The sequence below is a fragment of the Trichomonas vaginalis genome, chromosome VI, assembly GCF_026262505.1.
Source record: "Trichomonas vaginalis G3 chromosome VI, whole genome shotgun sequence".
Classification (NCBI taxonomy): Eukaryota; Parabasalia; order Trichomonadida; family Trichomonadidae; genus Trichomonas; species Trichomonas vaginalis.
This window is the reverse complement of record NC_067208.1, coordinates 10,184,860-10,247,263: the sequence shown is the minus strand read 5'-3', so window position 1 is coordinate 10,247,263 and position 62,404 is coordinate 10,184,860. Positions and strand designations below refer to the sequence as shown.

The window sequence follows — 62,404 nt, the reverse complement described above, 5'->3', positions numbered from 1 at the left end:
AAGAGAGATTCGTAAATTGTTTAAGTTTTTTTTACTTGTTGGGCAAGCTGCAAAGAATGAAGTCGCACTATCTCAGTCTTTGTTTTGAACGAGCTGGACGGCTCTCTTGCGAGTACGTCTGTTTTGCGGTCTCCGAGCTGGTGGTCTGACCTGTCGTAATTGCGCATGTTCTTGAGAAGCTCCAAAATGTAAAATGATTGTAGTGATGAAAGTCTCTAGACTGCTTGAGGTAGTCTTCCACGGTCACCCGAACCGAATCTGTGGTACGAGTAGAATCGGTCGATTTGAGGGAAGAGACTGAAGCGCTGTCGTCTTCCATTGAGCTGTAGCATACTCTTTGCGTAAGCGGTTCAGACCTTCTTCGAAAGTCTTGGTCTCTCTCTTCGATTGAGAATTGGAATTGGAATTGCTGGGTGTGGAGCTTGCTGGGAACAATCCAAGGGTTGGGGAAGTAAGGCATAGGCTGAGGAGGTAGTTCGGGAAGCCTTGTGGTGGGTAGTACCTTGAGGTGAAATTGGGTAGTAAATCGGAGACTTGCTGGAACTGAGGTGCAGGGCTGGTGCTTTAGGTCCTCTGGTTTGGGAATGGCACTCGGTTGGTGGACGTCGGACATTTCGTTTGTGTTCTTGTGGATGGAAAATATTTTTCTGTCGGAAGAAAAAACTTTTTCTGTCGGAGAAAAAACTTTTTCTGTCGGAAGAAAAAACTTTTTCTGTCGGAAAGGAAAAACTTTTTCTGAAGTTTCGACCAATAAAGTTCTCAAATTTTCGAAAAATTGAAAATGGTTTACGGACGGACAAACTGGAAAGAGTTCTTCCTGTCGTCCGGGAAAATTTTTTCCCTTTGTCACGGAAAATTTTTTCAAAGTTGTCGGGAAAAATATTTTCCCTGTCGATGGAAGGACTCGGAATACCAGAAGGATTTGACGAAGGCAATTTACCTTATTAGATGATAAATGAAGTTGTTTAAGAGTACTTGCGCAGGGTATGAAGCCCAGGTCAAAGTTCACCGCTATTTCTGGAAGGGCTGGCCTGAATCTCGAGACCGATTCTGGAATTCCAATTCAAAATACCAGAAAAACTCTCCTTTGCGACGAAACATAAAGGACGCCAAAAGAGAAACTCTTGTTAGTTCCTAAACAAACGTCTTGGATAAAAATACCAAACAAGGAGAACCCCCTACCCCATATGTAAATTGCAAATAGTTCTCTCCTTCACTTCTCGGGTCAGCCGTCTACATAACCTGTGGGAGGCGACAATCCAACCAGTTCAGTCAACCTAAACGTTTTGAGTAAAAACATTTTTTTTCATTTTTTGAATGAAGGCAAGTTAAAATTCGTCCCACACCAATCTCAAATGGACGTCGAAATGAAGAGTTTTCAAAAAGCCATGGTTGAAAGGCGTTTGAGAACGACATAGACGGCGAACTTGAAGGAGCTCATAACCACAATTGCAACCAAAATTGCAGAAAGTCAATATGGAACAAATAGCTCACTTAAAGCTACCCAAAAGCTACTTCTTGACCTCATGGATAGTTACCGTTTAGATGTCAGAGTGGAATAAGACAATTAAAATTAAACTTCAAACTAAGAAAGCTATACTTCCAAAAGTTAAGCAGAAATGAGAAAGACTTTCCAGAGCTACTTACATGTAAGGGACTTACCCTTCAAGCAGTCCCGACCAAAGATGAATTTGTTGACATTGTCCCAATTTTGTCCGAAGTCAGCTCAGATGTTTCGAACTGCTGCCAACATTATCCAGAATCTGAAAGCGTTTGCTGAACTTCTTCCGCAATCTCAAAAAACGTTTTTTGGTTTCATGTTCGAAACTTTTATCGGAAAGAACAACAAACGTTCAGAAGAAGAACAAGATATTATTTTTTAAACTTGTTGTATGACATAACTGTCATAACAAGCTTTTTTGAAGTAAAACCGTCATTCTCAAACCACTTCATTTTTCGATGTCCGAACAAGCACCGAAGCCGAACACCAATGGCAGATGTCCTTTCAAGGTTGCCAGACAAGCGCGACCAATTCATTTATTCAAATTGCCCAATTGAAAGCTCAATCTGACAAAATTCACCATTAAGACTTGCTCCAAAAGTAGTCTTATGAACAAGAGATGAAGGAACTTAAAGACGATTCCTCAAGTGAACCAAGCTTCCAAATGAGAAAAATGCCTTGAACGATTCTACGGATAACCTTGCGTCAATTTTACGAGAGAGAAAACCGGAGACCCTTGCAGACTCCATCTACCGTTTATTCGAAGAGATAGACGCATCTGGAAGGTACTCGAAAGGACAGAACATGCCACACCGTACTTCGTGAACACAGAATTGCGAAGGTTATTTATCAAAAGAAGAGGAAGAAGAGGAAGAAGAGGAAGAAGAAAGAAGAGAAACACCGAAGAAGAGGAAGTTTGGGCAACCCTTGTTGCCGATGACGGTTACGAAATTTCCCAACCCTACCCAACCAAATCCGCAACAGGGAAGACCGGCAAGGTTCTTACCCCAGTCCTCAAACAACTTGGACACTTGAACCTTAACCTTCGGAATCGCGTTCAATCTCCATGGGCAAGCTTTGTCGCAATTTCAATGGGTTCCAAAATCCAGGCAAGAGACGAAGGTCAGACACATTTGATCGGTGACAAGCTCAACAACCGTAAGGAGAACCTCGAAGTGGTTCTAAAGAGTAAAAAAATTTATTTTAGGGGGAAACCCCAAGTAAATTTAGGTGTTTATTTGGATAAGTATGTTAAATTAAGGGTAATTTGCAAAATTAGTTCCCTAACCTTTGAATTGGGCTCTTTCGTTATCCCAGTTGCGTAAGGAGGTCGTCCCAGAGGAGTTGGTAGAATTGCCAATCCAAGGACGATTTGTCCTCCCAGGCATTGAGGATGTACTGCTCGTAAGTTTCATGACCTCTGCCTTGCACCAGACACCTCTCCCTTGGAACGTAAGGCTTTTCGAAGTGCTCGAATGCGATTGGCTGCGTGACCATCCGAAATGACACTTTTTTTGTCCGTTTGGTCAATGTTGTGTCTCGTGCCATAAGTCGATGAAAATACAGACAACAGGTTATATATGAGTTTGAGACCAAGAATGGTGTACTCGACCTGTCCGATTCAAAGACTCCGAGGGCGACCATGAAATTAACGGAAATTAGTAGGAAGGAATATAAAATGGACTGGTTGCCACCACCTCCACCTCCACCACCTTTACCTGTTCCTCAAGTAAATAAGCTTTCCCGTTCCCAAGAATTCCACATTTTAATTCAAATTCGAATAAAAATTTTTTATTTCATGCAATGTTTTATTTCTGTGCCGTCTTCAGTATGCCCCAGTACTTACGCTTGGAGAGGACATGAACTTCGGTGAAAATTTTGTCCAATTTGAATTGACCCATCTTTTCACCGACCATTCCCATTTCAATGAGTTTGTTGTATCCTTCTTCGTTCGTCATGAGTGCATCAATGTTCTCATAGTAAACCTTCATTGGATTTGACTTCGGAGAAGAATTTGTTGTAGTTGTCAAGGACTGCCTTTGCGAACTGAGGGTAAGACCAATGTTCGACAATAGGTTTTAATGTGGTTACTAAGCCACTTTGACTTGAGTGAATTCGTACTTCAAAACAAAAGGAGAAAACCTTTTTTTTTTTTTCCCAGATCAATTTGTTTTTTTCTTCTTCTTTTTTTTCCCGACCCACTTTTCCCCTTCCAATAAAGTTTAACCTTTCTTTTTTCATCTCGTGAGGTTTTTTTAAGGTTTTTTAATGGAATATCCCCATGTCGAATTCATAAGCAATTTGAGTGTCATTGCAAGTTTGGGGTTTGAAGCTTTCCTAATATCATACAGTTGTTGTATGACTTTTCCAACTGTAATAGTTCCTTCCCGGGAACTCACCATCTTCGTTTGGAATTCCAGTCGGAATATATGGACAAACCTCATGTATGCAGCGTTAAGGTCGACATAGTATAATCTTTTCGTTTGAGTCGAACTTGTCGCAACCAATTGGTCCAGTTTGTGGAAATTCAAAGTGAGTCTCTTATCTTCTGAGAAACTTCTCCTGTTATCTCATAAACATCGTCGAAGCAACCTGTTTCATATAAAACCTTCTGACCTAACTCAGATGCTCTCCAATACAATTTGACGTCAATTGATGTCTCAATGGAAGTTTGTTTATAGCATCTTGAAGTTCTTGCAACCTCATTGGAAGTTCTCTGGTTCAGGTTGGTATCCGAACAATCCAACTCCTTGTGGAATTGTGTACTTCTTTTGTACTAGAATTTGTCTGGAACAACTTTTGGTCTTGCTAACAGTGAAAAGTTTGTTTCGTCTTTGGTACAAAAGTTCTGTCAGCTTGTCATCTGGAATTGGTTCCAACAAACCTTTCTCGAAAAGAATGTTTACAGCTCTGACAATGTTGCACTTGCCTTTTCCGAACAATGGGTTTGTAAGACTTTCGTTCAACATGAAGTGGTTGTGGACAATTGCAATCTTCAACCATGGTAAATTGAACCATCACAACATAGTCGTCATGTGAAGAACCTTTCTCAGTCGGAATGTTGACTCGGATATTGACATTTGCCAACGGTGCAATTTTTGCCAATTGACCTCTGAGAATGTACCTTGTCTTCACACATGACTCAAGATACTTCATCTTCTCATCTGTAACAAGACCAGAGTTCCTGAGACATGTAAGAATACAAGGTTCATTGACAATTGTTTCAATTGAATTGTAAATTCCATACCTTGTCAAGTCAATGTCAGACTTATTTATGAAGGGGAAGTATCCAGCATGTTGTCTGACTGCTTGAGGGTTAGGTTGGTACCATTCGAACTTGACACTTGCAATTCCTTCAATTGCATTCAAAATGTCTGAGTCGAGTCAACCATTTGTTCTCTCTTTGTAGTCTTGAAAGCGTCAAGAAGCATTGCAGCTGTTGTGACATTGCCATGTGCATAGTAAATGTGACCATCCAATCTGTTATGGTCAATCTGAGATTGTATCCTTTCTTATTTCCATCTTGAATTGCAGCAAGTACTCCCATGAAGCCTTCTTTGTTTCTTTCTTCGTCAAAGTTTACTGTAAAGGTTCGACCAGATGTAATTTGACTTCTAACTTCACGATACTTCTCATATGCATATCTTGTTCTTTCCATGGGAGCATGACCATCCTCTGCACTACCTTTTTCCTTCTCAAGGATGCAATTGGTTCGTCATGTTTCCAGTAGAATCTGGCAAAGCCGTCGTGTCCTTCAACTTGAGGTTCACTAACATCGAAAGGCATGTCCATAAGACGTTCTTCTTCTAACCTCTCTAGTCTGTTTGGATAATTGGCACGTGCTGTTTCCAAATCCATTTCGTAGCGAAGACCAGCCAGTTTGTCATAGACTTTTATGGGTCTTCCCTTCCTATATTTAAAATTCTTCGAAACTCTCCAACCATATCTTTGCAACTCTGCTTTTATTCTAGCAGACATCTCATTACTCTATATATGGGGGCATTTTTATAAAAATAAAAAAATGTTTTTTTCTTTACTTAACATAACGCCTGCTGCCATAAGTCTTTGACGCCAACCCTACCAGCTAATGAAGGTTGACTTGGTTTAGTTTGGAAACTAAACTTTGGTTTTGGTTTATCTTCAGTTTTTGGTTTTTCTTCTTCTATCGGTTTTTCGTCACTTTTCGGTTCCTCTGACTTTACTTCACCTGCAGGAACAGTTGTGTCGTCAACATCTTCATAAATATCATATGCCATTTGTTTTTGTTTTCCTTTCAACTTTTGTGTTTGTTGTAAAGTTTAGAATATTTCGACTCTAAGTCAATGAGATGTTCTATAATGAACTGATGGTCAGTGAAGTAAACTTTTCATCTGTTGTCTCGAAAGCTCCTTCAGACTTCAATATTTTATTTGTGAGAGTCTGTTTCTTTTTTGAGATACTAGCCGTTCCATTTCTATGAAAAGTGACTTTATAGTTAGGGTTTTATTTCCAGACCTGGCACTTTCTATTATTGAATTTTTCTCTTCATCTGTAAGTTCTTTGACAGGTTTTGACAATGGTTTCTGAACTTTTTGTTTGTGGTGTCAAATCTACCGTTTCAACTTCTTCGGTCATTTCATCTCAGTAAAAAATTTTAGTTTGGTTTGTTTTCAACTGGTTTTTGTTGTTTTTTAAGTCGGTCTAAAACTTCCTGAGGTATAGGAAGAACTTGACAAACACGTTGTGTAACTGCTGGAAGTCGACAAATCCATCTTGAACCCATTTGTCTCAATGCTGTATTGTTCATTTCATCTCAGTAAAAAAATTTACATTCCCACGTTTGAGGCGGTTGAGGTTGGTTATTGTTTACCCATTGTTGTGCATGGTTATATCCTCTGTTAAAGAATCTTTCACCTTGGTCCATATAGTGTCCTGCTTGGTTATAGTAGTCATTTGCTTTGTTATAATAGTTTCCTGCTTGTCTTCCTACATTGTCCATCCATCCTTGAACTTTTCCTCTTGTTTCAGGATTTGGAATAAGATTTGCTGCATCTCGTGCTACATCCCAACCTTTCTGTACAGTTTGTATAATAGGTTGTGCTTTCTCTTTAAGTATACCTAATGTACTCAAAATCTTCCTTCCAACTCAAATACACCTCTGGCTATTGTTCCAACTGCGGGCAAAAATCTGGATGCAACTCCTGCTAATGCGCCAAATAACCCATTTCTTATGGGGTAAAAATGACGAATCCAAACAAGGCCCCTATGTTTCTAAGGCAACAAAAAAAGCACTCATGATAAAAATCTTTAGTTCAACACCAAATGCTTGGTTTATGGATATCTTGGAAAACATTCCGAGGTATAGAGAAGATGGACCACCATACTGGCTAATATTTGTCGGTCAAAACAAAGATACTGTGAAGCCATACCATTATGGTCCAAAAATATTTTAGATGTGAAAACTGCTTTGACAATATTCGTTGACAAATACCATCCAACAAAACTGACATCTGACTATGAAAGTTCTTTCAAATCAGATGATGTAAAAAACTATCTGCGTTCAAAAAATGTAAACCAATATTTCATTGTCGACCAAAACCATTCTGCTCTGGTGTCATTGACGGTTGTATAAAAATGTTAAGAGACTTAAACCAACCACAAGGTGGTGAAGCAAATGAAATGTCATATGACGACAAGTATAGACACTTCTCCATGGCAAAGATGAGACAAGTTTTAAATATTTACAATAGCCGTAAACAAAAAGGTTTGGGAAACCACTCCCCCGAAGAAATGAAAAACAACCCTGACTTAGAGAAAGACTATATATTTAATAATTTAGTCAAAAGAGACAAACAAGAAAGAATGCCGGGCTTCAAACTTCAGAAAGGTGACAAAGTAAAATAGAAATACCTAAACGCGACCCATATGAAAATACTATTGACTATGACAACAATGGGAACCCGACAGGTACTCACATTCGTGTTCGTAAAAATAGAAGAAAGTATACAAGAGAATATTATGAAGTTTTAGGCAAACATGGCAAAATGTACACACTGCAAGCAGAAGATAAAACGACTATTGTCAGACCTCGTTTCAAACTTGTCAAAGTTCAAGGTGGTATACTTTCAAAAACAGTTCCTAACAAATATAAGACAACTCCTGACGAATATGCTAAAGAAGTTGAAAATGACGACTAAGCAATTCTATACCATGCGTAAACTTCATGTAAGGTGGCATGTATTCTTTACTTTGTCCCGTTGTTTGTGTATATCCTGAAACGAAATGTGTATGGTTTCCTTCTCCTGAGTGTCATCCAGTAACAATTTATAGCAAACTTAACGTCGTCTTTAACATCATATCCTTGACCTTTTGTCATTCCGACCAATCCCAATATCTATGCTTATGCCAACCTGCTTGAGATGTACTTAAATCTATGTAGTGACTGTGTGCAGGTAAATTTTCACCTGAAATCGTTTTACTTCCACCTGTTTCCTTTGAAGAGTTTGCACAATACAAAAACCTGTCGACTATTTGTTCCCATGCCCCAACACCAAACATTACTTGAGGACCTCTTGCTTCATAGATGTATAAATAGAACCTACTGGGTTCATTAAATCAAACATATGAGACATTATATGGATTGTCTCTTTTGAACTTAAAATATAGTGCAACTATTTCAGGTTTCTTCTTGGTTTGTGTCAGAATATTTTTTATAATATAATCTTATGTTTTCAGGGTATGTACAATCTTGACTATAATATTTATTTCTGTCATCTTCATAATAGTATACTATTCTCGTTTTTTCTATTGCATTATATCTTTTATATCTAATAATTCTAAATATAATGTTTGCTTTTTTGGGTCTACACGTGCGTCAACACCATAGTCATAATAATATGGTGCTGGAGCTGGGTCAGGCAATGTCATATCTGCCATTTCATAACTCTTAAATATTTCTTTTGTTCGTCTCCATATAAGTTTAAGTAGCAGTTGTTTGTCTAATGGAACTTTAACTTGTGTACCATCATTCTTTATATAGCCTACATACATTTCATTGTTATATTTTCGGAATGAGTTTATACCGTATACCATTTTTTAAGGAGTGTACAAACTCCCATCTAAATATTTGTTTTCTTCATTGACAGAAAAGTCACCAACAAATAGTTTCAATATTTTTCGTTGTTCCTATCAAACTTTGGTATATTTCATTGACATATGTTTTATCTGCTTTCTTTCAAGGTAACGTTTAAGTCTGTTATTTCAGAAGATGTATGTGTATGTCCAACGTCACTTTTCCTGTTTAAGGTTTCTTGTAAGTTTGTAATATTTGCAATGGTATGTGTATGTCCAACGGCACTTTTACTGTTTAAGGTTTCTTGTAAGTTTGTAATATTTGCAATGGTATGTGTATGTCCACGGCACTTTTACTGTTTAAGGTTTCTTGTAAGTCTGTTATTTCAGATATAGAATGTGTATGAGTTTTTTAGAATATTCGTTTTCAGCTCTTGTCACTTCACTTGACATTTTATTTGTCAACATATGTTTTGTCTGCTAGTTCAGGATGAGTATGTTCTTTTGTTGCATAAGCATTGTTAGCTCTTTCTTCTTCTTTTGCTATTGCATCGTCTACATATTCTTTGTCAGCTTTGTTGTCAATATCTGCTTTCAAAAGAAGTTCAGATATAGGTTTCTCGTTTAAAGTTCCTTTTGTTGGATTTATACAGACAGTATGGTTCTTATTGTCTTGAAACAGAAACTCATCTGTCATTGGGTTTAATGTCAGTTTTAAGTTTCCTTCTTTCAATGACTCAGATATCTTAGAATAGTTTGAAAAGTTTGTTGTGTTCTTATTTAGAGCTTGCATAATGAGTTGTCGTTGTGTTGTATTTCTCTCATGGAAGCAATATCTTTCGACTTTTTATTCTAGATAAAATATGCTTCCAATAGAAAAAGAAAATTCAAGAGTTGCTACAACTAAACCATTAGATGAACTTTTTACTAATGTCGGTCAAAAGTTTGAGACAGAGACCGTAAAGCATGAAGGCTATCGTTTTGACTACCCATTAAGATGGCTAAGAGACCCATCTGTCACAAAAGCTATTGGCTTTCGTAGAATGAAGTTTGTGTCTGTAGAAGATAAAAGTTTTTCCATTTATTGTAAGGTTTCATATAGATTATATATCTGAAGGGAAACGAAAAATGTGGGAAGAAATTGAGCTAATACAAGTTGACCTTTCATCTTCTCTACAGACTGCGTTAAAAAATATAGAAGATAAAATAAATTCATGTTATGCAAAATATGCTGATGAATATGCAAATACCGAGAGCACACTTTATGTGAGAATTGTATATGACAAAACAAAATTCACAAGTGTCATTTCAAATCTACGAAAAAAATCCAAATAAAGACGAACAAATATATACAGAATTCACTGCAATGTCATGGTATTATTTGCAAAGAATGTTAAATCAAAGTCGAACTTCCTTTAGCAAATATTTACAGTCGATATGCAAGAGATGAACCATATTTATTTAAAGATGTTTTCGACCCAGCTGCTATTATTGTTCATGCTTCATTTTCTGGCGCCCAAAACTCTTTCTTATGCTTGGCAAATGACTTTTACGAAAAACCTACAAAGTTATACGAACCACCAAGTGGAAGTATTTCAGACTTTCAAGTATGGTTTACTACAGATGGAAGAAAAAGAATAATTCCATTATACCATGCTTTTACTTAGAACTTAGTTTCATATACAACTACTATCGAACGGTAAAAATATAATTTTTTAATACGGTTGAGGTGTTGGATTTGGTTGCCAACTAGACTGTGGTGCAGGTTCAGGCTGTTGTATAACAGGAGCTTGTTCTTCTGGTTCAGGGTCTTTAGGTATAATACCAACAAACTGACCTACCCTTTTACCAATATTTTTGACACCGTTCCAAATTCCTCTTCCTACGGTTTTTATTCCATTCCATATACCTCTTCCAACATTTCGAAAGAAGTTTCCTATCTTACTGAAGAAACCCATTTACTATATGTAAAAATCTAATGTCCGCCTAGTCTCTTACGTTTCCTGTTGAGTTCCATAGCATTCTTTAACTGGAGCTCATACATTCTTTTCTCCTCTGGTAGAAAACATATTCTGGGTCAACTCCTGTGTTCGCGTCATCTGCATAAAGTTGTTTATATCCCACTTCAGGGTTTGTATAAAACTCTTTCCATCTCATATTTGCATACCATGGTGGCAAACCTAACGCAGCGTCATTTGACATGGCAGTTTGCATTTGTACATCTGTTGGCACTTGACCATAGTTTGCCATTGCAGTTTGTATTCTAACTTCATTTGGAATATTCTCTGGGTTTGGTTGTCCAGGTTGCTGTGCATTCGCTAAGTTCTGTGCGTCCATTTAATATTAGATAAAAATATCTCTTACGAGTACATATACTGAACATTTGCAGGCATTGGTTCATCTTCATATTCTCTGTACTTTTCTGCCACGTCAAAGAAATAAATGACACAATGGAAAAAACCTAAAACAAGTAGTCCGATTTCAAACCACATTTACTTACTAATAAAATTTCTTTGTTATGACACTTTCTCCAGTTTATAGGACCTCTCTCATATTCTATCTTGTCATATATAAACTCATAGTCATGTATGTCCTCTAACCATCTCATAACGGTTTCCAAACCACTTTTATCGGATGTAAAGTAAAAGCATGGATGGTTATGTAAAACGTCTAAAGTTTCTAAAGAGTCTCTCAAAGTCCAGTCTACTTGGTATTGAAAATCCATGTGTTATAGAACGGCGGGTCCACTATAAAGAAAACATTTTCCTTGTCTTTATATTTTTCATACAAATCTGTCCAATGACATCTCACAAACTCTATACCCTCAATATATTTATCTATGTCCTCTTTGAAAACATTTGTATAGTTAAGATATAAAACTTTTGACATAAGTGTTTCAATGTCATGAACTCTTATAGCACCACTATATAATAGTCTAGCAGATATACTATTCCAGTCTATATATTCTGCTTTTTTCAAAACCTCTCTCACAATATTTTTGTTATCTAATGGTATACGTTCCATCTTACCTATAGGTATCTTTTCTTTTAACTCTTTCAATATATTGTTTGTGTCTGGTATATGTTTGAGACGGTCCATATAGTTGTCGAAGTCATTGCATATAATCTTTGAGTCTGGGAATATTATATGGCACAAATGGGATATATAGAAACTTCCACCGAACAAATCTACAAATGTTAGACCATTCGGTAGTTTCTTAAGTTCTCTCAATATAATATCTTTACATCTACTCTTATTTCCAAAGAACGGTAACGGTGGTTTTGTAAAATTCATTTATATATAATAATAAAAATGTTTTTTCCTGAAAAGTGACAGAAAAGTGACAAAACATGAAAACATATATAATTTGTGAAAAGCGACACATTATATAATGTTTTCGACCCAGAAGAAGGCTTCTTCCCAGAAGCAATGGAGGAAGAAGAAGAGTCCTCCGAATTCACACCAGAAGACTAACAATTTTCCGAATAAAAACTTCATTTATACTAAACATCTTCGGGGCTAGAGGGCACGAAGTGCCTGGAAGCCCCACTCCCTTTTTTTTTTTTTTTTTTTTTTTTATCATATTTATCCTTCGCTTTTAAGATCATTGAATTTGATTTTTATATAAAATAGTTATATATTAGAAAATAATATGAGTTTATGTGATATTATTTTTCAGAAGATTTCATTCTATATGCCTATGAAAAGTACTCTCAAAACTAACTTTTTCCTAATTATAATTAAATCTAGAATATTGTATTATGCTTAGTATTATTTCATTTTTCTCATTCAATTTAGAATTTACAAATGTCAAAAAATTGAGAGCTGTCACTTTTGATGAATTTCTGTTTATTACACACTTGATCCCAACATTGTTTACTCAACATTAAAAATATTATTGCAAAGAAAACATTTGATTTAATAAACATTTAATTTATTATAATTAATTTTTTATTACAGTATAGTAAAAAATGCTATAAATAAATTATTATATTTTATTAAAATGTGACTTTTAATAGTAAGTGAATAAAATAAATCAGGAATTGGGAAAGAAATAAGGTTAATTAAAAATAATGAAAATTACAAGTTTAAGGTTAATGAAAAGTGACAATGGGCGAGTTTGTCCCCCACTCCTTCTTTTCAATTCTATGGCCTTACCCTTTCAAAAATTGAATCTATTTTCAAAATTGGCGATTAGCCAAATATAAATATCTAAGAATTCCTATTATGATCTGACAAAAACTCATTTTATTGACTTAAAAATTGAATGCCTAAATTACTCTCAATTATACGCAAAGTCGCATCATTTACCGGCATTTAAGTGGAATCAAAATTTATTGAAATGCTTTTGTTTCTTATTCTTGAAGATATCACTTTCCCTCCGAACAATTGTACGTTCAAGAGCAATGGTGCTCAAGGTGTTTTAAAGTATTTTAAAGAGTCAGAACACCGTTACAATGTTAGTTCCTATTATTTAATAGCTGATAAAAATACTTGGACAACAATATCAGGATCATTCTGTCCTAAATCCACTGGAACATATACCTTAGTTGCAAGTTCAGTAAATAAAGTTGCTTGTTCATTTAATTTTGAGAAACCATATGTAAGTAAAGTGGTTCTATTTGTGATGCACTACATGATTATCAAAATTTGGACTTAATAGCAAATAGATGCTATCCATTTGTTGTCTCAGGAAACACAATATTTTCTCCAAAAGTTCAAGCTAAAATCAATGGTCAAATTATTGATTCATCAAATTCGGTGTTAATAGATTGTTTAACAGATGATTGCTTGCCTGGTTATTACACAGATACGTGCGAGAAGAAGAATGATGCATATTGTAATGAAAATGGATCACCAGAATATGGAAGAACTTCAGATGGAATTGGATGTGATTGTGATCAATTCAAGGACAATATCTTCTGTGAAGATCAATCTAAGTATGTTTTCGAAGAAGGGAAGCGAGGTGTTCAGATGACATCGAAATACAACGAAAATTTGATATCAGCATCACAAGTTTATGAAAACATCGACATGATTGAAATGAGTGAATCATATGCTAAAGTTTATATTGAATCAACATTGTTTGTTCCACAGAACACAGATCTCCAATTTCACTTAGTTTCTTCACCAGAGAGCAAACTATATATCGATGATGTTGAGATTGAAGGAGGAAATCTTACTGAAGACATTTATTCATGTGATGAAGATCCAGCGATGAGTGATTTTGAAAGTCCGAAGAAATATTTCGAACGAGGAAATCACAAAATCAGAATCGAAATGAATCCAGGATGTGCGATGCATGATCAATATGTATCACTGAAATGGAAATTCTATCGATTACATCGAAATCCTAATCCAAACTCCATTGACTATGAATCCATTCCATCAAGATATCTAGGATTACCAACAAATCAATAAGAAATGGAAACTTTGATGATGAATTAATTGATAGTAAAATTTAATGATTTTACCAACATATTTATGAAATCATAAATCATTTGCAGATAGAAAAATCAAAAGATTAATGATTCTACATGTTGATATCATGTAAAACATCCTGCATATCTCTTCAAACTTAATGTATAATAATGATCATAAACAGTCCATTTTATTGAGAAAATAAAATAAATAGATTGTTGCATATAATAAAGTGCTAGAAAGAGTATATATTTTTATGTGTATAACAAAGAATCATTCATTTCATGATTTTTTAAAACAAATTTTGAATATTCTTTTCTGAAAGCTAAAAAAAGAACTAACAAATATAATTAATACCTAAATTCTCATTAATACATTTCCAAAATCAATGTATTTTGGAAAATTAATAAAAATAAATTTAATTTTTGAAAATTTGTTTGAAATAAGCAAATGATTCATATGATTTCAAGCTTTCTTGTATTCATTGTATTTGATAAAGAACGTGGAGATGTAAGAACAATCAATTTTTTTGTTATTTAGCCAAAGACAAGCTTTCTTTGAAGATTTCGAGTTTTCCATTAGTATATAGATAGTTCCATCTTGGTATTGCTTCGATGATTCGATTTTTCCGAATTTTTTAATCATATTCAAGATAATATTTATATCATTGCAAAATCTGATGCCAAAAGACCTTTCAACTGATCTAGGATAGAATAGAGTTAATTTTATCTCTTTCCCATTAATCATACTTAGATTTAATAGCCTAGAAGCCTGAATTGCCTCAAATTCACTTGAAAAATACAAAATAAAGTAGTCTTTCTTCTGTTCAGCAAGCAAAATAGTACCTACCTGTGAGAATACTTCCTTTATATCGTTTTGATCTCCTTCAAAGTTGTAAACATATACTAATGGAACTGATTTCAACATTGGTAAAGTAATAAGCTGTAATTTCTGTAAAACTATCGATTTTATAAACTCTTTATACTCTTGTTCGCTTGTATATAGTTGTGTAGCAATAGATTTTCCTTTAAATTGAATAGTTTCTAATTGTTGAAGTTGAGATTTCGAAACTTTCTCTCGAAGTTGAACTATTACTAGTCCTGTGTATTTTCCTTTGTTATCTTTGATTATTGTTAAATCTTCGATTTCAATATTTAATTTATCTTCAATTAGCATATAGATTTCGTAGGATGACATGCTCTTTGACATGATTTGTAAAGTAAATATAGTGCCATATATTTCTGATTCTATTTCTTTTTCTTCATTTTTAATAATACTTGAAAAAGGATCAACCATATCCTTGTAAGAACGAGCTTTATATCTATATGGATCATATGATGCTCCTAAATCGGTGTCATTGTCTTCTTCTTTAATATGCATCAAACAAAAATCAAATTTGAAAAATAAATATTGAATTTTATCGATTGGATTTATGATGTTCAATTGGAGCTAAAACTCTTACTGATATGAATTTTGCTTAAATCGCTAAAATTTCAAGTCCTGAATCCAAAAATCTTCAGAAAAATCAACTATTTTTAAATTTTTATGTGTGTACATTCATCACCCTTATATTTATAAAAGAGGCGAAGGAGCCAAACATAAAGTTATTTTTACATGGAGCAAATCATCACTGGGGATGGTGCTTTGGTCAGTAATTTAGACGAGAAAATAACAAGTTCAGGAATTGCAGATGCTGGTGTTGATTATCATACAGTTGCAATTATTGGTCCTCAAAGCTCTGGTAAATCTACGATTTTGAACCTTCTTTTCGGAACAAAATTTGCCACAATGAACGAGCAAAGGGGTAGACAACAGACAACACAAGGTATCCATGCCGCTAAATCAGTCAATGACCCAATATTACTCTTTGATGTCGAAGGTTGCGACTCAAGAGAACGTGGTGACTCCGATGCCTTATTTGAACGTAAGTCTGCTTTGTTCGCTCTTGCGCTTTCCGAGGTACTCGTAATCAACATGTGGGAGTCTGATATTGGACGCTACCAAGCATCAAACATTCCTATGCTTAAGACCGTTTTTGAGGTCAACATTCAACTCTTCCTCGCTCAAAATACTACCAAATCCAAGATATTGTTTGTAATTCGTGATAGTACAGCTGTAAATTTCGAAGCTATCAAGTTCCAGCTAAACCGCGATATCACAAACATCTGGGATGAGATCAACCTTCCAGATTCCTTCAAAGGAAAGCAAATGGAAGATTTCTTCGAATTCTTATATTTCCCAATTCATCACATGGTCATTCAGAGAGACCAATTCGATGCCGATGTCAATACTCTCCGCAAATGGTTCAACGAACCCCCATTAAAAGACTACCTTTTCGCTGAAAAATCTACAAAAGTCGTTCCAGGCGAAGGATTATCACAATACATCAGAAATCTCTGGGAAGTCATCAACGAAAACAAAGAACTCAACATCCCCTCTCAGAGAACAATGCTTGCTCGCTTCAAATGTGACGAAAATGCTGCAGAAGCTTTATCAAAATTCAATAAGTTCGTAGAGGAGAATTTACAGCGCGATCCAGACCAACCAATTACGATTATACAAGATTTCAAGCCGCTTTGCGACAAATCCGTTGAAAACGCCTTGAAATATTATCATGATAACTCATGGCGCTATTCCGAAGCAGTTGTCAAGGAAAGAGAGGCCCAACTCAAGCAGGAGATCAGCGATGTACTACTTCCTTACTTCAACTCCCAATGCAAACTCTTCTGTGACAATACATTAAAAAGATTCAACGAATTTATTTCTTCTATTGACCAAGAACTACATGTTGGAGGTACCTGGGAGAGCGACGTCCAAGGTAAGATCGATTCCCTCAACATGGACCTAAAGAAGAACATAAAAGATACAACAGTTGAACCATTTTCGTGGAATTACCCTGATTACGAAGTAATGAAAGTAATGTTCAATGCTACAGAGTCAATGAAAGGAAAACTCGTCAAGCAATTAGAACAAACTATCATTACCGAACAGATGAGATCATTTGATGAACAAGCAAACGACATCCTCGCAAAAGTTGATAATTTGATGTGGGATAACCTTAGAAATTTGATAAGAAAAGTGTCAACAGAGACCACACAAAACACCAATCAAGTTTTGAAGACTAATGTTAGTGGTGTTCATGCCAGGAATGATATCAAGAGAGATTTCCAGACACATACTATTTCTCTTGTGAGAGAAAGTGCGAATTACATTGTTCTGAAGATGAAAAACACTTTTGACAGAACATTTAAGTACGAAAAGAACGGAAGACCAAGAGTTTGGACAAGAAGAGATAACATCAACCAGATCTACGAGAACTCAAGAGATGCAGGACTGAAAGTATTGAGACATTTCACGTATTGCAGACTCGCTGAATCTGATGATGAAGTAAAACCAAATGATCCATTAACACAAGTTTTGATTCCTCATGAAAGAGCTTCAGAAATTGAAGACAAATTTGAAAGAATCATTATTCACGCTTATGAAGAAGCGAGAGCCAATATAAAGGCACAAGCAAACAGAGAACAGATTCCTGGATGGGCATGGCTTGCTACTTTCCTTTGTTCATCAAATTACATCATGAAATTACTTGCCAATCCGATTTTCTTCGCTTTGGCAGTAATTATAGGAGGAATATACTCTATTCTAAGAATGCTTGGTCTGCAGGATGTGGCAAAGAAGACTCTTCTCGACAAATTTAATTCATTACTCAAAAATTTGACGAAAGATGAAAATGAACAAGAAAAAGAAGGAGAAGAAAATGAAGAACCTGAAGAAGATCAGCCGTTGCCAAATAATAATAGAAAGAGAATGAAATTGATGGAGAAATCTGTTTCTCAAGAATTTTCGCAGAAATCAATTTATAAATCTTCTGAATACAAAGGAAGTGGAGATTCACTGATGATTCCGCAAACTTCTCCTCTAGGAAACAATGATTCACCTGAAAAACCAAGAGATTCTTTGACAAGAACACAATCACTAGAATTTATGTAATTTATTATGAAAAAAAATAAAGGTTTATAAAAATTTTTGAATGTTTTTTTAAATAAACATAGCTCATGAGGAAATTTGAATGAAAGCACTGGCTTAATTAATTAATAATTGTTGAAATGGAAGAACAACAGCTCATTGCGCAGGAAATAATAAAAATAAAGAAACTTTTGAGCACCTTTATTTTAAGTTGGAAAAACCTCGCTTTATCGCACAGTAAGTTAAGAATGTACAAAAATAGCAAAGGATTCCTTAATGATATGGGGAAATATCATAAGAAATGATAAAAAATGATATCCATCACTTTATAAGCAGCTAGAGAAAAAATTAACTCCTAATTATAGTGAAAATATCAATGAAAAACTCGCCTCATATTGTAACAAATGCACATTATAAAGAAATAACTGTGCTTTGTCTTTAACATGATGCAATTCTCAATTCTTGGACTTTGTAGTTAAACTTTCTACTCCCATAATTTTTAATTTGAAGTTCATAAGAGGATAAAATAATAAGAAACAGTCTTATCCATATTGAAATAAAATATTTTAGCGTAAATCAAGCAATATAATTCTTTATTTTAAGTATTCCAGCAAATTATGAAAATTTTTTGAATTCACTACTGAAAACGTTAAACATGGAGATAATTCTTCTGCTATTCTATTTAATACAAATATATCTTTGCAGGATATCTTACAATATCAGTAGTTGACTGACGAGCGATATTTTATGAAGTAATTTTTTTTCGAATTACACTGTTCTTTATTATAACACATGGAGTAAATTTAAATTCAGCATGAGATTTACTATATTTAACAAAAATATACCCCGTTACTCATTTGAAAGTTGTCATTTTTTAGAGTTTTGGGAAGATTCTGGAAGTTTTCATTGTGTTTTGGAGTCCATTTGATATTCACTAATAATAATTTGGCTGCAGCTAATGAGTTAATATTGTAAAATATCATATTAACTCAACAATTAAATACATTTTGTGTAATAATCCAGTTTAATTTGAAAATAATCTATTTTTTAGCAACATATCTCAAACTTCTATGTGCATCATCTATAAAATAAACCAATGAAGATTTAAATTTCAAAAAATGCCAAATAGCAAAATAAACAATCTCATTATTTGAGAGCATATCGGAAGTGAATAGCGAATATGCTATTGCAATTTTCCCTTTGAAAAAGCAAAAATTCCCACAGGCGTAGGCATTCAATTTATAATCTAATAAGAAGAAGGAAAATCAATATGAGATGCTAATTCCTCTATTTTTTCTCATCGGTTTTCTCCAAAACAATCAAATGAAATAGCCGATGAATTTGAATAATACGATAGATTTTATCGATGGGTCTGAAATTCAAACATCACTATTTTTTGTTTCCTATAATTGAAATATATAGGAAGTGAGAATATTAAGATTTCATAACATGCCAAATTCGCCTATGAATTTTCTGAAGCAAATTTGAAACAACATCAAAACGTTTATCACAAAAATCAAAGTATTCAAATTATAACACGATCATGAGGGATTAATGGGCAATATGTACATAGTAAAATGAACATCTTCAACGATTATCTGATTTTATAAAGATTTTGAAAATATTTTGAGACAAATAATGGATACAGGATTTGGAGATCCAACTCTCTCAAGCACACAGCTCAGACAAAAGGCATTCAATGTTATTAAGAATGCCGACAGGCCTTTGGCTAGCATCAAAATCGAGAAATGGATAAGAAACAATGACTACGAACTTTGGAGTAAAGTTTCAAACAAGTGCAAAGATTACGTACGAGTTATTCTGAGCCAAACAAGAGGGGATTTGATTGCTAAATTCAAAGCCCTTAAGCCTGTCGCAGGAATCGATAAGCGCTCAACTTTCTACGGATTATGCAGTAGAAAGTACCCATCAGATGCTTGGGCCACACTATCAAATAGTTCAAAACACAGAGTTAAAAAGAATGACGATGATTCTTATGAAGATGGGGCTACTAATTAGAATGAAGATTCATATCAGCAAAACGATGAGGCGCAAGAAAAGGTTAAACTAATTACGGATGTTCCAGTTCATACTACGCCGCTACCTGTTAAGCCAAAGGAGCGAGTTCTTCTCCCACCCCTCCCACCCTTCAAAATAAATGCCGCAAATACATCGCTATTGCCATCATTTCTCCTACCAAATTTCCTTGTTGAGCCAACAAATCTCAATCACGTTAGTTTGCTCTTGAATTAATTTTCTTTCATTTCATACTTGAAGTTGTTTATTTCTAAAAACCTATCTTCTGTATTTTGGTATATTATTTGATCACCGCATTGATTTATCCAGTTTTAACCTTAGTAGATAATAAATTCAAAATAATGGGATATGATAGCATAATACCCTTTGGCACATACAATGCATTATCAGTAAATTATATTTTCATAACATATTCTCGACCTGAACTGATTGTAAGCAATCCAGTTGAAATGAATTCTTGATGAAATGAATAAATGAGCTCAGCAAGACTGTTCATTGATTTTAATACAGCTAATGATTATAATGAGAATGTGACGAATTAAAAATGAAAGTAATATGTAACATTTTACATAATCATATAATTGACATTTTGTCAACTGTAAACGAACATGAAATTTCCTAATTTATGCCTTAATATAGTGACAACATCACAATATCACCATTATAAAAAATATCAAGAAAGCAATTGAACAGTATTTAAGTAATATTCTTTTGAAAATAATGTTAGAAAATGTAATGTTAGTCTTCACATTGTATATCACTTCATAATGAATGGAAGATTTATGTAATCGTATCGAGCAATTTGCTTTTTGCTTAATCACGGAACCATATGACAGAATCAACGGATTAGAAACAGAAATACTAGAGCATGGGCTTGATTATATAATCCAACTTTTGCAATATGAATTGGCCGAGCAAGTATCTCCAGTAGTCATCCATTTCACATTGAAATGCTTAAACAAGAATCTGAATCCTAATTCAGATCCCGAGATATTTACGAAAATTCTCAATATATTTTCAGAAATCTTTCCAAAATTGCCAAATAAAATTGCAGTTTTCATAAGAAAAACGCTTGCAATATGCGTATTACACATTGAAATACAAGGTATTCCAACTTTAAACCCATTTATCGATTCCCTTCAAGATCCATACGCAAAACTTTTGTTTTTTGCAGAATATCAACTTAATCTCTCGTATTTAGTCAATTCTCAGTATTCATTTGTCTACTTCTTCCACTATTTAACAGATTTTATTCCATCATATTTAAATTTATTTTTATCATCATTTGTATTATCCCCAGACAACAGCTGCAGAGATGAGCTTATTGATCTTGCAACATATTTAAGATTTGATAATTTACAAATGCTTTCGAGATCTTCAAAAATCGAATTCAATCAAGAAATCTATGACAATTTAATTGTTCCTTCGATTGCAGAATCACTCCAAAATGTATGCGAATGGATTTGCGCGAACTATTCTCTCAATATTTACAAGAGCGACGTACAAAGACAACATATAATCGTAATTCTTACATCATTTTCATATTTTCTTCATTACAAACAAGACCAATACATAGCTGCTGTTGAGAAAGTGATCACTGTTGAGTCACAAGATATTTATTTCACATGTTACGAACAAATTTACGATCTTTTATCGAAATTGTTCGAATTCTCTGCTGTTTCCCAGATAATGATTGATTATCTATTCTCTATGATTCAGTTGGCGCTTAATGATCAATCAATTCCTAAGATAAATGCAACTTTATTGTTGATATATAAAATAAAATCGAATGTTGACCAAGAAGAAATCGATAATGTTATCTCACAGATCTTCACATACCTTATAGAGTCATTTACCAATGTTGAAAAGGTTGGAGAATCAGAAATGAAGGATTTGGCCGAAATTATTGTTTCAATTATATATAAAAACCCTCTTTCTTTGATAAATTTCCTTCTTTACAACATTCCTTCGATCAAATCAGAGGTTGTCATCACAATTTTCGTATATTTTGTCAATGAATTATTATCAATGATCCTAGAATGCGAAGAAATGACAGATGAGCTACTTGCAATTCGTACATCATTGGTCTCTTGTGCAAGCGCGTTCCTGGAAACTATAAATTCCATAACGAGTCCTCAAATGTTATTTTTATCTCAAAGTTTGATCAAGATGATCCAGACATTATCCAATTTTGTGACACCACAAGACACAGATGGTTCATATGAGACACTTGTTTCTTGCGTAACTCAAATCCTTCAGAGTGTTTTCGAATTTGTTCAGTCAGATTTCATGAATAGATTTGATCCTTCAGCTGTTTATGAACTAATTGAACAATCTTGTCTACTCATGGAGCAATTCAACATCAAAATCTCAACAGAAATTCCAATTCTAAATTTACCAAAAGATATCATATCAAAAATGTCAAAAGAATTGCCAAATGTTGTTTCTCTTGCATCAGAAGTAATCAGTTCCGCTACTCAAGGCTTAGAAAAGGTCTATTTTAAAGCGGCCGCATCAATTATTGCAGGATTCATTGAAGGAAAAACAGACAAAGCAATACAATTCAATGATTTTGTGGCTCTAGCCATAAATAATGGCTTTCCTCAATACGCAGTTTTGATGGCAATGAACAATAATGAACTTTTGCTTGAAATTGCAAACGCTGCATTTTCCCAGAACGGAACAAATGTTCCAGGAAGCTTTATAAAGAATCTTTGCAGAGCATGCAAATACTCGAAGTCAACAGAATTAGTAGACTTGCTTTGCTCTCACATAGATATCCAGCAAACAAATCCATCTCCTCTCAAAAAGTTGTCCTCAATGCTCTCAAAATTCTTATGGGGAGGAAGTTCCCCGGGCGATAGAACTGTATCGTTCATCGTTAACTGGATCGAGCTTATTATAAGCGGATTTAGTATGACAGAGACATCCAAAGATGTCTTGTATTGTCTGCGATCCTTGCCTCATGAAGTAATTACTTCATTAAGTCAAGATTTCGTTTTCAATTTGTTCAATTACGCTCTAGAAAAGAGTTCAGATGATACGATGTTTCTTGATTATTTCTCCGATATCTTGGTAATTCTCTTTGATGAGAAACCTGAGATAGCAACACAAATTGTTGGCCAAGTTTGCCAGTTCTTGATTTTTGGCCAAAATTTGATAGAATCAACTGTTTCTTCATTTGATCCTGATAGACAGTTCTCTGTTAATAAAAATAATTTGAAGAATGTCCTTATTCAAATAAGTGTTGCATACAGATATTCTTCAAAGTTTATTTAAAAATTTAATACAATTGTTATGAATAAATATACTAATTATTTACCTTGACTTTTATTTAACGTAAAAGCTTGATTACTTCTATTACATGCATCTTTACACATGTTATTACATTTTTAAGGGTGCACTTACGCCCATCTGACATGATGTTCAATTCTTATCTTTAAGGTTATTTTTCGATTACACTCCATCCAACCTGTCAGATGGGTGTAAATACTAAACTCTGTCAAGAGGATTTGTAAATACGAAGCTATTTGCAGCATTTATTGTTTTGCACAATTAAGAGATTATTTATAAAGTAAAGCAGAATGGCTTTGAGAGAAATAAGTGGATAATCGCTATAATTGCAAAATGCAATCGATGCAACTGACTTAATTTTAAATTCCTTAAGGATTCACTTACAACTTTCTGACATTCTCTCAATTTTTTTAAACACATAAGTTTTATATCACAATTTTATAAGGTAAAAAGTTAATATTTTTGGTCGGGAAAAAGTTTTTTTTCTATTCTAATGAAGATGCATTGATTTTGCAAAAGCATATTATAAAGTGGTAAGTGCACCCTTAATAAAAATCTAGAGATTTTTAAAATTTATGAAGTCAATTTAAGTTGGAGAGTTTCTTACGCTGCTGGAGATATTAACCAACTAATAAACTATATTTCTAATACTTTTCCTGAAAAATCAAAAACGTCAATAAGTAAGTGATCTGTATTAGTACTGTTTTTGCCGGTTTGAATTAATTTGAATGACACAAATCTATCATGAGAAATAATATCATATTTGCGAATTTCACCTTCGTGTAATAGTGAATTAGAGACTTCATGAATGACTTTTGTTTCTCCATTAATAGTTAATCCCTCAACTTTCCATGATTGAAGTCTAGAAAGAAAGGACGTATAGGTGGGTGACGTTCGAACTATATAACTTGTTGGCTGAATTAAATAATTTTGTTTTAATTTCCATTCAATCCATGAATTTGGTTCACCGCGAGATTGGAAATAGGTATCATTCCTATATTTATTAATAATTTCGGCTGATCCATTGTCAATGGAAGAAGCTGACATCACTACATTGCCGCTCTCAAAATAGTTTGTTACTTCTTTTCCACCACATCTATCTTTATTTTTAGGATCTCTTGATCTTATGATAGAGTCAACAAGTGAATTGACAACATCCTGATAGTTATCAGATGTAACGAAATCTTTCATTTCTCTGATTGTTTCTTCTTTGCAAAACTCAAAATAAATGTTTTCAAACAATGAACTGAAAACAACATCTTTTCTTGCAAGAGAAATGATGAATTTAGCTAGTGAATCTTCGTCTGTGATTTCAAGTTTTTTGTTGTTGAGTATTTGCTTTAAAATATCAACTCCGAGTTTTTTGGAAATTAATTTGAGTTGGTTTTGATCAATTTTGTAGAAATGTTCTGCAATAAAGTCAGTACATTCAATTAACTTCTCATTCCAGGAAAGATCCATATAAAATTCAAGTAATTGAATACAATTTGTTGTATCTAATTTCTTTTTATCGATGACATTCGATTTATATAGATCAATTAACTCTTGGATTCCTAGAGACATTCCTAAGTGAAGGAGATCTTTTATAACTGTTTCATCAACCTCGATTTCAGTAATTCTATATTGAAAGAAATCTTTTAATATATTGTATGTATCATTCGACATAATATCAGAATTTATATCAATTTTATCAATGTTTTTGTCTAAAAGATACTGAGAATATATCATTTGAGAAATTGCGATTGCAAATGATTTGTTGAATACGATTTCGATATTGTTTATCGTCAAAGTAACCTTGTCTTGTGCATTGTAATCATTAATCCTCTGGAGTGTTCGGTTATTTAACTGGATTATAACCATTTTTTTTTCTATGTTGGAATTTTTTTTTGTTGTTGTTGTTGTTGTATTATCATTCTTGCTGAAAACTTACTTTTAATGTGATGAATTTGCTATTGGTCCATAACCTATCAAAATATGAGTATTCTCTGTATCGGAAAACTGTTAAATTTTAAAATTAAAATGTAAAATTTGTTAACTGATGTCTAAGTTTTCAATAAAAGAGTTACTTACAGTTGCACCTTCTAAATTTGAAGATGGCTTGGTCCAAACAATACTAAAATCAAATGATTTATTTAACAATGATTATTTTTCATTAGAAGCCTCAAAGGAGAGTAAACTCAAATGCCTGCTTGAATACGCATTTGATAAAGATACTAAAACTTATTATTTCACGGAAGATAAAGATCCTCATCTTGAATTTATTTTCAAAGGCGTGTTCAATTTATCAGGTCTTGTTATACATTGTATTTATAACCCTTATATTAAGGATTTTGATGTTGTTGGTTCAAAAGACGGTAGGCAATATAATTTGATTTACTCTTACAGAAGCATCAGTGATGAATTATACGGGAACCGTAAATTATTCGAGTGTAATCAAAGTGAATTTTATAAACGAATTAGGATCAACTTTCTGCGAGATAGCTTAAAACAGATCACTGGCTCCATGTTTGAGCTAGATATATTTGGTGCATTTTTGCGGGTAGCTATTCCATCATGTATACTTCAAAATGAACTATCATTGGGCTACGTATCTCATATTATATCGTTCATTTTAATTATTACATAAATTAAATATATAAAATATCATTTGTTACAAAACTTGACCATACAACGAAAATAAAATAGCAAAATCTCAGTAAGAAACAAGAAAACAAATTGATCAAAATATATTTAAGCAATTGCATTAATGAACTTTGATTGTTATAAAAGATTAAATGAAGAAAAGAAGGCTAAAATGTCTATGAGCAACTGTCCAAATAAATGACATCACAGTATTTAAAGGGTTTTCGAGTATTTCATATTTGATGAAGTTTGATCAAATAAGAAAATGTGGAAAACTAAAGTCATTAGGACCTTAAAAATAAAAATTGTGTAATGGCAGAATGGCCGAGTGGTTAAGGCGTGGGATTCGAAACCCCATGGGTTCACCCGCATCGGTTCAAATCCGGTTTCTGTCGTACTTTTGTTCCTCTAAAGATAATTTATTTAAAAATTACAAGTTACTTCACACCTGTTTAATCTTTCTCATGATTATTTTTGATTCTAATGCCGAACAACATTTGAATCATAAATAATCGTTTGTTAGATAATTTTTTTGTTGAGTCTACCACTCGCTAAAAATGTATCCTTGGAGCTCTTGATCTCATGTCAGTAGACCTCATAATAAGACATGATCTATACTAATTTGATGTCAGAATAATTCAACCTGGCTTTCAATTTCTACAAAACTCCTAAGTTCCTCATGGTAAATGTCATCTACTGTTGAAATATGGAAGCACACCTTCGAACCAGGAGCTTCTAACCATTACGAAATGTCTCTCCTGAAACTAGGTCTACTTTACAATAGGACAGTTTTCTTCCGCTGTCTCTCATAAAATTAGAGACCTCAGAAGAAAGCTGTCCTATTCGAGTATATTTACATTCTGATAGAAACACAAGTATACAATCTTAATACAGAAATTATCCAAGGGCTTTCAAGAATAGAGGGACCTCGGATAATCTCTGCCTTAATAGACTAATAACTTTTTCTGATAATCAGTGTACTTTGAGGCAAGGTTTTTCCAAAATCTCTCAACTAATGAGAGACTTCGGAAGGACCTTGCCAAGTCCTAATGCACCGATATCTCTGGAACTTTTCCAGGACCGGAGAGAAGAAGTGTACTTATTTGGACAAAAAGATTCTTGATACGTTTGAAAAATGATATAAGCTTCTGTATAAAAATCTTATTGCTTTCGACTTTTCTATTCTTGGTAATCCATTTCATATCTTAGAACTTAATCAGAATCCATAATTGATATCCGAAATCTTTGCAGCAGATGTTATCCACATGTGTAGCTTAGCATTTTTTCTTCTAGTGATTACAAGGATATTTTATATAGTAAAATATCAATATATAACTTTTAAATTTTTTTCATGTCTGATCAAGACATCCATCCAAATAAATTCAGCGAGTTACGAAGTATCTACGAATACTACATCGATCCGTATATTGCGCTGTATCAGCTAAAAACGGAAAAAGGAGAAGAATTAATCTCTATTTACAAAAAGATCAAAGCAGAGTTGATTGATTCAAAGAAATATCCACCAACAAAGATTATGAGAGACATTTTAAATATCATTCCGTATAACAATCGCTATACAAAGTCATATTTATCTCTTGCTAAACTCTTATCTGATGATTATCATATCAAAGATGTCGAAAATATTTCCATTATTTCAAACTTCCTATTTTATGAAGAATATGGAATTAAATTACGCAAGTCTGATAAATTCGAAAAATGTAATTTGGGGAGGTTTTTTGTGATATGGAAAAATGTTAGTTGCTCAATTATCTCACTATTGGATGGACTTTTATCGAGCGAAATTTTGGCTGTAAAGACAATTCTGATATTGGTAACATGGTGATAAGAACAAATAGTCAGTTTGCATGGTTTATGATGAGATAATTTCGATTTAAAAAAAAATATAAAAATTGATTTTAATGAGCGATTATATTTGAATATGCTCTCCTAATTTGAAGGAACTGGTTAAATCATGAATTGATCATGAATAATTTTTTTTCAAAATAACAATTATAATTTCATATTCATTATAAGTTGAAAATATATCATAAAGACTTTATGAATGATAAATTCCTAAAAAACAAGTTAGTTTGTTTCTGAAAATAATAATAATAAAAACCAATTTAGACCCAATAATTTTTGGCGGGATAATTGAGATGTTTAACAAAAACTGAAAGGTGTCATTATTATCTATGACCAACAAGCAACTGACCTAGTCTGGATTACAATATTCGGTTCATCAAACCGCCAATTTGATGAATCAAGCCAAATTGTAACTGACCTAGTCTGGATTACAATATTCGGTTCATCAAACCGCCAATTTGATGAATCAAGCCAAATTGTAACTGACCTAGTCTGGATTACAATATTCGGTTCATCAAACCGCCAATTTGATGAATCAAGCCAAATTGTAACAAACCAGTTGTTGATTGCATGGTATTATTCATCGAACTGCCAATTTGATGAATTACATTTCTTAGTCATCAAAATAGTGGTCATGTTGTAAACGAAAACGATAAAAACGGCTTGACAGTAAAGTGATACTTTACATGGCAAAAAATAGAGCCTTACTTTTGAGATACTTGAGATTGAAACTGAATCTTATGAGGCGGTGATCTTGAATCACTACCTCATAAGGTTCAGTTTCATATAAAATTTGTTGCAATTTGTTATTCTTTTGCAATTATTTCTTATAAGATTTTACATCTTTTAGCGGGGAATGTTTGTTATCATGTATATATTATAAATATCTACACGATAACGAACATTCCTCGCTAAATTGCTGAGAAACTTTGAGGAAATGTCGAACAATTTCCTCAAAGTTTCTCAGATTTATATAGATCACTAGAGTCCCCTAGGCACTGATTCTGGTTCAGTACCTAGGAGGCTCTAGTTCTCTAACGAACTGATAAAATGTTTTTAAATTTTTGGATATTGCTACCTGTGAAGCACTGACTTCAAGTCAGTACCTCACAGGTAGCAATTACATTGAAAGATGGGAGAAACTTTGTCCGAATGTTAAACTATTCGGACAAAGTTTCTCCATTTGTAGTGGAGATGGAAGGCTTTGAGGTATATTATATTAATATATACCCCAAAGTCTTCCATCTCCACTTGAAAGTTCCAAAACTTTGGGTTAATAGTTTGCAATTAACCCAAAGTTTTGGAACTTTCTAGAAGGAATTGCAGGGTAAGAGGTACATATTCATACTATGTACCTCTTACCCTCCAATTCCTTCCTTAACATAAACAAATTTGGAGTTAATTGTTTGCAATTAACTCCGGGTTTGTTGACCTCCAAATGAAAAATGAAAGGGTAAGAGGTATATAGTGACCCTATATGCCTCTTACCCTTTCATTCTCATTAATTATGGGAGAAACTTTGGCCGAATGTTAAATTATTCGACCAAAGTTTCTCCCATTTTTTGAAGGGATTGGAGGCTATGAGATACTGATGCAATGTCAGTACCTCATGGCCTCCAATTCCATCCTGAAACTGATCAAATGGACCTTACATGCATTTGAAATTTGCCATGTAAAGTCCACTTTTTGAGAGAGAGGATTTGACTGCGTCAAATTCTCTTTTTCGTTTACGAGAGTCATGTTACTATTCGTTAGGTTAAATTACTTTTAATGCCCATTCAAGGAAGTACATGTCAGTTACAGGGTTTATAGTTTTACTCGAATTGAGTAAACCTCTTGGAAGCAATTACCACAAGAGCCAAGACTTCTCGTTTACAGACTTTGAAAGCCAGGAAGGAGCCAGGTAACAATAATGGGCTCTCTTATGATATTTTGGGATATTTATCAACAATTTGAGTTTCTACCTATTGTCTTCAATGAGGATTTTTTAGGCCAGAAGTACAATACCTGTACAGTCTAACTACTAGGGCAATGTAGTCAAACTGTGCACGTATTGAACTTCTAAGGCTATTATTTATCTGCTATTGACATCATTCTTTTACATTACCGTCCTCTGGTCCTTAGAGGACCATAGATTCTGAAATTACTTGTGCAGAGCAAAGTTCTTCCGAGATCTCTCTATCCTTCGTAGATCTCGGAAAAACTTTGCCTTAAACTACTGCATTAATGTTTCCTAGTATTCAAAGAGCTATGAATTCTATAGTTGATCTTATAAGGTAGAGTTTTTCCTAACTTTCTCATTCGTTGAAAGGTTTTCAACAAAGCTATACCTTAAAAATCTGTGCTTGTTATATCTGATCATTTGTGTGTTAGGGGAGGTAAATTTATTCCACTAGAGCAAATTTTTTCCGAGGTTTCTCATCGAATGAGAAACCTCGGAACAACTCTTCAATAGTGTAATGAATTTGTGGTATTTGTCCTGCAAACAGCGAGAGAACTTGTCTGTAATTCGTTTATGATGAAGTTATCTGGATGTCTCTCAGATGAGGAAGGAAGTCCAGAAAACTTCACCATAAGTTAATACTTGTGTATTTCTATGACTCTCTTCACGTCAGAGAATGTAAATTTACTCGAATAGGGCAAAGTTCTGCTCAAGTTTCTCATTTGATGAGAAACCTCGGAAGAACTTTGCCCTAAGGTAATGTATATGTGATTGTTGGCCCGCAGAGAAACAAGGAATCTGTTTGTATTTCGTTTATGGTGAAGTTCTCGGATGTTCTCTCAAATTATATGGAAAATCAAGATAACTTCACCATAATTTGTTGTAGTTGTGATTCTCTGGCTCTTTGCCGGCCAGAAAACTAGAAAATAGTTTATAGTGGGAGTATGCTCGATGAATACCTACTCACTAAAAATATACGTTATTTTTTGTTTTCCTATGGGAAAATAGTTTTGATTTTTATACTATCGTATGCTTTGTTATTGCATGAATTGTCTATTTTCTTAATAAAAACTCATTTTTCCGTGTGATTCTGAATCAATGCATTCCAAAAAAGCGTTTTCCGCCTTTGAAACGTGAAAACACACATTGCATGAAGAATCAGAGAAGATTTTCTAACTCGAAGAATTCCAAAAAAAACCAATTATAGTTTTTTTATCGTGAAAAATTTACTTTTTAACTACGAAATTTTTAAAACGCGATTTTTTTGGAGATTTTTAGAAAATTCAAATATGATAGGCATGTGTTATTTTATGTGCTCTATGAGTTTATCAGCTTAATTTGGAGTTATTATCAAATTTCAATAAGTCTAAAAAATTGAAAGATAGAAAATCTTCTCTGATTCTTCATGCAATGTGTGTTTTCACGTTTCAAAGGCGGAAAACGCTTTTTTGGAATGCATTGATTCAGAATCACACGGAAAAATGAGTTTTTATTAAGAAAATAGACAATTCATGCAATAACAAAGCATACGATAGTATAAAAATCAAAACTATTTTCCCATAGGAAAACAAAAAATAACGTATATTTTTAGTGAGTAGGTATTCATCGAGCATACTCCCACTATAAACTATTTTCTAGTTTTCTGGCCGGCAAAGAGCCAGAGAATCACAACTACAACAAATTATGGTGAAGTTATCTTGATTTTCCATATAATTTGAGAGAACATCCGAGAACTTCACCATAAACGAAATACAAACAGATTCCTTGTTTCTCTGCGGGCCAACAATCACATATACATTACCTTAGGGCAAAGTTCTTCCGAGGTTTCTCATCAAATGAGAAACTTGAGCAGAACTTTGCCCTATTCGAGTAAATTTACATTCTCTGACGTGAAGAGAGTCATAGAAATACACAAGTATTAACTTATGGTGAAGTTTTCTGGACTTCCTTCCTCATCTGAGAGACATCCAGATAACTTCATCATAAACGAATTACAGACAAGTTCTCTCGCTGTTTGCAGGACAAATACCACAAATTCATTACACTATTGAAGAGTTGTTCCGAGGTTTCTCATTCGATGAGAAACCTCGGAAAAAATTTGCTCTAGTGGAATAAATTTACCTCCCCTAACACACAAATGATCAGATATAACAAGCACAGATTTTTAAGGTATAGCTTTGTTGAAAACCTTTCAAATAAAGAGAAAGTTAGGAAAAACTCTACCTTATAAGATCAACTATAGAATTCATAGCTCTTTGAATACTAGGAAACATTAATGCAGTAGTTTAAGGCAAAGTTTTTCCGAGATCTACGAAGGATAGAGAGATTCGATAGGTGATTGCACTTTGCCTGTCACATACATCTCGACAGAGGCAACATTCGATATGAAAGTTTCCTCTGTCGAGAAACTTCCTCACACCTCAAGAGATGCGAAGAACTTTTGACAGGCAAAGTGCAATATTGATAGGTGATTGCACTTTGCCTGTCACATACATCTCGACAGAGGCAACATTCGATATGAAAGTTTCCTCTGTCGAGAAACTTCCTCACACCTCAAGAGATGCGAAGAACTTTTGACAGGCAAAGTGCAATATTGATAGGTGATTGCACTTTGCCTGTCACATACATCTCGACAGAGGCAACATTCGATATGAAAGTTTCCTCTGTCGAGAAACTTCCTCACACCTCAAGAGATGCGAAGAACTTTTGACAGGCAAAGTGCAATATTGATAGGTGATTGCACTTTGCCTGTCACATACATCTCGACAGAGGCAACATTCGATATGAAAGTTTCCTCTGTCGAGAAACTTCCTCACACCTCAAGAGATGCGAAGAACTTTTGACAGGCAAAGTGCAATATTGATAGGTGATTGCACTTTGCCTGTCACATACATCTCGACAGAGGCAACATTCGATATGAAAGTTTCCTCTGTCGAGAAACTTCCTCACACCTCAAGAGATGCGAAGAACTTTTGACAGGCAAAGTGCAATATTGATAGGTGATTGCACTTTGCCTGTCACATACATCTCGACAGAGGCAACATTCGATATGAAAGTTTCCTCTGTCGAGAAACTTCCTCACACCTCAAGAGATGCGAAGAACTTTTGACAGGCAAAGTGCAATATTGATAGGTGATTGCACTTTGCCTGTCACATACATCTCGACAGAGGCAACATTCGATATGAAAGTTTCCTCTGTCGAGAAACTTCCTCACACCTCAAGAGATGCGAAGAACTTTTGACAGGCAAAGTGCAATATTGATAGGTGATTGCACTTTGCCTGTCACATACATCTCGACAGAGGCAACATTCGATATGAAAGTTTCCTCTGTCGAGAAACTTCCTCACACCTCAAGAGATGCGAAGAACTTTTGACAGGCAAAGTGCAATATTGATAGGTGATTGCACTTTGCCTGTCACATACATCTCGACAGAGGCAACATTCGATATGAAAGTTTCCTCTGTCGAGAAACTTCCTCACACCTCAAGAGATGCGAAGAACTTTTGACAGGCAAAGTGCAATATTGATAGGTGATTGCACTTTGCCTGTCACATACATCTCGACAGAGGCAACATTCGATATGAAAGTTTCCTCTGTCGAGAAACTTCCTCACACCTCAAGAGATGCGAAGAACTTTTGACAGGCAAAGTGCAATATTGATAGGTGATTGCACTTTGCCTGTCACATACATCTCGACAGAGGCAACATTCGATATGAAAGTTTCCTCTGTCGAGAAACTTCCTCACACCTCAAGAGATGCGAAGAACTTTTGACAGGCAAAGTGCAATATTGATAGGTGATTGCACTTTGCCTGTCACATACATCTCGACAGAGGCAACATTCGATATGAAAGTTTCCTCTGTCGAGAAACTTCCTCACACCTCAAGAGATGCGAAGAACTTTTGACAGGCAAAGTGCAATATTGATAGGTGATTGCACTTTGCCTGTCACATACATCTCGACAGAGGCAACATTCGATATGAAAGTTTCCTCTGTCGAGAAACTTCCTCACACCTCAAGAGATGCGAAGAACTTTTGACAGGCAAAGTGCAATATTGATAGGTGATTGCACTTTGCCTGTCACATACATCTCGACAGAGGCAACATTCGATATGAAAGTTTCCTCTGTCGAGAAACTTCCTCACACCTCAAGAGATGCGAAGAACTTTTGACAGGCAAAGTGCAATATTGATAGGTGATTGCACTTTGCCTGTCACATACATCTCGACAGAGGCAACATTCGATATGAAAGTTTCCTCTGTCGAGAAACTTCCTCACACCTCAAGAGATGCGAAGAACTTTTGACAGGCAAAGTGCAATATTGATAGGTGATTGCACTTGCCTGTCACATACATCTCGACAGAGGCAACATTCGATATGAAAGTTTCCTCTGTCGAGAAACTTCCTCACACCTCAAGAGATGCGAAGAACTTTTGACAGGCAAAGTGCAATATTGATAGGTGATTGCACTTTGCCTGTCACATACATCTCGACAGAGGCAACATTCGATATGAAAGTTTCCTCTGTCGAGAAACTTCCTCACACCTCAAGAGATGCGAAGAACTTTTGACAGGCAAAGTGCAATATTGATAGGTGATTGCACTTTGCCTGTCACATACATCTCGACAGAGGCAACATTCGATATGAAAGTTTCCTCTGTCGAGAAACTTCCTCACACCTCAAGAGATGCGAAGAACTTTTGACAGGCAAAGTGCAATATTGATAGGTGATTGCACTTTGCCTGTCACATACATCTCGACAGAGGCAACATTCGATATGAAAGTTTCCTCTGTCGAGAAACTTCCTCACACCTCAAGAGATGCGAAGAACTTTTGACAGGCAAAGTGCAATATTGATAGGTGATTGCACTTGCCTGTCACATACATCTCGACAGAGGCAACATTCGATATGAAAGTTTCCTCTGTCGAGAAACTTCCTCACACCTCAAGAGATGCGAAGAACTTTTGACAGGCAAAGTGCAATATTGATAGGTGATTGCACTTTGCCTGTCACATACATCTCGACAGAGGCAACATTCGATATGAAAGTTTCCTCTGTCGAGAAACTTCCTCACACCTCAAGAGATGCGAAGAACTTTTGACAGGCAAAGTGCAATATTGATAGGTGATTGCACTTTGCCTGTCACATACATCTCGACAGAGGCAACATTCGATATGAAAGTTTCCTCTGTCGAGAAACTTCCTCACACCTCAAGAGATGCGAAGAACTTTTGACAGGCAAAGTGCAATATTGATAGGTGATTGCACTTGCCTGTCACATACATCTCGACAGAGGCAACATTCGATATGAAAGTTTCCTCTGTCGAGAAACTTCCTCACACCTCAAGAGATGCGAAGAACTTTTGACAGGCAAAGTGCAATATTGATAGGTGATTGCACTTTGCCTGTCACATACATCTCGACAGAGGCAACATTCGATATGAAAGTTTCCTCTGTCGAGAAACTTCCTCACACCTCAAGAGATGCGAAGAACTTTTGACAGGCAAAGTGCAATATTGATAGGTGATTGCACTTTGCCTGTCACATACATCTCGACAGAGGCAACATTCGATATGAAAGTTTCCTCTGTCGAGAAACTTCCTCACACCTCAAGAGATGCGAAGAACTTTTGACAGGCAAAGTGCAATATTGATAGGTGATTGCACTTGCCTGTCACATACATCTCGACAGAGGCAACATTCGATATGAAAGTTTCCTCTGTCGAGAAACTTCCTCACACCTCAAGAGATGCGAAGAACTTTTGACAGGCAAAGTGCAATATTGATAGGTGATTGCACTTTGCCTGTCACATACATCTCGACAGAGGCAACATTCGATATGAAAGTTTCCTCTGTCGAGAAACTTCCTCACACCTCAAGAGATGCGAAGAACTTTTGACAGGCAAAGTGCAATATTGATAGGTGATTGCACTTTGCCTGTCACATACATCTCGACAGAGGCAACATTCGATATGAAAGTTTCCTCTGTCGAGAAACTTCCTCACACCTCAAGAGATGCGAAGAACTTTTGACAGGCAAAGTGCAATATTGATAGGTGATTGCACTTTGCCTGTCACATACATCTCGACAGAGGCAACATTCGATATGAAAGTTTCCTCTGTCGAGAAACTTCCTCACACCTCAAGAGATGCGAAGAACTTTTGACAGGCAAAGTGCAATATTGATAGGTGATTGCACTTTGCCTGTCACATACATCTCGACAGAGGCAACATTCGATATGAAAGTTTCCTCTGTCGAGAAACTTCCTCACACCTCAAGAGATGCGAAGAACTTTTGACAGGCAAAGTGCAATATTGATAGGTGATTGCACTTTGCCTGTCACATACATCTCGACAGAGGCAACATTCGATATGAAAGTTTCCTCTGTCGAGAAACTTCCTCACACCTCAAGAGATGCGAAGAACTTTTGACAGGCAAAGTGCAATATTGATAGGTGATTGCACTTTGCCTGTCACATACATCTCGACAGAGGCAACATTCGATATGAAAGTTTCCTCTGTCGAGAAACTTCCTCACACCTCAAGAGATGCGAAGAACTTTTGACAGGCAAAGTGCAATATTGATAGGTGATTGCACTTTGCCTGTCACATACATCTCGACAGAGGCAACATTCGATATGAAAGTTTCCTCTGTCGAGAAACTTCCTCACACCTCAAGAGATGCGAAGAACTTTTGACAGGCAAAGTGCAATATTGATAGGTGATTGCACTTTGCCTGTCACATACATCTCGACAGAGGCAACATTCGATATGAAAGTTTCCTCTGTCGAGAAACTTCCTCACACCTCAAGAGATGCGAAGAACTTTTGACAGGCAAAGTGCAATATTGATAGGTGATTGCACTTTGCCTGTCACATACATCTCGACAGAGGCAACATTCGATATGAAAGTTTCCTCTGTCGAGAAACTTCCTCACACCTCAAGAGATGCGAAGAACTTTTGACAGGCAAAGTGCAATATTGATAGGTGATTGCACTTTGCCTGTCACATACATCTCGACAGAGGCAACATTCGATATGAAAGTTTCCTCTGTCGAGAAACTTCCTCACACCTCAAGAGATGCGAAGAACTTTTGACAGGCAAAGTGCAATATTGATAGGTGATTGCACTTTGCCTGTCACATACATCTCGACAGAGGCAACATTCGATATGAAAGTTTCCTCTGTCGAGAAACTTCCTCACACCTCAAGAGATGCGAAGAACTTTTGACAGCAAAGTGCAATATTGATAGGTGATTGCACTTTGCCTCTCCAAACTCTCAAATATGCTTCTCACCATACATCAAACGGGCAAATTTCTCCTTAAATTTCTCTTTATTTGAAAGGTTTTCAACAAAGCTATACCTTAAAAATCTGTGCTTGTTATATCTGATCATTTGTGTGTTAGGGGAGGTAAATTTATTCCACTAGAGCAAATTTTTTCCGAGGTTTCTCATCGAATGAGAAACCTCGGAACAACTCTTCAATAGTGTAATGAATTTGTGGTATTTGTCCTGCAAACAGCGAGAGAACTTGTCTGTAATTCGTTTATGATGAAGTTATCTGGATGTCTCTCAGATGAGGAAGGAAGTCCAGAAAACTTCACCATAAGTTAATACTTGTGTATTTCTATGACTCTCTTCACGTCAGAGAATGTAAATTTACTCGAATAGGGCAAAGTTCTGCTCAAGTTTCTCATTTGATGAGAAACCTCGGAAGAACTTTGCCCTAAGGTAATGTATATGTGATTGTTGGCCCGCAGAGAAACAAGGAATCTGTTTGTATTTCGTTTATGGTGAAGTTCTCGGATGTTCTCTCAAATTATATGGAAAATCAAGATAACTTCACCATAATTTGTTGTAGTTGTGATTCTCTGGCTCTTTGCCGGCCAGAAAACTAGAAAATAGTTTATAGTGGGAGTATGCTCGATGAATACCTACTCACTAAAAATATACGTTATTTTTTGTTTTCCTATGGGAAAATAGTTTTGATTTTTATACTATCGTATGCTTTGTTATTGCATGAATTGTCTATTTTCTTAATAAAAACTCATTTTTCCGTGTGATTCTGAATCAATGCATTCCAAAAAAGCGTTTTCCGCCTTTGAAACGTGAAAACACACATTGCATGAAGAATCAGAGAAGATTTTCTATCTTTCAATTTTTTAGACTTATTGAAATTTGATAATAACTCCAAATTAAGCTGATAAACTCATAGAGCACATAAAATAACACATGCCTATCATATTTGAATTTTCTAAAAATCTCCAAAAAAATCGCGTTTTAAAAATTTCGTAGTTAAAAAGTAAATTTTTCACGATAAAAAAACTATAATTGGTTTTTTTTGGAATTCTTCGAGTTAGAAAATCTTCTCTGATTCTTCATGCAATGTGTGTTTTCACGTTTCAAAGGCGGAAAACGCTTTTTTGGAATGCATTGATTCAGAATCACACGGAAAAATGAGTTTTTATTAAGAAAATAGACAATTCATGCAATAACAAAGCATACGATAGTATAAAAATCAAAACTATTTTCCCATAGGAAAACAAAAAATAACGTATATTTTTAGTGAGTAGGTATTCATCGAGCATACTCCCACTATAAACTATTTTCTAGTTTTCTGGCCGGCAAAGAGCCAGAGAATCACAACTACAACAAATTATGGTGAAGTTATCTTGATTTTCCATATAATTTGAGAGAACATCCGAGAACTTCACCATAAACGAAATACAAACAGATTCCTTGTTTCTCTGCGGGCCAACAATCACATATACATTACCTTAGGGCAAAGTTCTTCCGAGGTTTCTCATCAAATGAGAAACTTGAGCAGAACTTTGCCCTATTCGAGTAAATTTACATTCTCTGACGTGAAGAGAGTCATAGAAATACACAAGTATTAACTTATGGTGAAGTTTTCTGGACTTCCTTCCTCATCTGAGAGACATCCAGATAACTTCATCATAAACGAATTACAGACAAGTTCTCTCGCTGTTTGCAGGACAAATACCACAAATTCATTACACTATTGAAGAGTTGTTCCGAGGTTTCTCATTCGATGAGAAACCTCGGAAAAAATTTGCTCTAGTGGAATAAATTTACCTCCCCTAACACACAAATGATCAGATATAACAAGCACAGATTTTTAAGGTATAGCTTTGTTGAAAACCTTTCAACGAATGAGAAAGTTAGGAAAAACTCTACCTTATAAGATCAACTATAGAATTCATAGCTCTTTGAATACTAGGAAACATTAATGCAGTAGTTTAAGGCAAAGTTTTTCCGAGATCTACGAAGGATAGAGAGATCTCGGAAGAACTTTGCTCTGCACAAGTAATTTCAGAATCTATGGTCCTCTAAGGACCAGAGGACGGTAATGTAAAAGAATGATGTCAATAGCAGATAAATAATAGCCTTAGAAGTTCAATACGTGCACAGTTTGACTACATTGCCCTAGTAGTTAGACTGTACAGGTATTGTACTTCTGGCCTAAAAAATCCTCATTGAAGACAATAGGTAGAAACTCAAATTGTTGATAAATATCCCAAAATATCATAAGAGAGCCCATTATTGTTACCTGGCTCCTTCCTGGCTTTCAAAGTCTGTAAACGAGAAGTCTTGGCTCTTGTGGTAATTGCTTCCAAGAGGTTTACTCAATTCGAGTAAAACTATAAACCCTGTAACTGACATGTACTTCCTTGAATGGGCATTAAAAGTAATTTAACCTAACGAATAGTAACATGACTCTCGTAAACGAAAAAGAGAATTTGACGCAGTCAAATCCTCTCTCTCAAAAAGTGGACTTTACATGGCAAATTTCAAATGCATGTAAGGTCCACTTTGATCAGTTTCAGGATGGAATTGGAGGCCATGAGGTACTGACATTGCATCAGTATCTCATAGCCTCCAATCCCTTCAAAAAATGGGAGAAACTTTGGTCGAATAATTTAACATTCGGCCAAAGTTTCTCCCATAATTAATGAGAATGAAAGGGTAAGAGGCATATAGGGTCACTATATACCTCTTACCCTTTCATTTTCATTTGGAGGTCAACAAACCCGGAGTTAATTGCAAACAATTAACTCCAAATTTGTTTATGTTAAGGAAGGAATTGGAGGGTAAGAGGTACATAGTATGAATATGTACCTCTTACCCTGCAATTCCTTCTAGAAAGTTCCAAAACTTTGGGTTAATTGCAAACTATTAACCCAAAGTTTTGGAACTTTCAAGTGGAGATGGAAGGCTTTGGGGTATATATTAATATAATATACCTCAAAGCCTTCCATCTCCACTACAAATGGAGAAACTTTGTCCGAATAGTTTAACATTCGGACAAAGTTTCTCCCATCTTTCAATGTAATTGCTACCTGTGAGGTACTGACTTGAAGTCAGTGCTTCACAGGTAGCAATATCCAAAAATTTAAAAACATTTTATCAGTTCGTTAGAGAACTAGAGCCTCCTAGGTACTGAACCAGAATCAGTGCCTAGGGGACTCTAGTGATCTATATAAATCTGAGAAACTTTGAGGAAATTGTTCGACATTTCTCAAAGTTTCTCAGCAATTTAGGCGAGGAATGTTCGTTATCGTGTAGATATTTATAATATATTCATGATAACAAACTACATTCCCCGCTAAGATGTAAAATCTTATAGAAATAATTGCAAAAGAATAACAAATTGCAACAAATTTGATATGAAACTGAACCTTATGAGGTAGTGATTCAAGATCACCGCCTCATAAATTCAGTTTCAATCTCAAGTATCTCAAAAGTAAGGCTCTATTTTTGCCATGTAAAGTGTCACTTTACTGTCAGCCGTTTTTATCGTTTTCGTTTACAACATGACACATATTTTGATGACTAAGAAATGTAATTCATCAAATTGGCAGTTCGATGAATGATACCATGCAATCAACAACTGGTTTTGTTACAATTTGGCTTGATTCATCAAATTGGCGGTTTGATGAACCGAATATTGTAATCCAGACTAGGTCAGTTACAATTTGGCTTGATTCATCAAATTGGCGGTTTGATGAACCGAATATTGTAACCCAGACTAGGTCAGTTGCTTGTTGGTCATAGATAATAATGACACCTTTCAGTTTTTGTTAAACATCTCAATTATCCCGCCAAAAATTATTGGGTCTAAATTGGTTTTATTATTATTATTTTTTCAGAAACAAAACTAACTTGTTTTTTAGGAATTTATCATTCATAAAGTCTTTATGATATATTTTCAACTTATAATGAATATGAAATTATAATTGTTATTTTGAAAAAAAAAATTATTCATGATCAATTCATGATTTAACCAGTTCCTTCAAATTAGGAGAGCATATTCAAATATAATCGCTCATTAAAATCAATTTTTATGTTTTTTTTTAAATCGAAATTATCTCATCATAAACCATGCAAACTGACTATTTGTTCTTATCACCATGTTACCAATATCAGAATTGTCTTTACAGCCAAAATTTCGCTCGATAAAAGTCCATCCAATAGTGAGATAATTGAGCAACGAACATTTTTCCATATCACAAAAAACCTCCCCAATAAAAAATTATGTTCTTTCAGGAGCTCCTCGCGGGCTCCTTGGATTCAGCTCTGAATCTACTCAATAGCTTAGAAGATCTTGAAACAATGTCAGATCAATCAATTTCAGAGCTCCGTATCCTTGTTACTTCAATTTTTAAATTAATTAATCAAGATATGCCGCAATTTGATGGTGGGCGCTTCATGGTCCAATTCTTCAGTCAATACTCAAACGATGATCCTGACATTCAGCGCGTAGCTAATGATTTAAATAAATTTCGATCTTTATACAAACAAATTTTGCAAACACGTGAACAGATTGCCTTACTACATTATAATTTAAACTTATTTCACGAATATACACGTATATTTGGAGAACTTGCTCCATCATTTGATGAATTAAAAGGCAATATTTCATCTTTCGAACCAAAATCCGTAGATGCTTATGTTGAGAAGACAGGACCTCGCGAATATTCTCCTGTTCCAAATATTTACTCTCATGAGTACGAAAAACGATTATTTTCAGCAGATTTCCAACCAATTGATTCTATTTATATCTCAAGGTTTCTCCAGCGTATCCGTCCTAATGATGAATCTTCAATTGTCATGAATACCAATATTTTACTTAGTTCTACTTCAGAAATGTTGGAAAAATTAATAGAAATGAAATATGAAACAGATTACGATATACAGATGGGAAATATAATATACAAATACCCTGAACGTGATATTGTTCTTAACCATCAGTTCTCAAAACAACTAATTAAGCAAAATAAGTCTTTTGAAAGCATTATTAATCACGATGACGACATAGCAGTACTTTCAAGAACAAATATGCTCAAAAATGCATCGATACTATACGACATGGCCACTTCTCTCGATGATTATTTTGTTGAATCAGACAATCAAACAAATTACTTACCTGTTATAGCCGCCAAGGTCAATGCTGTTGATAACAAGATTAGATCCATTAGATACATCAATAATTTACTTAGAAAATCTCAATATGTTCCATTATCTCAAGGAATCCAGCCAATTCTTGATTACATTGAGTTGCAACATAAAATGGAGTCATTGTTCAACGATATTATCACCAACGGCTTTGAAAACAAGCATCTTGGAGAAATAGATACGATTATTACCGAATTAGGAGAGATTAAGAAGAGATTTACCGATGCCAAACGGGAAATATCCAAAGTACTGAAAGATAAAGAGTATCAGCTGACTATTTTGAAGAATACAACTCCACTTCCTCCTCCTGACGTAACTGCGCTTAATGTTACCAGAGAAAGGGCGTTTAATATGTCCAAAGCTGTCATTAAAGCTGTTGACGAGGCAATGGAAGGAAGAATGAAGCTAAAAGAAGGAATTATGAACTGTATTAACACAATTTCAACAATTGAACCTCCAATTCCTTATTCAATTGTTGTAAATGAAGATGATACACAATATAATGACACAATTACATGGCTAAAGTCAATAAGAGACGATCTTCAAAATTATGTTGACAATTTGAAACAAGAAATTGCAGAAAAGGATAAAATAATCAATAAGGAGCCATCAAGAGTCAATAGTACAACTGGACAAATGATTATTCAAGGAAGTGACGAAATATACAACGAACTCCGAGCAATTGTCAGTTGTCCGCTCTGTGAAAGGGAAGCCACGCATTGTTTGGGTAAGTGTGGCCACATTTTGTGCGCTGATTGTGTGGATAAGGTTGTAACTTCTGATACTTTCGTTTGTCCCGTTTGCGGCTGCCAATCTGTTAAAGCTGATATAATCGCCATCAAATGGTAGTATACTAAACGTTGTTTGTTTATTTTTAATTTTATATTTTTGAATTATTAGCGTAATCATAATATTTTGTACTAAATATTGTGTTCTTCTACTATAAGATTATAGAAAACAAGATGTTTGAAATGATAATAAAGAAAAATAAGAAAATATAATAAGATCTAATACCCAATTCCTCAAATATAATGGGTTGTTGTTCATAAAAGATGAAAATATAACGGTTTAAACGTTAGTCTATTATGATATACCATTAAATTTTCAAAATAAAATTCGATATTTTCTCATGTTCGATCATTGATGGTTGATTTCTCATACACTAGGCTAATGCTAATGATTGAACACTGTTGAAAATTCCAAAAAAAAATTAAAAAATTAAAAAATTATAATAAATTTCTAGAATTTTAAAATTAAATTTTAATTTTCAAGAAAAATTTGGAAAAATTCTGAATTTTTAAATCTATAAATGAATAACATTATAGGCATATTTTATAATTTACTCAATGAAATAATGAAATTTTAAATTGTTAGAAATAAATTTTGAAATTTTAATGTTTAGAGACAAATCATGCTTATGATTACTTCTCTACGTAAAAATATAGTATTAACAAAATAATAATTTATTCAATAAATGATAATTCATGAAATTTTAACTTAAATTCTAAGGTAAACGAATGACTAGATTACTCATGTTTCTCCTTATCTTCTTCGGTTGGTTTCTTCTCTGGCTTCTTTCCGAAAATGTCGAATGAAAGGGCAGAAAAGACAATAACAATTCCAACCCATTGTAATGCGGTAAAGTTATGCTTGAAAGCAATCGAAGATAGGAGGATAGTAAAGAATTTGCGACTTGTTGTTGCAATTGACAAAATGAGGCCATTCGAGAGATTTACGAACGTAAAGAGGCCAACTTGAGCGACAAGGTTTGTAACAATGAAAATTGCGATCTGTGGAAGGTATTCTGGGTGATTTTTGATGAATGTTAATGCTGGAATGATAATCTTGATTCCTGTGATAATAGAAAGGATTAGATTGAATGATTGCATGTAGAACATTGTAAGATATGGTGATTTGGAGGAATGGTTCAACTGATCTACAATTGGTCCGTAAATTCCTTCGCAAAGAAGGGCAAGAGAGATGACTCCGTAGCCAAGGGGGGCGTTGTTAGCATCCTTGTTGTTGGCTGTATATCCGAAGATTGTTAAACCAATGCAAAGGAAGATAACGACGAAGATGCGACGTGTTGGGACTTTCTTGTGGAAAAGGAAGATTGAGCAGAGCATAACAGCGATTGGCTTGGCTGACTTAACAACATTGAGTGTGGCATAGTCTGCGTAGTACTTCGCAATGTTGGTAAAATATGCGGCCAAAAAGTGAGGAACTGATGCCTTTAAGTATGGGAATGGGTTTCTTAATATTTTAACTCTTGTGACGAGAAGAATCGATGCAGCTGTGATGCAGCCAAAGAAGAAGTTGAAACAGAGAAGAATATTTTTATATTCGTGTGGGAATGGTCCTAATGGGTTCTTCTTTGATAAAATCTTCTCATCATAGTAGAAATGTGTCATGAAACCAATGTACATGACAAGAAGGGATATTACAAACTTGAGATTAACTTGCATTTTTCCCAAATTTGGCGATATGAAATTTTGGATTTTCTCACAATAATTTTGTGAGGGCGGTTGTCACTTTCTAGGTCAATTTGGCAGATAGATGCAACTCATGCATTTAATACGTTTTTCATTAAAATTTTTGATTTTTGAACCATTTTATATTAATGCAATATTTAACTTTATTCTTTACATGCCTTGTTGTTGTCTTCAGCTTAGCAGTTCAGATAACATCAAGCGCAATGGTTATCCATTGGTCCCGCGCAGATTTTGTTGTAGTTAGCCAGCCAATTTCGTTTGTCGTGGTCTTTTCATTCGGAATAGGACTATCTTGCGTTTCATTTATCATGTTTATACTTTTAATGATAAATTCACGCTCGCAGGTCTACTTATGGATCTGGATTTCCTTTAATCTCTCGTATTTAATAATCGGTATAGGCCTTACGTCACCAAAGCGACTTAATTCATGGATTGATGTATGGAATTCTCAATGGACTAATACAAGTCACACACAAACATTCCAATATGAATCGAATTGCTGTGGCTGGAATGATTATTTAGATAGATCAATTACAGATTGTCCATTTTCTTATAGATCTGGCTGCAAGACAATTGTGGAAAGATGGATTCGCTCAAGATTCGATCAAATCTTTGCAACATTAATTTTTGATTTAGCGATCAGTATGTTTCCAATAATTGCGATCCTTTATTTCTTCTATAAACTACAATTACATCCATTTTGGCTTTCAATTAGATTACCTCTTGTTGACGCTCTTAAAATGCAATCATAACTCGATTTAATTCATCTCAAATACATTAGTTAATACAGACTATTACATAACCTAATATGATTGTTCCCATGCTTACCTTTTTGTTGTCCATTTTCAAGAAAATAATTTTGGATTTGGAAAATAACTTGTTACACTAGATAATTCATCAATAATTAACCAGATTTAATCAACAAAAATCCAAGGTATTATGATCCAAGCGTCTGCTTCACTTGTTTTCAACATTTTTAATTTTTTTTACCATGAAACTACTAACATTTATACTATTGTTTGCTATTTTCATACTAAATGTTTAAAATACATCTATCTTCTCAATCAACTTCTTTTTTAATAAAATTATATCGCGATTCTTTTGATTTTTTTTTTAATTGAAGTACTAACCCATCTCAGCCTGCCTTTAATGTTTTCTGCTTGCTCTATACTGTTCTTTATGAGTTCAAACAAAAGGTTCTTGAACAAATATAGAGTTTGACAAATAGAGAAGTAAAATTTATATTCCATTCTCATTACATTGTCAAGCTTAACGATCATTTTGAATTTTTTTTCATGAACACTCAACAGGTTTTGAGATTTCTCAAATTTCTTCTCAATCATGATCGGATGGTTTCAAATTTATCTCAAACTTTCTTAAAAATTAGGAAAATACAATTGACATCTGCAGGTCAGAACAATTGATTTTGAACAGATTTTTCTAAAGAAATTTGATCAGAGGTAGGGCAACGATAGAAAATTTTTGGAAAAAAAGTTCGGAGATCTTAAACGTATCATATTCCCTGCATGGTTTGGTATCTTCCGCCATGCGTTGTGCCAAACATATTGACACTTTCCAATAATTAATTTATGGTATGAGTCACAGAGTTAGATTATAAAAAGAAAGTAAATAATTGCAATTAGAAATCATATATGTCGGAAATCAAATGTTGATGAGCAGAAACCTTTTACTCATCATAAAAGAGATAAATCACTAAAGATTTGTATACATTAAAATTTGATATTTGGTGCTCGAAAACTGTCTGATGGGACTCCTCCAAAATGAACCAATCTATCGCTGAGGACCAAATTAGATGATGTGGATGGTGTATTCTCTAATTCTAACTTAGGAAGAATGGGAACAAAACGAATGACGACAACAACATGTCAAACATAGATTAAATATCTATGAATCAATAAAGTATACGTGCATTGAAGGTGATAACGATCACTTGAGGCTTATAACTCTTTGACTAAATTATGCAATAATTAAATATAATCATTTTTATATTTTTATACTGATAGTAATTAATATACTATCCTGCTTAATAAATGGTATGATCAAATTTGTTTGAAAATTTAATTATGTATATGAAACTATGTCTTCTATATAAAAATCAAAATTTTCGGACGAACCTAGATTGAACCTTTATGAAAATCTATCATTTTTGTTAATTGAGTTAATATGAATCTTTTACATATGTATATATAGCATTGATAGCTTATATAATCATGGTTTATTCCATATTAACATATTTTTTCAGTTAAATTTGTTAATAATATCATGTAACAAATTAATTCAAGATTAGAATGTCTACAAAATGCTAACAAATAAGAACAAAATACGATTTCTCGACTTAAATTTTAATATGGAGTAGTTTTTCGTTTAAATCTAATTAAAAATGAATAAAAACTTATCTTGTACTATTTTCATTCAAAGATTTTAATAATGTAAATCATGCATTTTCATAATTCAGTACAGTTCTTTTTAGAATTAAAGTTGATGAGGATGATATTTGTGATTTAAAATAATTTGTTAATGTTCACCTTTTATTCATCACCTTGTGGTATGCCCTAAAGCAATAGCATTATCAATTCTGCTGAATTGATCAACTCAAAATTCCAAAAAAAATTCAAAATTTCAAAAATGAAATTAAACAATTTGAATTTTCACATGAAAAAATCAATTTCGAAAAAAATTTGGAAAATCAAAGTATTTGATAATTAGTCAAATAATCAATTTACATCGTTTTTACTCATAAAAAACAACTAATTTTTGATTTTGATATCATATTTGATAAATACTCATTCCAGAGTTGACGTAATGTATTAATTATTGTTAGAGATATTGCTTTCGCAGCAAAATTCTTATTTCATGAAAGAAAAAAAAATGATTTTATTCCAACAAAAACAAGTAAACAGATGAATGGAAACGTACTATATTTTCATAAATGTAGTAATCAGCGTGTCAGCTTTTGTTTATCATGTTCGAGTCAAAATGTATTAACTTGTAATAAGAAATATTCGAAGATTATATGAAGTATTGAGCATTCTTTGTAGAAATATTTGTAATTCATTACTAACATATATAATAAAGTTGTTTTTTTTTCCTTATTGCAATAATTTTGTCTGATTTTAATAACTTTTCATGTATACGAGTTGTGTGAATATGCATCATAATATGCGTAAATATACTTATTTGCGACGAATAATGTGGTTGCATAATGGAGGTGCTAAATTTTGATTTTTAATATGGGGCTTTGGTATGTATAATCATGTTCTTATCTCAACGTAGGAGTATTGGTGCAATATGATTAAAATTTACGAGGTTGATCTTAAATTGAATAATTCTGGAGTATAAATCACAATGCAGCTAATTCTATGTTAAAGATAGATACAGATTGTAGTAATCAATTAGGGAGTACAAATTCATTCTTTCATTTCTGTCGTATTGAGCAGAAAGGAAGAGATCATAACCCTAGGAAAAAAAGCCCAAATTTGTCACTTTTCATAGTACGTTAAACTCAATTCGCTCGGCGAATGCCGAGCACACGTACTCATCATTCAACATAATATTCTCATTCTTTGGTTATTATAGTGCCAGACAACACAAGATTTCAAAGAATTACTTGAGTTTTCAATTAATCTTAATCCGATTTTAGATTTATCGAGAACTCCATCATCACAATCACATACTTCAGTGCGGTAACTACAATTATCCATATACAGAAGGAAGTTCTTTTCGAACAACTCATTTGGAGTCTGTTTTGGAAAGAACTTCTTTCTGTCCGACTTAATTTCATAGTTCCTGATCAACCAAAAGACAGAAACCACACACTATCTACTTAGGAAAGGAGTTCTTTCTAAATCTTCCTTAAATTGAGATTTTACGAGAGATAACCCTTCTATTGCACTTAAAAATGAACATTTTGATATCTTTAGTATCACACATGGTCATATATAGTATTTCATCTACATGAATACATTCATCTTTCGAAGTCTCTCATTAAATGGGAGGCTTCGAAAGATGAATCGTTTTATTCATACAACTTTAAATCTCGAACACATTTAGAGAGTGAGTATATCATTTTATTCTTGTTTTGAGTTTATTCTGATTCAAAATTGCAGTGAAAACAGAAGTTCACACATCATATCTGAATGTGAGCTCATCTATACTTATACAATCTCAATACCTCCACTCTAAGCATAAGAGGTGAAGTTATATAAAAATTATCAGATGCGTTGAAGTCTCAAAAGTATTGCCTGAATGCTTGTTTCATATTTGTCCAAGTAGTTTCAATGAATAAATGTATTGTTTTTTATAATTTCGATTTATTTTTAGAAAATATTCAATATAAACCTTTATTGTGTTATTTACATCTCATAAATTCTCTGTCTAAATCATATAAAAGCGCGTTTTACCCCTATGAATCAAGAAATTCATTCAATATTCATGGTATATTTATTAAATTTATACAATTTACTAATAATCAATATTATATCCTCATAAATAGCAATATATTTTGGTAATCTATGATAATCATATACAATATTTGAAATCAAATTTTCATTAGTTTAGGTTCCTTGTTAATAGTAAACCATTATATTTATTACTAATAATAAAATCTATGTGTCGTATTGAAATTCAATAAAATTACTTATTCGGTCCAAAAAAACAAATTAGATAAAATTTTTCTTTTTTTATGTAATTTTTGTTTTTCATTTTTCTCAAGATCCTAAGTTATGTTCTAACTTTTGACATCATATCCTATCATGCTAGGCTATATATTATAGCATATCCAAAAGGCAAGGAAATCTATCAGAGAAGCCTTTTTGACCTATCGTTGCCCTACCTCTATTTGATCGCCCACATTCAATTATTAAATTTACTAATCAATACTACGTAACAAAATATTTATCATATAAAAATTTTCAAAAAATAAACGTTGGAATTAAATTTTGAATATGACTACTTCAGAGGGTGATACTCCTCATGAAGAGCAAAACGAAGGCCCATGGGCTGTTATTCCTTTTATTTACTATCAGGACTACCCGGACCAACAAGATAACTACGTCAGAACAACGAGATACAAATGGTGGAGTTTTATTCCATTAACTTTATACGAGAACTTCCGAAATCTTACAAATATTTACTTCCTTCTCGTTTTGATCATGTCAGCGCTCCCATATTCCCCTGTGAGTTGGATATTTAACTTCTTACCTTTAGTTTTCGTTCTTTTGGTCTCAATGATTAAGTTAGGAATCGAAGATTACCTGAAGTACAGACAAGACATTAAGAGAAATAAGAGTCCTGTCAATATTTACAGATTTGGCGAATGGACTACTGTAGAATCGCATCAAATTCATGTCGGCGACCTTGTTATGATTAAAGCAGGTGATACAGTTCCTTGTGACATGTTATATTTAACATCTTCGAATCCAAATCATACAACAAACTATAGTGAGACTAGCTTAAATGGCGAGTCAGCAATTAAGACAATGAGCCCACATCCAGCGTTTGAGAACCTTGAAATACCAAAGACATTCTTCAGAAAACAATTTTACGTTCATGTTGGTCCTCCAAGCGCAAATCTCTACAAATTCGACGCAAAACTAGTTTGTGATGACCAGAAGTGGGGTATCTCTATTCATAACATCTTACTTCGTGGTTGTGTTATGCATTTTACTGATTATGTCATTGGAGTCGCATTAAGAACAGGTCATGACTGCACAATTATGAAGAATAGAAGATCGCCACCTGCAAAAATGACGAAATTTGATAGAGATATCAACAAAATGATTATTTACATCTTTTGTTCGAAATTAACTTTAGTTATCAGTCTTTCTATCGCCAATATGATATTGCAACATAAAACAGCACTCCTTTCTTTGGTCAGAGATTCATATGGACTTGCTTTTATCAAAACATTTATGCAATTCTTTATTTTATTAAGCTACATGATTCCTATTTCCCTTATGGTTACAATCGAAATCATCAGAGTTTTCCATATGTTGCTCATTCATTGGGATTACGGCATGTTCTACGAAGAATTTGGTTATGCAGAGTTACATAACTCGAATATGATAGTAACATTAGCCAAAATCACCCATGTATTGTCAGATAAGACAGGTACACTAACGGAAAACATCATGCAATTGGTCAGATTCGTTGATGAAACAGGTGCAAACAAATCTGATGAATTTAGTGAATCAGTTAAATCAGATCCAAACAATCTCCAGAAATCCCTTAAGTTCATTAAGTGTCTTGCGCTATGTAATGATGTCGTTGTTTATCACAATCCGAGTGGAATTACCGAATACAACGCAGAATCACCAGATGAAGCTTCTTTCGTTAAATATGCGAATGAATGTGGTGTTTCATTGAACGACCACCAGCCAACATCGATCGAAATCCACGTTACAGAACCTGATGGATCAAAAACTGTTGAAAAGTACACGATTCTATCACATATTCCATTTAATTCTGATAGAAAACGTATGACAGTCGTATTACAGAAAGAAGGATCCGAAGAATTAGTTGTTTATTCGAAAGGAGCTGATTCTATCATGTATCCTTTATGTAACGAGGTTAAATATGACAAATACGTTAATAAATATGCTTTAGCTGGCTTCAGAACACTCGTTTTCGCTACAAGAACCCTTACAAATAGCGAAGCCCAAGAATGGAGAAAAATTTGGAACTATGCAGAGTCAACGATCGAAAATCGCGATGAAGAAATCGCCAAGGCCGCAAAATATGTTGAATGCAAGCTAGATGTCGTTGGAGTTTCAGCTGTAGAAGACAAATTACAGCCAAATCTTCAAGATGCCATTATGTGGCTCAGAAAGGCTAATATTGCCCTTTGGGTTCTTACCGGTGATAAATTGGAGACAGCAATTGAAATTGGAAAGACTTCATCAATTATTTTACCAGGAGCAGACACATTAGTGCTTTCCAACCCCGATGAAGAAGAATTTAAAAAGCAGATCAATCAATACAACTCCAATTTCGATGAATTTACCGAACCTGTTTTAGTATTAACTGCAGAAACTACGACATTAGCATTAAACAACAGGGATTTGTTCATGTCGTTAGCAACTAAATGCAGGAGCTGTATTTTCTCACGTGTTTCTCCAATAATGAAAGCAACAATTGTATCAATGGTGAAGGAACGCCAAGGAACAATGACTTTGGCCATTGGCGATGGTGCCAATGATGTTGGTATGATACAAGAAGCACATATAGGTGTCGGAGTCTTCGGAAGAGAAGGTTCTCAAGCAGCTCAATCTGCAGATTTCGCAATCCCTCGTTTCAAACATCTTACGAGACTGATATCTGTACATGGAACATGGGCATACGTCAGATTCCCAACTGTTGCTGTTTATATGCTTTATAAGAATTTTGTATTTATTTTAGTTGTTATTTGGGCGGCTTGCGATACATTAGCAAGTCCACCTAACTTCTATAATGAGTTCTTCATCTCCTGTTTCAACCTTGTCTTCACATTACTCACTCCTTTCGCTTTTGGATTTTGGGAACAAAATCTTTCAGCGGAAGTTCTCGAGAAACATCCAGAGTTACATGGTTTGCAATCCAATCCAATGGAATTCAAGCATCTTTTGTACTATTTGTTGCTTGCCATCTATCAATCCGCAATTAATTATATTATAATTAGATTCTCATTGAGAAATAATACATTTGAAGCAAATGGATGCATTACATATTATGCTGTTGTTCACACTGTTACTTTGCAGTTAATGATATGGACAAAGAACTATAATGGATGTATTATTGCTGCTTTTTGTTTGCAATTTATTCTTTTATATTGTGTTTCTTCTATTTATTGTTTCCTTGTTAATAAGACATTACAATCATCATTAATGTCTTTGTTTGGTGAAGTTGAAGGATGGTTTACTTTATTTGCTGCTGTTGTTTGTGCAATTATTCCTCCTTTAGTTTTCGAAGTTTTGATTGATTATACGAAACCTTCTCTCGAGAGATTGATGAATGAGAAGGTAAATAAAGATAATAGAAGAATCAAATATGATTCTCGTGTTCAAGTTGAAGATGAAAATGAAGATCAAAATCCATAATTTATCTTTTTTTGTGTAATAAATATATTGTTTGTTTATTTTTTATTACAAATCATATCTTAAGTTATATCTTTCTTATTTCAATATAAAGTGAAAATTAATTCTGATATTAAATAGGTTTTAGTGATGCTATGCAATAAATCACTCTCTTTACATATAGTATGACATCACAATAGATCACACATCTATACATTTATTATTATACCAATATTCAAATTAGATTTGTTGCTATATATTGTATATACTGTAAATAACATTACAATTCCAGTAAACACATTGGAAAATGCCCAAAGTTGATAAAAACAAGGTAGGATACATGAATGTGTTTGATTTCATAAGTAAAATGCATACATAAAATCTATTTTTTGAATGATATGAGAATTTTATGATGCATGATAACATAATTTCACATAAAAACATCGAATTCGTCAGATTTGATATGAAATGTCACGTTTTTCCAATCAGGGAAAAAACACTCTTCACATGTCTTTGAAAAGAGCAGCTGAGCCTCAGAGCGTTCAACAACTCGTCAATAATTTCGAAAAACGTCTCAACAGCGTTAAGAAAGAGTTACCAAATATCAGCAATCCATCAAAGAGAGCAACAATCAAGAAACATCTTAAAGACCTCAATTCCCTCCAGGTTCAGATCGCTCCATTAATGGCTAATGCTGCTCCTGATGTTCAGGATAAGTATGAACGCCTTAGTGGTGAGTACGATGATATAAAGCATGACACAGAAAGACAAATCGAAACTCTTGATCAACAAGCTCAACAACAGGCAGCAAGTCATGGCGCCCCTCCATCTGGCAATGTTTTACAGCAATCACTTATTGACGATGAAGCAAGAGAAGTCGAGTATATAAATCGCCAGTCAGCAGACATTGTTGAAGATATGAAGGCTCTTGATGAAGCTGCTTCCATGTTAAAGGAAAAGATAGATGAACAACACGAAGTTGTCGTTAGAGTTGATAATACAATTGAAGATGCTCACGAAGAGATGGTTGAGGGTAACAAGAGCCTCAATGTTGCCCAAGAACATCAGAAAGCTAGCTCAAGATGCCTCTATACTATCTTAATTATTGTTATTATATTTATTGTTGCAGTAGGCCTCATTGTCGGCCTTACAATATATTTCAAAAATAAGAACAAAAAGAAATAACCGTACTTCCTCTTTTGCATTATAAAATTATTATAAAAATTGATGCGTTTATATATTCATTAAATTTTATACTTAAATCTTTTTGTACACATAAAACAGATTATATTGAACATATTCATGTCCAATAAATTTACAATTCAAAATCAAATTCAAAATGTTTTTAGTGAATTTTTATAAATTTGTTGTTTTTACATGAAATATTATTGATTTTTTGAATTAAATAAGATGAGTTTTTAAATCATAGAATATAAAAGTGACATCAATACGTTATTATAGATGAGTGAAGAGCAAGAAACGCATACTGAAAACCAAGAAGAAATTCAACATGTTGAGGAGGAAGATGAATCAGAGGATATTCCTGACCAGCAATCAGAAAATTCGGCTGAGGATTCAACAGAAAATCCATTTGGTTTTCTATTTTGCTCCTCCGTTACAAAATGTTTTGCACAAACTGTCACAGATAACAACATAGTATTCTTCAGCGGAAATGAATATCAAGGCGAAATGAAAGAAGGAATTATTCATGGAAATGGTACATATAAGTGGACAGAATTAGGTGCACAATATACAGGAACATTCAAATGGGGTGCTCTTACCGGCGTTGGAACAATCCAATGGAAAGATGGCTCTGTTTACACTGGCTCTGTTGTTAACGGAGTTCGCGAAGGCAAAGGAAAGTATCGCTGCAACGGACCCAAGATTTTCGTTTACGACGGAGAATGGCATAATGGACAATTCCATGGAGAAGGAATTTGCTATTATGGCGAAGAAGGCTGCGAACATTATTATGAAGGTCATTTTGAGAATGGCTTAAGAAATGGCAAGGGAACAATGCACTATCCTACAGGAAATGTTTACGAAGGCGAGTGGCTCAACGATAAACGCCACGGAAAAGGAAAATTCTTATGGAAAGAAAGCGGTTCATATTACATTGGTGATTTCATTGATGGTAAAATGGAAGGAAATGGTGAGATTGTTTACGCATTCTCTGCTCAAGCTCCATCAGTTCAATTTGTTCAATCAAACAGATATCTCGGTGAATTTAAAGACTCACTCCGCAATGGAAAGGGTACATTCTACTACGCAAATGGTGCTGTCTATAAAGGACAGTGGGAAAACAACTTAAAGAACGGCCAAGGTACATTTACTTCTCGTGATGGTCGTGTTTACGAAAGTGAATTCCGCGAAGGCTCAATTTACCAAAATGGTCAACTTTTCGTTCCCACTCCATCAATTTCTCTTTCATTTTCTCTCGAAGGATTATTGGCTCCATCAGAATCAGCGGATGAAGTCATGAATTCCCTTTGCAACATTTACGTTCGCTTCCTTCCAAAGCTTCGTGCTCTTTACCAACAGTATTCTCGTATACAATGGGCAGATGATAAAACAATTACAGCTCTCAGAATGATCGGTATGTGGAGATTCATCCAAGATAAAGGTACAATCCTCGATCCCGACTTCCGTTTGACAGATGCAGATGACGTTATTAAATGGAACCTCGAAAAACCTTCTGTTCATGAAGAAGAGAATACACAACTTAGCAAGAAAGAATCATCACCACTTTTGAGATCAACATACAGATTTTCAATGAGTTCTGAAGATATATCTCAATCTGCTTTCAGAAACTTCCCACTTTCTGACGCTCCAGATCCATTTGCAACATTATTCCTTTACCAGCTCTTCGAATCTTTGGTTCGCCTTGCTCATCATAGACTTGGAAGCCAATTCCCAGATTCATTGATTTTACAAGTAACAAGATTCTTAGAAAACCTCATTTTTGTTGATGATACACAACCAGAAAATGAGTGGTCAACATTCAGACGCTCAATTTCAGAACAAGCATTTGATGATATGATTACAGAAGTTTCTCCAAAGCTTTTAGATCTTTACTTATCATTCTGTGGCTATTCTAGCGGTACTTCGGAGTTCCAGACAAAGCAACTTGACGCTGCTGTTAAATTAGATTCAAATGTCGACGTTGATATTGTTTCATATAACGGATTAATGACAGTTAGAGACTTAATCCTATTTATGGGCAAACGTGGACTATTTGAAAGCGGCGATCTCACAGTTATGCAGATTTTATTATTTATTAAGTACTCCGGAGTTTCTAGAGCTGTTAGTGAAGAAGAATCCAACGAATTCCGCAAGTTCTTTACATCATTTATGAAGTGTAAAGTTACATTTGTGGAATTTGTTCAGACATTAGTTTGGGCATCCTCCAATTTAATCAAACAAGACTGGACAAACATCGCAAAGTTTGAATACTTGGTCGAACATATTGATGCTTGGGTTCCTCCTTCAAATGAACCAGAACCAGCTGAAGCTGATGTTGAAGATGATGCTGTTGATGAAAATGTAGATGGAAAGGCTGATGCAAAAGAGTAATTATTGACTAAAATCAGATATTTATTGTTATGGTTTAAAAAATTAATTCTATTTATTTGTTCATATAATTCCAAACATATTAATACCTTCATAAAGCATTTAGTTCAGGAAGAAATTCAATTCAATTTGAATGATCTAAAAATGGGAGCAACTTTGAATTAATCATCCTATATAGCGTTTTCTAGATATTCTAAAAACTACAACTCATCACTCAGACCAGAAAGGGTGAAGTTGTTTTTTTTCTTCGATAAAATTGAGGTCTTGATCTCACATGTATCATCTGATAAACCAGACTAGAAATGCCCAAGCAATAAAATTCCGGTTTCATGGAATAATCAAATTTTGATTTTTTTTTTCATTTTTTGAGATTTTATGAATTAATTGAATTGAAATACTGCAATTTTTAATATAATATATAATATGTTTATAGCAAAAATCAAATAATATAATTTATGGAATTAAACTTCTTAATCTCTCGTATTCGGGGATCAATTCTTTGAGATTTATCTTACTGAGTTTCTCTATTGCCAAATCGTATTCATTGTGATTGATTAAATTCTCGGCAATTTTAAGATAACCTTTCTGTATTTGCAAATTAAAAACAGCTCTTTGATCCTCATGCAACTTCTCAGCCTCTTCAAGAATCATTTTCTTGATTTCGCCTGCATTTGGTCTGGATTCCGGATTAGTTGCCAAACATTGAATAGCAATGTCTTTAAGTGGGTAATCTTCAGTAACACACGAAGAACTCTCTTCTTTGCATATCTTCTTCATTTTTTTTTCATAAGAATCCTTAACGTATTGAAGAGCATTTGAAAACATCGTTTTTAGCTCTTTAAGGAATCTGAAGGTATTTGTGTTGTCATCTGTCAAGTCATCTATCAAGTCATTTAGTGCATAGTTTTTATCTTCAAGAGGTTTTGAGATTTTTGGAATTCCCGAATTTTCAAGTATTTTCAAAGCTTCGATAATAACGTCGCATTCGTTATAGCAATCAGAACTATCCATATTTTGTTCAATTATAGTTATTGAATTTAAAGCCCCTTCAAATGTATCTATTTTTAACATAAGATGTTTATAAAGGCGTTCAACCCTCGAAAATGGCTCGTTTCGCGTAAAAATAAAGTAGAAAAGGCATCCGAGAGAATAAATATCGGATTTAGGAGTGTAATTAGCGCTTTCCAAAACTTCGGGAGCTGAATACATGCCAGATCCATGAAAATTCGAAGATGAATACGGTATAACTTTTGCTGCTTCTTCATATTCTGCTAAATGTGGAAAATTATTTGTATCGATTCTTATTGAGGAAGAACTGACTTTACGATGCTTGTATCCGTTAGCATGTAAAAGTTCTAATTGATCAGCTATAAAATAAATCCAGCTATACTTTATTCCAATCTCAACAGGTACTTTATATTCATGAAGAATAGTTCCAGTATTTTCATATTCAATATAGCAATTTGAAGGGGAAGTATCGTAACTAATGATCGCGGGAATAAAAACATGATACTTGTGAAGTTCGGAAATTTCAATTGAAGTTGACCTGGAATCTTTATAATTTGAGCCAAACCAACTGTTGGGAGTGAGCATCATTTTTAATGAAGACTCTTTTGGATGATCCATTTTTAAATTTGAATGACTCGATAAAATCTTAGTCATTTTTTAAAAATTTATTCCACGAGTCAAAAGAATTCATTGGAAGTGATGTGAAGAACCATTTCCACAAATCATACACTCAAAGCTTTAGTTCTGACTGAGATTCTAAGAAAATACCCTATAATTCCTGGGTTGTCAATTTTTTGGGGGCCTATGGAGAAATTTACTTTATCAATAGCGCACCATAGATTCGAATCCAGAGCCTATAATTCTAGAAGTAGATGAAGGTACCCTAGAATAACTATGTGGTGTAGTTTTTATTGCTATTTAAGATATCACATAAAATATATTAATCAAATAATAAAAATTTCAATAAAATTAAATAATTGTTATTTTTATATAGAGTAGATATTATTTCTATATTTAGATCGAAAAAAATAAATAATTCTGAAGTACTAGTAATATTCATCCATGATGATTTATTTTTCAATATTATACAATAAGAAATATATTTATAAGTTTTTTTTTGAAAAATGTTTAAAATTGAGAGATCAAAATTTCGATTTGTGAAAAGAAATCATAAATCAAATATGTCCTAATTTTTGTTTTTATTAGGGTATACATGTTTTATACTCGAAGTACGGTATGTTGTTGTTTTTTTATTCAATAATTAAAAACTTGCATACAGGTCGTAAGGTGTTGGAATATCGTACACAGAGGTTACGCACATGTCTAGGGCAACTATTTGTTATGAATGAGTGTATTTTAAAAGATTTGAAATATCATAAGATTGATCCAAAATGGCATTATAATAAATGTTTTTATCCAATGTTAATTATATTTTAAATAAAGTAATGCAAAATTAATGACTTTTGAAAATTGAGAGAGAGAACAAAAAATAGAGTTTTTAAAAAACTAAATGTTGAAATAGTTTGAGATATCAATAAAATTAACAGTGAAAAATATTAATCAGAATAAATACAAAAATTGGGTATCTTATTGAAAAAATATGTGAAAAAGAGTGAAGATCAACCGAAATTTTATATTAATATAAAGGATATAAAAGAAATGTGAACGTAAATAAATATAAATTAAAAGATATAATTAAAATTTTTAATAAAGTTGAATCAAAGACAACAATTGATAGACAATTGTTGTCTTTGTGTACAACATTCACTTGAATTATAAACAATAACAAGTGTTTGTTGTTCACTGAGCAACTTTGAGAAGAATCATTTGTGATTCTTGTCAAAGTTGAATCAAAGACAACAATTGATAGACAATTGTTGTCTTTGTGTACAACATTCACTTGAATTATAAACAATAACAAGTGTTTGTTGTTCACTGAGCAACTTTGAGAAGAATCATTTGTGATTCTTGTCAAAGTTGAATCAAATTTTTATTTATTTCATGTATTTCTTTTTTAATATCGATATTCCTATTATTATTCTACCGTTTATTAATAAAAATATTTCTTGCAAAACCTTAAAAATAAAATTTTGGATTCTTCCTTCTCATATACTGTACCCTTAGTTCTTTATTTTTAAAAATCTTATTTGGCGGTTACTCTCAATTTTCTCAATTTTCTGAGCAATGAATTTACTTTTTTATATCAAATTTTAATGAATATCAAATCTTATAAACAAGATGTTGAAAATATTGATATTGGTGATTGTGTCTCCAAGATACCATTTCCTGTTGACAAAATAGATGCATTTGACGAAAATATCCTTGTTTTTACCCGGATTGTTAGAGTAGGGGTAATTTTAGCTAAAAGTGACACGCCTGTAAAAAGTGACACACCCATGAAGGGTGTGATTACCGATCGGTAATTTCGACAGTTTAGAATTTAAAATTTTTTATGGAACTGTTGCGAGTTTCATAAAGAATTTAAGGAATATAAGCAAAGATTTGAATCAAAATCTTAGACCTAAGCCGATCGATTCGCTCGCGGCTTCCGCGAATTACAGATCAGCAAAGATTTGAATCAAAATCTTCGAACTAAGCCGATCGCTTCGCTCGCGGCTTTCTTTATTATTTTAAATTTGCATATTTCCATCAAAAGTTCATAAGGTAAAAAATTTCGTTTATTTTTACTAAGAAAAAAAGGTTTTTGATAATAAATTTATTTTATTTCGAAAAAGTAGCAATAATCGTAAAAGGGTATTGATAGGCTTGCTAAAGTAACTAATTTTAGCTGTCAAATACTTTTGTATTTTGAAGTAAATTAGTATAAATTTGTTTTTACTTTTATTTCGAAAAAGTAGCAATAATCGTAAAAGGGTATTGATAGGCTTGCTAAAGTAACTAATTTTAGCTGTCAAATACTTTTGTATTTTGAAGTAAATTAGTATAAATTTGTTTTTACTTTTATTTCGAAAAAGTAGCAATAATCGTAAAAGGGTATTGATAGGCTTGCTAAAGTAACTAATTTTAGCTGTCAAATACTTTTGTATTTTGAAGTAAATTAGTATAAATTTGTTTTTACTTTTATTTCGAAAAAGTAGCAATAATCGTAAAAGGGTATTGATAGGCTTGCTAAAGTAACTAATTTTAGCTGTCAAATACTTTTGTATTTTGAAGTAAATTAGTATAAATTTGATATTATTTTAACTCCCTTTGAAAACCTCAATTTTCCATACAGAGGGAACGGGAATAGCATCCAATATTCCCTGAGAATGGTTGCGCATTCTCAGTTCCCTCTATATTTCGAACGAAGCTCTCATCGGTCTTTTTTTTTTAATACTAAACGTTTTTTCCCTGTCACTTTTAGCTAAAATTTGGGTTTGCCCAGATAATTTGCTATTGTATCTTAAATTTCGAATTTTCACAGAACGATCAACAAATAATGTACCACTTTTTATTGGAGGAAGGACTACTTGAATCATTTAATAATAACAGTCTAAGATTTAAAATTGATTTATTGTTGGCTCTTGCAAAATGCTATTGCATATTCTGAAAGTATGATTTTATGCATGACAAAATTGAATTAATAGATTTATCATATGAGAGCCAATTATTCGAAGAAAATTGCCCAAATTTCTTAGAATACTTGATTGAATTAACAGATGAGGATGGTTCATAGAAGTTTATATGAGGATTTACTTTGAATAAATATAATTTTAATGAATTAAAAATTAATTTTATATATTTGGCTATTGTTATTATTTTTAGAGTATATGAGTTGGGGCAAAGTGAAACAAATTTTTGACATAAAAGAAAGTCTTTGAAGAGAGTTAAAGAGAAATTTTAAAAAGATTAAAAAATAGCATATATAAAATTTAAGGATTTGATATGGTAAGGAGATATTATTTGTGACTGTCTCACAGAATGAGACGTTTCTCTACAATCTTCTTATTCCACATTAATTTTCTTCTCAAATCAAGTTTTTATAGTATACTAATTTTTATTATGAATATACTATAGAGGCATTACATACAAACACACCTATTCAGCACAAAAATTCACCTAATCTTCCAATCTGTATGTTTTATCAATTGTTATCATTTCATATAATAACAATTTATATGGTTGACTAATCTAATTTCATATTTTCCTATTAAATACTAATTTACACAAAAATGGTTTTATCAAATCTTTATGAAGTTATTAAATTCCAGATTATATTGCTTACTTTGCAAGCTAACTATAATATAGTGTGATAGCCTTATTGAACTTTGATCAAATACTCCTTCGTCCGTTAAAAATTAAGATGCGTTTAAAAAATCGGAAAAAAATTCTTTTGTTTTATTTTTAATTTTTCAACCGATAAAACTTTTTAGAAAAACTCCAAATTCCAAGAAATGCTTAGATTCAATATGAAGAACATATTCATACAGTCATTTCGTTTCAAATTTCAATTTTCAAATCGAACAAAGCTGCAAATTTGAATACTTTACAAAATTTTGAAACGTCTTTTCCCGAATGAATATTGAGTTTCAAGCCGGACAAGCTATAGCAAAACTGATCCTTATGACCCACTCTATCATTTTGGTTTTTTTTGCAAAACGTGGGTAAACACCCATCTCATAACACATTTTTTGCAAAATTTGGTAAAATCCGTGTAAATGCTCAGATACATGTGGCCAATAATATTTGAATACTGACAGGTCCGGATATTAGGTTTAAATAGCTGATTTAATTCGAAATATGAAAAAAGATGAAATCTCAATGTAATATAGTAAATTAAGAATCAGTATGAATGGTTATATGATTTTGATAAAAGAAAACTGAATGAAATAGAACAAAATTTGAATCTCAGAATTTAAAAGTAAATAGAGAAGAAAAAGTGGCTTTAGGGGTTTTATGATAGGTTATTGTCGGGTATTAGAAGTGAACGTGTTGAAAAGAGATATTCAGTTAATATGAGACAAAATTAAAACAAGAATTGAAGATTGTGTATGAATGTGTCATTCTGGGAGACTTGCATAGACAATGTCTCCCACAATGACACATAGCACACAATAACAGTGCACTGTTGCACTTTGTTGACAAAAGAT

General features: G+C 33.7%; 15 protein-coding genes, 1 non-coding gene and 1 pseudogene across 17 annotated transcripts, besides 12 other annotated features; 12 read left to right on the top strand and 5 right to left on the bottom strand.

Moving 5' to 3' along the window:
• Positions 1-3,286: 3,286 nt before the first annotated feature.
• Positions 3,287-8,963: a mobile genetic element.
• A 1,303-nt stretch (positions 8,964-10,266) lies between these two features.
• Positions 10,267-10,509, bottom strand: TVAGG3_0838700 (serine threonine-protein phosphatase family; the record flags this gene model as incomplete). Its single annotated transcript, XM_001319165.1, has 1 exon — positions 10,267-10,509. The coding sequence occupies one exon, from the start codon at positions 10,507-10,509 to the stop codon at positions 10,267-10,269; it is 243 nt and encodes an 80-aa protein (XP_001319200.1).
• Positions 10,510-12,369: 1,860 nt separating this feature from the next.
• Positions 12,370-12,406: a mobile genetic element.
• Position 12,407: 1 nt separating this feature from the next.
• Positions 12,408-12,684: a mobile genetic element.
• Positions 12,685-13,525: 841 nt separating this feature from the next.
• On the top strand, positions 13,526-13,972 carry TVAGG3_0838670 (uncharacterized protein; the record flags this gene model as incomplete). Its single annotated transcript, XM_001319163.1, has 1 exon — positions 13,526-13,972. One exon carries the CDS (start codon positions 13,526-13,528, stop codon positions 13,970-13,972), a length of 447 nt encoding a protein of 148 aa, XP_001319198.1.
• A 465-nt stretch (positions 13,973-14,437) lies between these two features.
• On the bottom strand, positions 14,438-15,352 carry TVAGG3_0838660 (RNA-binding domain, RBD family-containing protein; the record flags this gene model as incomplete). The annotated part of the gene is made up of 1 exon (XM_001319162.1): positions 14,438-15,352. The coding sequence occupies one exon, from the start codon at positions 15,350-15,352 to the stop codon at positions 14,438-14,440; it is 915 nt and encodes a 304-aa protein (XP_001319197.1).
• Positions 15,353-15,586: 234 nt separating this feature from the next.
• Positions 15,587-18,028, top strand: TVAGG3_0838650 (SEY1 family; the record flags this gene model as incomplete). Its single annotated transcript, XM_001319161.1, has 1 exon — positions 15,587-17,965. The coding sequence occupies one exon, from the start codon at positions 15,587-15,589 to the stop codon at positions 17,963-17,965; it is 2,379 nt and encodes a 792-aa protein (XP_001319196.1).
• A 1,551-nt stretch (positions 18,029-19,579) lies between these two features.
• On the top strand, positions 19,580-19,960 carry TVAGG3_0838640 (uncharacterized protein; the record flags this gene model as incomplete). The annotated part of the gene is made up of 1 exon (XM_001319160.1): positions 19,580-19,960. One exon carries the CDS (start codon positions 19,580-19,582, stop codon positions 19,958-19,960), a length of 381 nt encoding a protein of 126 aa, XP_001319195.1.
• Positions 19,961-20,673: 713 nt separating this feature from the next.
• On the top strand, positions 20,674-23,273 carry TVAGG3_0838630 (armadillo (ARM) repeat-containing protein family; the record flags this gene model as incomplete). The annotated part of the gene is made up of 1 exon (XM_001319159.1): positions 20,750-23,257. One exon carries the CDS (start codon positions 20,750-20,752, stop codon positions 23,255-23,257), a length of 2,508 nt encoding a protein of 835 aa, XP_001319194.1.
• A 367-nt stretch (positions 23,274-23,640) lies between these two features.
• Positions 23,641-23,673: a mobile genetic element.
• Positions 23,674-23,799: 126 nt separating this feature from the next.
• Positions 23,800-23,821: a mobile genetic element.
• An 87-nt stretch (positions 23,822-23,908) lies between these two features.
• TVAGG3_0838600 (protein ubiquitination) lies at positions 23,909-25,132 on the bottom strand (the record flags this gene model as incomplete). The annotated part of the gene is made up of 1 exon (XM_001319158.1): positions 23,909-25,132. One exon carries the CDS (start codon positions 25,130-25,132, stop codon positions 23,909-23,911), a length of 1,224 nt encoding a protein of 407 aa, XP_001319193.1.
• A 48-nt stretch (positions 25,133-25,180) lies between these two features.
• TVAGG3_0838590 (galactose-binding domain-like family) lies at positions 25,181-26,076 on the top strand (the record flags this gene model as incomplete). The annotated part of the gene is made up of 1 exon (XM_001319157.1): positions 25,311-25,898. The coding sequence occupies one exon, from the start codon at positions 25,311-25,313 to the stop codon at positions 25,896-25,898; it is 588 nt and encodes a 195-aa protein (XP_001319192.1).
• Positions 26,077-26,208: 132 nt separating this feature from the next.
• On the top strand, positions 26,209-26,289 carry TVAGG3_0838580. The gene has a single exon. It is a non-coding gene; the product is annotated as a tRNA-Ser (tRNA).
• A 376-nt stretch (positions 26,290-26,665) lies between these two features.
• Positions 26,666-26,756: a mobile genetic element.
• An 863-nt stretch (positions 26,757-27,619) lies between these two features.
• Positions 27,620-28,054: a mobile genetic element.
• A 773-nt stretch (positions 28,055-28,827) lies between these two features.
• Positions 28,828-29,384: a mobile genetic element.
• Positions 29,385-32,259: 2,875 nt separating this feature from the next.
• TVAGG3_0838540 lies at positions 32,260-36,528 on the top strand (annotated as a pseudogene). The gene has a single exon. A coding segment is annotated over exon 1 (4,269 nt).
• A 3,018-nt stretch (positions 36,529-39,546) lies between these two features.
• Positions 39,547-40,102: a mobile genetic element.
• Positions 40,103-40,804: 702 nt separating this feature from the next.
• Positions 40,805-41,243: a mobile genetic element.
• TVAGG3_0838510 (RING finger protein-related family) lies at positions 41,244-43,143 on the top strand (the record flags this gene model as incomplete). Its single annotated transcript, XM_001319155.1, has 1 exon — positions 41,255-43,024. The coding sequence occupies one exon, from the start codon at positions 41,255-41,257 to the stop codon at positions 43,022-43,024; it is 1,770 nt and encodes a 589-aa protein (XP_001319190.1).
• Positions 43,144-43,689: 546 nt separating this feature from the next.
• Positions 43,690-44,680, bottom strand: TVAGG3_0838500 (UDP-galactose transmembrane transporter protein; the record flags this gene model as incomplete). Its single annotated transcript, XM_001319154.1, has 1 exon — positions 43,702-44,640. The coding sequence occupies one exon, from the start codon at positions 44,638-44,640 to the stop codon at positions 43,702-43,704; it is 939 nt and encodes a 312-aa protein (XP_001319189.1).
• An 86-nt stretch (positions 44,681-44,766) lies between these two features.
• On the top strand, positions 44,767-45,724 carry TVAGG3_0838490 (tetraspanin family; the record flags this gene model as incomplete). The annotated part of the gene is made up of 1 exon (XM_001319153.1): positions 44,796-45,419. The coding sequence occupies one exon, from the start codon at positions 44,796-44,798 to the stop codon at positions 45,417-45,419; it is 624 nt and encodes a 207-aa protein (XP_001319188.1).
• A 2,455-nt stretch (positions 45,725-48,179) lies between these two features.
• Positions 48,180-48,227: a mobile genetic element.
• A 1,385-nt stretch (positions 48,228-49,612) lies between these two features.
• Positions 49,613-52,760, top strand: TVAGG3_0838470 (putative phospholipid-transporting ATPase family; the record flags this gene model as incomplete). Its single annotated transcript, XM_001319152.1, has 1 exon — positions 49,632-52,760. One exon carries the CDS (start codon positions 49,632-49,634, stop codon positions 52,758-52,760), a length of 3,129 nt encoding a protein of 1,042 aa, XP_001319187.1.
• Positions 52,761-53,096: 336 nt separating this feature from the next.
• Positions 53,097-54,016, top strand: TVAGG3_0838460 (syntaxin-16 family; the record flags this gene model as incomplete). Its single annotated transcript, XM_001319151.1, has 1 exon — positions 53,205-53,921. One exon carries the CDS (start codon positions 53,205-53,207, stop codon positions 53,919-53,921), a length of 717 nt encoding a protein of 238 aa, XP_001319186.1.
• Positions 54,017-54,195: 179 nt separating this feature from the next.
• Positions 54,196-56,674, top strand: TVAGG3_0838450 (phosphatidylinositol-4-phosphate 5-kinase related family; the record flags this gene model as incomplete). Its single annotated transcript, XM_001319150.1, has 1 exon — positions 54,198-56,309. One exon carries the CDS (start codon positions 54,198-54,200, stop codon positions 56,307-56,309), a length of 2,112 nt encoding a protein of 703 aa, XP_001319185.1.
• A 57-nt stretch (positions 56,675-56,731) lies between these two features.
• On the bottom strand, positions 56,732-57,981 carry TVAGG3_0838440 (mitogen-activated protein kinase kinase kinase 20-related family; the record flags this gene model as incomplete). Its single annotated transcript, XM_001319149.1, has 1 exon — positions 56,760-57,932. The coding sequence occupies one exon, from the start codon at positions 57,930-57,932 to the stop codon at positions 56,760-56,762; it is 1,173 nt and encodes a 390-aa protein (XP_001319184.1).
• Positions 57,982-59,657: 1,676 nt separating this feature from the next.
• Positions 59,658-60,696: a mobile genetic element.
• The last annotated feature ends 1,708 nt before the right edge of the window (positions 60,697-62,404 follow it).